The following is a 72,089-nucleotide window of genomic DNA, read 5'->3' as shown; positions in this document are numbered from 1 at the left end:
TTTTATGTAACTGCACAAAATTTACATAGATATGCCTTTGTATGTGTTATCACACAAACCATATACCTGGAAATCTTTTATATCTTTACAAATGAGACATGCATTGCTCCCGGTCGTTAAACGTATAAATCACCAGGACGGGCCGTTTATGCGCATGACTGAATATTTAAAAGAAAGAACACTTCAAAATTGAGCTACTTCCTTTTTTAATAAGACGCGTGAGGTTCTCAGTAAAAACACGGACACTATCACTTTCAAGTGACTAGGCAGACAGCGATATCGTCGAACCCATGGATACACATTTACAACAATATTCGAAAAATAATATGGTTATGAGTAAGCATTATATTTTCCAATTAGAAAGAATAAATATATCCAGGCTACAGGTATGCGTTATGAGTGTATACAATTAAATGTTTGTACAACGTGCGTGATTTTCAAGATTGTCTTGTAGGATATTGGCGCCGACATCTTAACAGACATGTTTCACGTGCCCGTGTAGGTCGTTCTGTAGCAGCCACAGCAAGAATAGCTTGCTTCATAAAAAAACTGTAAAATTAACATAGAAAAAATGTACAAGCGACGATGAGTTATTTAGTCTCCCGGGCACCAAAAGCAGCCGAAATATTGCATACAAATGTCGCAGATATGATATCCTCACTGGGACTGCTGGGAGTTATGACGTCATGAAGTTGATATAGGAAGTAGATCGACCTGAATTCAGTCCATCCAATTTCGAAATGTGTTAACACCAATTTTTTATGTGTGTTGTGGGCTTCGCAAGCAGAGTAATGAGCGGTATTCCCGTACAGAGACGTACAGAAGGTGGTTAAAGGGGTTCTGAAGAGTGAAAACAAGTGGGCCTGCATTGGTACTTGGAGCTCCGTGAATATAATATATGTTTAGGTGCGCGAATAGCTGCCTATTATCGCAGAAAATACCACAAGCGCAACCATATGTACGGCTGGTAAGTGCACCTTGTGGAATTATAGTGTGTCACATCTATATATTGTGAATACACGGTGCAGGTGAGAACTGAACCTTGTCGGAGCATTTCTCTGAAACAACACAGCTGCAATAATGCGCTCTATATAAAAAAATGTATTTAGAATCTTTACTGTTTATGCGAAACTTTACCTTTAAGTACCACACACCACAGGCAGCAAATATTATTAAAACATAATGCCTCAGCCGATGCTGTAGCGGCCACCAGTGGCGAAACACAATATAAATTAAAAGATAATGTCTCAGCCTATGCTGTTGCAGCAGTTCGTGGCTGAAGGCGATAACAATTTCGCGGTAGGGGAGACGCGAGGCAGCCGTTCGCTCTTCTCATCAACGAAAAGTATATTTTCAACACACCTTCTCAAGTGGCTTACATCGCCCCGTGTTCTTCCGCGAAAAAGATTTGCTAGCGCCGGCAAACGCTGTCTACTACACTGTGGGCTTTGTGGCTGACTTTTTTCCGCGCGCCGGAACCAAAAGATGTTGTCAAAATATCCAGTCTGATGGCTGCGATGAAACTGAGAGCTCTTGCGTTGCCTTTCTCGCAGTATGCGACGCTCGCATATTGTGTCTCTTTATATCTTCACTGATTTTGTTTTATTCTTATTCATTCGTCCATGACCTGTTCTATAGGAGCATGAAACGCGAACTGTAGATGGTGGCGGAGTCCAAACAGGTGTGCCTCTATCGGTACTTGGAGCTCCGTGAATACAGTACACGTTTAGGTGCGCAAATAGCTGCTTATTATCGAAGAAAATCTCACAATCGAAAAAATATGTAGTGCCGGTAAGTGCACTATCTGTTCTTAGTTTATGCTGTGTTTCAACTGCAAAGTAGTCTTTTATGATGAATAAGCTTTTGGGCATAAGCCCCTTTTTATAATATTTTTTATTGGCTGTTACGTGGCATCGCTTGGTGAAAGCGGGTTTTGGTGCCCACTTGGTTGTTGTTTTGTAAGGGTGACGCGGAATATCTAAAAGAATTAAGGTTATGGGTGTGACGGCGATGTTCAGATAATGTCGCCCTCCGCTCGCTGCGGGCGCTTCGGGATGTTCTCGGAAACGTCACGAAAATATTAAAGGAAAAGTGTTGTCAGAAAGGCCATCTTTAAGTAAATATTTCTGAGGAAAGGAGGCGTCATTGACCGCCCACCAAAAGCAAACCGGGCTTGGATATGCATGATATTTTGCTTAAACTGAAAGTGATTGAACCTTCAGTGTTTTATTTTACATCCCAAGGCGCTGAAGGCGAAGCACGCACATGCTTATATTTCTTGACCCTAAAGTAACTCACAGACCGCAGTCCCTATGAAATTTCCGCCACAGTAAGAGTTGAATTTATATTTTGAATTTGAATTTACTTTTATCAAAACTTGTACAGGTGTTGTACGACAAATCTGAGGGCATAGTGGGAAAAGAAGCTTCTTTCCGGCAGCTTGACACAGCGCATACATCGTATAACAAATACAAAAAATAACATAACAAATCAAGTCAGTAGACCCCAAATGTACACAGTTAACACATTTGCTGCACGTATAAACACAAAATCAATACATTAGCTCAATTACATACCAATGCGAGTAGTTAAAATTGCAAATATTGAAGCAACTCTGGTGGTACAGTTTGAACTTCCCGCCGTGTCCATAGCGGTGTAGCTTCTTGTCGTCCGTCATGGCGGGATCTGCGCGCCTAAAAAGACGGACCATATCCTCGGTGTACATGGCAACGCTGTCGTTGCGGCGCTCATTTGTGGCTTGAAGGGAAGCTTCTGCCTTTTTCTCGCGGCCACTGCTCATGTAAATCGCCACTAGTCGCTGGTGGAACTCCTCCCAAGAAGAAAATTTTGACCTATTGTTTTCAAACCACGTTCGCACACATTCTTCAAGAAAGACGCACACGTGCCGTCACTTACGGCCATGATCCCAGCCATTGAATGATGCCACGCGTTCGAAGTAGTACAGCCAGTCTTCCACGTCTTCATAAGGCTCGCCGTAGGAGACTTGGTGTACGCTGCTGCTGAACAACGTACTGGAGAGGGGCTTCAGTCAGGTTCACGTTAACGGTACCGGCGGTACGCCCTGCCATCTTGGTTGCCCGATCAGGTCGGGGGCCGCACTCCACCGGAAGTCCTAGTAAACGGCTTGTAGTTGGCTCGTGAACGGGCGACACTACGACGTGAACCGGCCTGGGCGACTGGGGTATCATTTACCCAGCACCACCACCACTTCTCTAACAATAGTTACAAGTAAAAGGCACTCTCTTTATTCAAGAAGGCCAATTGTGGCCACAAGAAATGAGCTCCTCTTAGCTTGAACCATTCCACGGTCTTCTTCCGTGTGTGGTCTTTACCACCATACCGGTTCCCCGACTTCACCAAGTCTCAGCTTCTGAAGGGATCGAAGCTCTCGGATCTCGTCCGCCACCCCAGCCCCGGTGAGCCATGGACACGCCCATTTCCACCCGAATATCCCAAGCCAATGACGCGCTGAGACCCCACGAGACGTGCTCAGCCATGAACTGCCAACGCGACGATGCCACTCGGCTGCCCCGTTTTCCGGCGTGTCTCCAGGGGCTTCGGACATTTCTTTATAGCGACGGACGGCTGAGCTGTTCCGGGGCCAATGTTTCTCAAGCTCACCATCACCCATGGCAGCGAGGTCTTCATGTTACGTTCCCATCTCATCTCGCCATCGTTGCACCCATGCATGTACTGTGACCTCGACCAGGACCATCGCCTTTGACCAAGGGGGAAATGTTACGGGAAGCAGAAAATAGAGACACTATTCAAAACGCAAGAAACTTCGTTCACATAAGGCGTCATTCTGCCTGTCGAAATTAATCAGAACCTTTCTGCCACGCAGAAGAATGCTTTAAAAAGTCTCGCGCAAGAATTTTCTGACTGCTTTGCCACGACGTCGAATGTCGGCCACACTGAGGTGACGAAGTACCGCCTCCAAACAGACGAATCCGCCCGACCTGTTCACCAGCACCCTTACATGGTGTCCCCGAAGGAACGTGAAGCAATAAAACAGCAAGCCCAGGAAATGCGAAGCCATGATATCAACCAGCCTTGGAAGAGCGCATGGGCCACTCCCGTAGTACTTGTGCGGAAAAAAACAACATGCTTCGCTTCTGCGTTGACTACCGCCGAATGAACAGTATGACGAAACGCCATGCTTCGTCCTAACGGGATGCCGAATTCTTCTCGTACCTGGCTGAACTGGAAGTCTAGATATTGGCAGATCTTAGTCGACGAGCGTGACCGCGAAAATCGGCATTGGTGACACCGCATGGTCTGTGTCAATTTAAGGTGCTACCCTTCAGTCTATGCTATGCCGGCTACATTGCGGCGGATGATGGATACCTTCCTCGCTGGGCTAAAATGGCAGACCTATCTTGTATACCTGAACCACGTGGTCGTTTTCTCCAGTTCATTTGACGAGTACTTGCCACGGCTCCGAAGTGCCCTGGAGGCTATCCGCCCTGCAGATTTGACGATTAGGGCAGAAAAGTGTCAACTGGGGTTCGAAGAACTCAAATTTCTTCGCCATATTGTAAGGGCTGCCGGTGTTCGTCCGGATCTGCAGAAAACGACTGCCGCAGCGTCATTTTCTCGTCCAAACGATAAGAAGGTTGTACGACGCTTTCTGGGCCTGTGTGCCTATTACAGACGATTTCTGGAGGGGTATTCAAATATCGTCGAGTCACTGACCCAAATTATCCAAGACGATTTGCCGTTCTGCTGGAACAACGAGCAATAACAAGCCTTCGACGGTTTGCGTAGACGACTACAGAGGGTTCAAGTTCTAGCCCACTTCGATCACGCCGCCGACACGATGCATTACTTATATATATATATATATATATATATATATATATATATATATATATATATATATATATATATATATATATATATTTATACATATTGACCTATAGGCTGCGTTCAACCCTGGACTGTACTAGCCGCGGGCGCAGCCCTGCAGCTTCGTTCTGGGCGCCTTGTCCTACCCGCACTTCCACCACTTGTAAGGCGAAAGTAGGCTCGCACTTGCCAACCGTACTTCTGAGGAACGTCTCTTTACTGAGCTCACAGGGATCTCGGTGACTCAGCAAAACGACGCCTCCAGACGATGATCATAATGCACACATGATGAATATATAATGTACTTACACACGAGGGACTGGTGCCACTACCTAATAGCATTTATTTCAGTACATGTGTCTTCTGCTGCCACCAACACACTATAGATATATATATGTATATATATACAGTCGAACACGGATATATCGAACTCCACAGGGATCGCGAAATATTTCGATATATGAAAAATTCGATATAAAAAATATGGGCTGTGAGATCTCACCTGTGGCGTACGACCACTTACCGATCGGCGCATTCAAGAATGACAACTAATTCCGCACTAACGACGCAACAAGATGCTTTATTTTCGTGAAAAGAAATCGCTGATCTTGGCCTGCCTCTTCGTCCTGTACATGGAATTAAACACGCTGGTCTCGATCTTTTCGAGGCTATCCAGGTGTGACAGCCCAGTTCCTCCCATGTCACCGCAACTACGTAGAATCAAGCTGAACGCAGCCGCCAGTTCACCGGCGGAGTACGATCGTGTAGCCGCATCCTCGTCCGGACGATCTTCGCCACTCTTCTATCAGCCTGGGTTCCTGCAACCGCAGCTACGGTATCCTCGTCACCGGTGCTCGCAACAGCCTAAACATTGCTGTAAGCGTTCACGAAGTCGCCGGCAGACAGTCCGGCTGGAACAGCAGCCGGGAAAAGGGTCGACAGCTCGCGAAACGTGTCGTCCATGCCCTATTCGTCGTCGTCGCCGTCTTCGCAAGCTTCCGAAAGTTCGGCCGTCACGAAGCCTGCCTTCCGGAAGCAGTTGGCCACGCTCTGCTTTACGCTGATCCAGCAACCCGTCATCATGTGTATGGCCCCCAGCTGGTCACCTTTAAGCTAGGTGCCCACGCGGAGGTTCATCAAAAGCCTATCGAGGAGTCGCCTCCTGTACCCAACCTTGAACGACTTAGTCGAGCGGTCGAGCGGCTGCAGCCTGGCTGTTGTGTTCGGAGGCAGAAACTTGAGCTCGATGTTGTCGAGCTCGCAGGTGGTTTGGTTGGCCGAGCAGTTATCCATGAGAACCCGCCGCGGTGGCTCAGTGGCTAAGGCGTTGCGCTGCTGAGCACGAGGTCGCGGGTTCGATTCCCGGCCGCGGCAGCCGCTTTTCTGATGGAGGCGAAAAGCAAAAAACGCCCGTGTGTACGAGATTTCGGCGCACGTTAAAGATCCCCAGGTGGTCAAAATTAATCCGGAGTCCTTCACTACGGCGCGCCTCATCGCCTGCGTTGCGTCGGCGCGTTAAACCCTACAATCAATCAACCAAGTTATCTATGAGAAGGCAAGCATGACGCTCCGACGCCCCGGCTTCTGTCCTTGTGGGGTTTCGGCGAAGGCACTAAGCGACCGCGGAAATCGGGGGTGCAGCGACTGCCGACGGGCACCTTCCAGCTCGTGCGGTGTTCGATATACCCAATGTCGGGAAAAATACCGTTCGATATAAACGTACGAATTCCTATACTTTTACACAGAATTTTCAAGGGGATAATTCATGAGTTCGATATAGACAATAATTCGATATACCCGTGTTCGATATATCCGTGTTCGACTGTATATATATATATATATAACACATAAATGAGGATTGGCAGCCAAGAAAACCTCGGAAAGCAAAGGGGTGTTTGTGGTAGGTCATTGAAAAAGATAAAGAATTTCGAAAGAAAGAAAGAAAGCGGAGAAAAAATGCCAGCCAGGTGGGATCCGAACCCACGGCTTCCAGAATACCGGTGCGATACAGGTCGTGGGTTCGGATCCCACCTGGCGGGCATTTTTTCTCCGTTTTCTGTCTTTATTTCCAAATTCTTTATCTGTTTTAATGACCTACCACAACCTTCCCTTTGCTTTCCGAGGTTTTCTTGTCTGCCAACCCTTACTTCTGTGTTATTTCTATGAGCTCCTCATTTCCTATTCTGATGCGCTATATATCTATCTATCTATCTATCTATCTATATATATATATATATATATATATATATACAATTTATATTTTAACACAAGTAGAGACAGCGACACACGAGAAAAGCAAAAAATGACAGTTTACTGACGTTTCAGGGAGGCCTCTTCGGGAAGACTACTATTCCTCCTTTCTTCCATTCTTATACTCCGAAGAAAGGAAGCCGTCTTCTTGAAACGACAGTAAACTTCTATTTTTTCTCGTGACTCGCTGCCTCTACCTACGTTATTTTCTGGCGCTCTGAGTGGGTTTTTATACTTCCCGAATATATATACATAAATACATATAATATATAGTATATGTAAATAGTCGCATAAAAAGCAAGAACAATAACAAAGAAGGTTTACTTACTTAGCAGCAACGGGACTTGTCTTCATCACAGTACAGTTACAAGATATTGATGTCACATACATTCGGAACACATTTTGTATATTGATTTGCAGGAAAACTGTGAGAAGGATCGGAAGATGCTTCGAAAACAGGGAGTATGCATGCAGTCTGGCTATGCCTAAGTTACAACAACAAAAACAAAAAAGAGAGAAAAGAGAGAGGGAGAGACAGAGAAAGGGGTCACATTAACAAGGCAGCTGTCATGGTTGCTCCACTACGAGGTAACGTACCTGGCATTGGCTGCAACTACAGATAGTGCTGAAGGGTACACCATCGCGGTTTCATAAGGAACGGAAAAGCATACAATAAGGTATTCAGTGGGTGGGGAGACTGGTTCGGACGGATCCATGCACGCATGAACGAAGAAGGTATCTTGGGTGTGCCCCCGGCGGATGCACAGAATAGATACAGTACATAAAAGAGCATTTCACAAGAGCTAGCCACTGAACAGAAAATAGGTAGGGTCCATAGATCGCAAAGGGTTAAACGTTTCTAAGTGTTGAGGTGAACGCGGCCTCATTCCCAGGGACAAACCACATTGTTGAGTAGCATTAGGATAATAAAGCTGCTGTATTTGGGGAGTTTCTGCGAATTCTGATGGGAAACTCAGGGGGAAGGGTTAATGAAGAATGTGATAAAAATTATGAAGTCGCCAATTTCATTCGAGGGATAAGCACGTTAGTTTTTTGAACTTTCAATAATACCAAGCGTCGCTGACACAAAGTTCTAAATCAGATAAGAATCCGGAACCTCGCGGTCGTGGTGGGTTTTGAAAGTGGATTGTAAACTTTTTGCTTTAAGATGTTCAAATACATGGCCGGGACCGTTAACATGTCTTGACAGGGGCAAATGAGGGCAACTTTTTGCATGAGAGCGGTGATTATTGAACCGTATTCGGAAGGGCGTTTCACTTTTGCTGCCTACGAAGAGTGCACTCTAGAAGGTACAGGACATTGGCGGAGTCAAAGTTAAAGTTACGCTTTATAGTTGCGTAATAGTCTGAAGCGTTGTTCGTGGCAAGCTGTGTAGTGGTCATGTGTGGGCATACTTTACATCGTGGTTTATTACAGGGCATGGAACCAGTAGTTTCCAGTAGGCTAATACGAGAGTTAGTAAGAAAGTCGCCTAAATTCTTATTACGCCGGTAGACAATGCATGGTGGTTCGGGGGATATGCTTTTTAAGTGTTCACTTTGAATTAGGATATTGTGATGTTATCTTAAGTACGACTGACACTATTGGAGCGAAGGCTGAGTGGGTTAGAACTAAGTTTGTTTGCGTGTTAAACTTCGGGGATTTTTTCTTACAGATTGTGTTACAGTCTAATTGGGTGGCTCGAACAATAGCGTCGTCGATAACTTGTTCAAGGTATTTCTGGTTTAGGAGGACGGCGGTCTTGAGTTCTCGACAGTTTCGAGTCAAAGTCGGCTTGGTTCGTGCAAATTCCCCTAAAACGGTGGTTTTGGCTGTAGGGTACTGCTGTATTACAGTGCCTGACATGGCTACTTTGGAAGTGCGAAGACTGCCGCTTGTCTGTCGGGTTTCTATACAGTTTAGTTTGAAGCTAACCTTGGGATGTAGTAACGGTGACGTCGATAAAGTTTACACTGTGTTCCAAATAGTAATGAGCAAGGAACTAGTAGGATGGGCTAGGTTAAATGCCTCAATGAACGTGGGGAGGTCCGCGTCACCGTTCTGCCATATCATGAATATGTCGTCAATATACCTTTTATAGTACAGTGGCTTTAAATTTTGAGTGTCAGGAAAGTTTGATTCTTGTTGAGCCATAAAGATATTGGCGTAGGTGGGTTCGATTCGAGTTCCCATTGACGTTCCGCTTACTTTCACATAATGAACTCCGTCAAAAGCAAAATTGTTAAGTTCAAGAATGAACCTCAAGAACGTTTGGAGAGTAGAAGTATCGACAGGTTTGTTGCACGATGACTGCTCGTACGCAAGCGATACAGCTGTGATGCCATCTTCATTGGAGATGTTAGTATACAGGGACGCAACACCGAGGGGGATTAGAAGGCAGTTATCAGGAATTTCAATTTTTGAGATGTCTGAGAGAAAATCATTGGTATCCCTGATAAAAGAGGAAAAGCTGGGCGGATTGTCGCAAATGAGATTATCGAAATAGCGCGATAGGATTTCGGTAACAGTGCCAAGGCCAGAAACAAATGGGCGCCCTTGGTTGTTCACCTTGTAAATTTAAGCAGAAGATAGAATTTACTTGCTACTAGGCCCAAAGGGATCAAGTAATGAGCTGTGGTTTCATTTATTGTTTTATTTTTAACAACCTCAGCTAGTTTGTTTTTGACGATTTGTGTATTGTCTTGAGTGGGAACATTGGGTAGTTCTTTAGAACGTCGACACCGATAGTTGCTTTTGGCCTCGTTAACATAGTCGGTTTTGTCAAGGATTACGAAGGCGCCTCCCTTATCGGCAGGTTTATTAATTAGGTCGGTACAGCTTGCAAGTTCCTCTAGGTTTTTTCTTTTAAGTGCGACGCATCTCTTTAAATCGCCTTGTCCGCCGTAGTCGGCGTAGTCCGCACGTCTCTCCCCCATTTTCCTCGTAGCGCAGCTACGCGCTAACGCCGCTCTCTCACCGCAGCGCAATCTGCGTTTAGCGCTCGGTGGCGCTCGCTCCCGTCGCTGTGCCAGCTGTGTGTCAGCGCGCGTTAGCGCTCGGTTAAACACATGCGCATGCGCTGCTCTCTCTCATTCCGCTACTGCGCCGCTCCATTCAGTCGTTCCGCCGCCGTTCCACCGCGCCGCTCCGCCGATGACATCCGATGACCACCGATGATTTCAATGGAGACTATATGGGTTTCCGTTGCGTTTCTGTTATGTTGGCATTTCCATTGTTGTTATGTTTACATTTTACGCAGCGAGTTCCCCCCCCCCCACGATGCGTCGCCTCTACCCATGGTTCCCCTCGCGGAAAGATGGTGTAAATTTTTCGTTGGTAGTCATGTTATGGGGGAAAGACATTTGTGTTTGGTATGATTTTCGCAGATCGCGTTGGACAGCTTTGATGTACATGTCGAGGCAACTATCACGGTGTGTGGGAGGGGCCAGTGCTGATAGCTAGGTAGGGTATTGCGGGCTTCTCCCATCGCAGAATATTCGTGGAAGTATTCACTTTGTTTCATGTTTCTGGCGAAGTTATCCAAGTCTCTAGAAAGTTGAAATTCATCAAAACCACCAGTAGCTGGGCAAAAGTTTAGGCAATTTGATAAGACGTTCATCTGAAGTGGGGAGAGGGTTATACTTGAAAGGTTTATTACATTCTCGGTAAGATTTTTTTTGTGAAGGCAGACGAGGGAAAATTATTAGTACTGGTGTTTAACTGAACTGGTTGAGGTGCAGTAGGCAAAGCTTTAGATACAGTCGTAGGGACATTATCGGTTGTATTGTCAAAGGGGGGGGGGGGCAGTTACTGGTGCTTGGGCTTATTATATTTGTACACGTGTGGCCAGTGTTAGAAATCTTGTCTCGGTAAAATTTGCGGGCTTTTGTTCGGGATATGGCGGAAGGCATCTTGGATTTGTAGTTGCTTAAAAGGTTCAACTCTCTTTTGCTTACTTCATGACTGAGTAGTTCCTCTTTCTTTTGGAGAGAATAAGCCGTAGTTTTTCAGTGATTGAGGATTATTTTAGTTATTTGTAATCATGCCTCATCGAGTACATGTTTCCAATTTTTCATGTTGGGTGGGGAAAATTCGGTAGTAGTACGTTTTATTCTAATCCTGACACCCTTGGGAGCCACCGCGGCAGTCAAATACTATGCAAGAGAGGAAACGTGCAATTCGGAACGTATGCGCCTTTCAGTGATTTTTGTTAACTTTAAAAACCTTCTTGAAAAGGGGAAGGAGGCCGCGTAACCTGTTGTTTTTGTATGTGTGTGTTGTAATCAGTTTTTGCTGTGCTGATTCTTGCGAAGGTCGCATTGGCATAAGGCACGGAAGACTGGAATTTGGACCCCTGAAGGTCCCATGGACACGCTGCTGTTGGTTTCCGTGGCCTCGGCTGTCGCTGAAGATGCGGAGGTTGGGCGGGGCATGCTGTTGGTGCGACGCTGGTCGGGAACTGCGTGTTATCGCCGCGAGTGTTCCCTCGGGGCGTTGTGGCCGCTGCAGGTTTGGCGGGTTGGGGGGGCATGCCGCTGATGCGACGCTCGTCCGTAGACAGACTGCTGGTGTTCACCCGGGGAACCGTGGTTGCGGTGTATCTAAGGCACGAAGCAATACCTGGGGTGTGGTGGCGGTCGGCTGCTGGCCCTATATTCCTCCGGGGACTTTCTCCTGGATCGAATTAGAGGCAGTGGTGGAAAGTTTCAGTCATTTGAAAAGATAGCCGGGGCTTCAACTGGATTGGCGGAGCATGCGATGTCGCGCCACCCCAGAAGATTGCAGCGCTGTTGCATGAAGCGGAGTGCACAAATTTGGCCGGCCAGCAAGGCCACACCCTCGAAGCTTGGGTGTAAGCCGGCAGCAGCGAGGACTTGGCAGCCTGGGAGGTTCTCAACGCCATGATCGATGAATCGGGCAAAGCGTGAGTGGCGGCAGAATTCTCGGAGAAGTGCGTTGAAATTACGAGCCTTTTCGTTGCAGCAGCGAGCGAAGGGAGAGATGCGGTAGTCGCGGCTGCGGTTAGCGGAGCTGGGAAGAAGGAGGCTGGCGGAGATATTGGAAATGTTTGGCCGAGATTCAAGAATGAGGTCAGTCAGTGAACGGTAGTCAGAGAAAGCATGTTCAGCGGAAGTAGAGCTGATATCATTAGTGCCAACATGCAGAAAAACTGTAGTGGCCGAGGCAGGGATAAAGTCAACCAGAGAACGTGCGTCAGCAATGTATGCGCCAAGTAGGGAAACAAAAGCGGGGATTCCGGAGCAGAGGGGATAGAAGTGATGATACAAATACTTAGTTTGGGCGTCCGCGATCACAAGTGTTGTGGTTACGGTCTGCGGAAATTTCCAGATGATGATCTTTGCTGTGGTCCTGTCAGCGCTCATGGTACAAACAAATCTAGAGAAAGGTAAAACTCACAAACCGCGCAGAAACAGTATAAGTAAAGAGTACATCTATCATTGTAATTGGCTATATATATTTATATATATTGTAGCAAGTATGTATGTAGCTTACATGGAAATGTGACGGGCATGAGCCATAACGGGCAAATCACCATATGTGGGTATGCGCCGGATGGCGACGAGGAAGAGGACGCTCTCGTTCATGCTCAGCCTCGCGTAAAGCTGGTCGGTTCGGTTCGCTCCTCCTGCGTTGACGCCTCGCCCACGAATAAACGAGCCGATCCTTCTACAGGAACGTCGAGTATCTGCTTTACAATTTTTGGTGGAGGTTGCGGCCCTGCTCCGGTCCCCATCTGTCTATCCTGGAGCTGCGCAGTCGGACACTTCCGTCGAGGATGTCTCACGGTAACCACCATGAGTCCACACCTCCTGTGACACCTATCATCTGCCCTGGCACGGTCCGTCAACGGGATCCCCCCTTCTTCAACGGCACTGATGATCAGGACGCTGAGGACTGGCTCACCACCTTCGAACGGGTGAGCACCCATAACAACTGGGACGATAAACTGAAGCAGAACAATGTCAGTCTCTCCTTTACCGGTGTTGCAGAGGCGTGGTATAAGAACCACGGGTCTGATCTCCGCACATGGTCAGACTTCAAGGCCGAATTTGCCAAAGTGTTCGGGCGCCCAGAAGTTCGGAAACTGCGGCATGAACAGTGTCTGCGCGAACGCGCTCAGCGCACGAACGAAACCCTTACATCTTACATCGAGGACATCCTTGACTTGTGTAAAAGGGCAAATAGTGCTATGACTGAAGAGGGGAAGATAAAGCATATCCTTAAAGGCATAGATGACGATGCCTTCCAAATGTTGCTCACAAAAAACCCCCGCACTGTTGCTGAAGTCATCAACGCTTGCCAAGAGTTCGATGAACTCCGCAGAGAGAGGGCTCTCATCCGTAAACCAGCAGAACAAGGCCATTAGATTTGCAGCTTAGAATCTGATGATAGGGGTGTCCTCTTCGCCCGGATTCAGCAGTTTGTCCGCGAAGAAGAGGCTCGTCAGCTTTCCCTCGTTAGCGACGTAGCGAAACCGCCTCAATCGGATTTAGCCCCAACCCTAAGGAGCGTTATACAACAACAAGTGGCTGACGCACTTCCAAGCACTCGACCGCCCAATTCCGCGGTAGCTCCAGGGGTATACGCCGACATAACGCCTCAAACTACGATGGCAGCTCCTTTGACCTTCGTCGACCCAGTGCCACATAGGCCTTTCACCTATGCCGAGACCGTGGCACAACCTTTCACTGGAACCATGCCGGGACCCTTCTTTGCGCCTGCTGCAAGGCCTGGGAGTCATGCAGCTGCCGGGGTTCAACGCTTTTGGTCAATGCGTGTCACTCCGCATCCAGCGTCTACACTCGCGAATTCTTGGCGCACGCCCGATAATCGCCCCATCTGCTATTCGTGTGGGATTGCGGGACATGTGGCACGCTACTGTCGCCGTGGCATGACGGGTGCGCGCAACTCATCGTGGTCCTTTCCCTATGCGCCCTCACCGCCCATGACGCAAGCCCCAGCCCCGTTTCCGACGACACCTATCTCGTCCGATGACCGTGACTTCGCCAGCCGCGGCTCGCAGTCTCCGCGACGCCGCTCACTCTCTCCGATGCGCCGTCGCCCTACGACTAGTCAGACGGAAAACTAGACGCCGCAGTTTCGGAGGCAAAAACTGCGTCACCGTCGAAATGCCAAAGTCCTCCTTCTTCGCCGCCTAATTTAAATAAATTGTATGTTGATGGAGTTGCTACCCTGGCGCTCATTGATACTGGAGCTGCGGTTTCTGTTATTGACGACAAATTCTGCCAATCGTTACGAAAGGTGACGACACCTATATATGGTGTTACGCTGCGCACCGCTAATGCGCAACCCGTGGAACCGCTGGCCGCATGCACCGCTCGTGTTACAATTCAAGGGGTCGTCTACATCATCGAGCTCATCGTCCTGTCGTCTTGCTCTCACAATCTCATTATAGGATGGGACTTCTTGTCGCGCCATCACGCCATCATTGACTGCGCGCGCGCTGAAGTAGAGCTGTTTCCGGAACTTGAAAACGATTGCGAGAAAGGCGCCGCAAAGTTGGTTGTTGCTGACGACACGGATATTCCACCGGATTCATCTGTGCTTGTGCCGTTGTCGTGCAGCAGTGTTTCGGACGCCACGGTCATATTTGCTCCTTCTGGTCTCTTTTCGCTTCGCAAATCCTTTCCACTGCCGTTCGCTGTCCTCGACATCAAATCCGGTTCCTGTTTTGTGCCTGTCTCAAACCCTAATCCGTGCCCCATCAATATATTTCGCAGTGAATGCGTTGGCCTTATAGAAGAAATTGACCCTTTCGTTCTTATCGACGTAGCCGAAGACGTTTCTCCCGTCGATATTACCGCGCTTAGCTCCGGTTGCTTAGGTGATATCTCGCCTGATGCGACTATGTTGCTCAACGATATCGACGACGCCCTTACTTCGACCCAACGTGACCAACTATTGACCGTTCTACGACGCTTCAGTACATCATTCGACTGTCATCACACTCCTTTGGGCCGCACGTCAACTGTTTCGCATCAGATCGACACTGGCACCCACGCACCATTGCGACAGCGACCGTATCGTGTGTCCTCCACCGAGCACCGTGTCATTGAGGAACACGTGGAGGACATGCTAAAACGCGATGTCATTCGACCATCGATGAGTCCTTGGGCTTCTCCTGTGGTCCTTGTCAAGAAAAAAGATGGATCCATCCGGTTTTGCGTCGAATATAGACGTCTCAACAAAATAACTCGCAAGGACGTTTACCCGCTGCCCCGCATTGATGACGCTCTTGACAGCTTGCAAGGGGCCGAGTACTTCTCATCATTGGATTTGAGGTCTGGCTACTGGCAAGTGCCCATGGACGACGCGGATCGTTCTAAAACAGCATTCGTAACACCAGATGGACTATACGAGTTCGATGTCATGCCATTCGGACTCTGTAATGCGCCCGCGACATTCGAACGAATGATGGACACGTATTGCGCGGTCTGAAATGGAAAACGTGCCTTTGTAACCTAGACGACATCGTCGTGTTCTCACATGAGTTTACGACCCACCTAACACGCCTGGAACAAGTATTGAAATGTCTTACTTCCGCCGGTTTGCAGCTCAACCTTAAAAAGTGCCGCTTCGCTTCTCAGAAACTCACCATTTTCGGCCATGTGGTTTCGAAAGACGGCGTCCTCCCGGATCCAGCGAAACTCCGTGCCGTGGCGCAGTTCCCAAAGCCGACTACAATGAAGGACCTGCGAAGCTTTATCGGCCTCTGCTCCTATTTCCGGCGCTTTGTACGGAACTTTGCCTTTATCATTGCTCCCCTCACGCAACTTCTCGGTGGAAGTGGGGAAATTTCAGACTGGTCCTCTGATTGCGAAAACGCTTTTCTGAGGCTACGCCGTGTCCTTACGTCGCCACCCATACTCAGACATTTCGATCCACGCGCACCAACCGAACTCCACACCGATGCCAGCGGTGTGGGATTAGGCGCAGTCCTCGCCCAACGACTGGACGGCTATGAGGAATACGTAGTCAGTTATGCGAGTCGCACATTGACGAAGGCGGAAGCGAACTACTCTGTAACAGAGAAGGAATGTTTGGCTATCGTTTGGGACATCAGCAAGTTTCGCCCTTACCTGTACGGACGCCCGTTCGACGTCGTGACGGATCATCATGCTCTTTGTTGGTTGTCTTCACTAAAGGATCCCTCCGGTCGCCTCGCCCGCTGGGCCCTCCGCCTTCAAGAGTATAATATCCGTGTTGTGTACAGGCCAGGACGCAAGCATAACGACGCTGACGCCCTTTCTCGCTCTCCGCTCCCATCGGACGTCGCGAGCTTGTCGACGGCAGATAACATCCTGGCGCCTCTCGCCATAGCGGACATGGCTGCTGAGCAGCGTAAGGACCCGTGGATCACCTCGATTCTCGAGTATCTTTCACTCCGACCGGCAAACGCTGCTCCAAGATTACTCCGCCGACAAGCTGCCCACTGCACAGTTCGTGACGAACTCCTATACCGCCGCAACTACCACAACGATGGTCGAAAATGGCTCCTAGTGATTCCTCGCCACCTACGCAAGGAAATTTGCTCTTCCTTTCACGATGACGCGCAGTGTGCTCACGCTGGAGTGCTGAAAACGTACGAGCGCCTTAGACTTCGCTACTACTGGCGCGGGATGTATACCTTTGTGAAGAAGTTGGTAAATCTTGCCCAGACTGTCAACGGCGCAAGACTCCTCCGCAGCACACCGGCGCTCCACTTCAGCCGCTGCCCTGTCCAGCGGGTCCCTTCGACAGAGTGGGCATTGATCTCTACGGCCCACTTCCCAACACAGCTGCCGGTAACAGCTGGATCATCGTCGCCGTTGATCATCTAACGCGTTATGCCGAAACAGCTGCGCTACCGGCGGCCACGGCTCGAGAAGTAGCGTCCTTCCTCCTTCAGCGGTTCATTCTCCGCCACGGTGCTCCTCGCGAGCTACTGAGTGATTGAGGTCGCGTGTTTTTATCCGACGTCGTGGAGACCCTTCTAGCTAAATGCAACGTTGTCCACCGCAAAAGCACATCATACCACCCACAGACAAATGGTCTGACGGAGCGGTTCAACCGCACACTGGGGGATATGATCGCAATGTACATTTCCTCGGACCATTCCAATTGGGACCTCGTTCTTCCTTTCGTGACGTATGCTTACAACACCGCTCAGCAGACGACCACGGGATTTTCGCCGTTCTTTTTGCTCTACGGCCGTGAGCCTTCATGCATGCTGGACACTATACTGCCATACCGACCTGAAGCCTCCGAATTTATGCCAGTTTCAGACGTCGCTCGGCGCGCCGAGGAATGTCGCCAGCTTGCTCGTCGATTCACATCGGAAGACCAGCAGCGCCAGAAATCTCGTCACGATGTTTCGGTCACAGCTCCAACTTTCCAGAACGGATCACTCGTGTTGCTCTACATACCGTGCCCGACTCCCGGACTGTCGCCGAAATTTGTGTCGCAATACCACGGCCCCTACCGGGTTGTGGAGCGAACATCCCCCGTCAATTACGTTGTTGAGCCTGTAACGGCCACTTCAGACCGCCGCCGTCGGGGGCGTGAGACAGTTCATGTCGCGCGGCTAAAGCCCTACTATGACCCGTTCGTATCGTGTACGCCTTAGGTCGCCAGGATGGCTTCCCCTTTCCGACGGGGGTATTGTAGCAAGTATGTATGTAGCTTACATGGAAATGTGACGGGCATGAGCCATAACGGGCAAATCGCCATATGTGGGTATGCGCCGGATGGCGACGAGGAAGAGGACGCTCTCGTTCATGCTCAGCCTCGCGTAAAGCTGGTCGGTTCGGTTCGCTCCTCCTGCGTTGACGCCTCGCTCACGAATAAACGAGCCGATCCTTCTACAGGAACGTCGAGTATCTCCTTTACAATATATATATATATATATATATATGTATATATATATATATATATATATATATATATATATATATATATATATATATATATATATATATATATATATATATATATATATAGATTGTAGTGTGAAGAGGTGACAGTGGTCAAAAGCTCTATGCTATCTCCTACCCTTGCAAGGAGATTGGCCGTCGTGCAATAACGGCAAGGAAGATGAAGCACCGGTGAACTGGAAGGCATCATCTTCAGCGTGGACCGCGAGAAGAGCGCGTGAGAGCCAGCCGTGTGCCCCGCTTGCTTTGGACTGCCTTCTCTGAGCATCTTGCCGCAATTCCTTCCGCAATAAACCCATCCTACAATATATATATATATATATATATATATATATTCATACATACATTGTTACGTGGCGGCAGTGCAAAGATAAGACGAACGATGCGATGGGGTGAAGCGATAGAGTTCTCTGATCTATATTGCTGCCATGATAGCGCTCGCGCACGCTGCGCACCAGGAAATTCGTCGTCGTCGTTATTGTTCTTCAGTCGAGGCGCTGGGATATATTACCAACCTCCGTCCCATACCTGTACCACCCTCCCCCAGTCGAGGATAACCGGGACGCTTGTCCGTGTCCGGGGCACCTTGAGGATTGCGATTCGGATGTAGAATACGGTGAAAACACATAGAGAAGTTGTTCCTGCCCCGCCCCCCCCCCCCCTGATGTCGATAATGTCCATGATGACTGGCCCCGAAACAGCGATGGATGTCTTGAAGGCAGAAACATACAGTTGAAATTACGTAGATAGGTGAGATCGGCCGATGTTGAAGGTGTTGAAGATGGCTCACTGATCGAAGGCACATAGCTGACGACGGTCTACTCCACAAAATGTACACTTTATGGCGATATTTACAGCTAAGTAACAACAGACGTCGAAGTACCAATGGTGGAGGAGAGCTCGAAACCAGCCTGCATCAAGCGGGGCTCTCTTCTCCCCCACTACAACAAACACTTTGGTGTTATTAAAAAAACCACGCATCCAAGGAAGGCGGAACCAAAGAGACACAGAACACAGTAAAAATATCTGGCCATTCATAGGTCCCACAGGTGGAGCTCATAATTAAGCGATTGGCCCGCCCTTGACCCAATCTCTTTTTCCATTCCCTAGCAAACTAGACATAAATACTCAGAAAGGATTCCAACCGGAACCCGTGAGATGAAAATAAATCAAATTATCCAAGTCTGACGCGTTGTTACACCGATTTCGGAAGTGGCCTCAAAGAGCCCGACAAGGCCTACACTCCCCGAACCCCACATGGCAACAAACGCCTGCGGCCTGTCGCCGCTTGTTCACCAAAGGTCGTACGCCGCCGCACCCTGCCTGTTTCCGCCGTCACCGATTCTGAGAATTTATGTCCAGTTGTCGCTCCGTTTCCGGTCATCCCCGAATCACAAATCGCAAAACAAAACAGAGCATGTTGCAGTTTCAAATAAAGCCGTCGCCGCCGCTGCTAGCGCTTTGACATTCCCCGTCTTCGTGACGAGCCCACGGAGAGATTTATGACCCGGCCGTGGGCTGCCGCTACCGGTCCCGAGCCGCCGCTTGGACACTGAACGCGCCAAGTGCGAAACCACATGGCCCCCACCCCTAGCATGTTTCCGAGAATTAGGGCCAACCGATTCCCAGTTGCCACCGAAGAGCTAAGCGGTTTCCTCCGTCCCACGAGAAAGACAACAAAATGCTCTCTAAGAAAGTGCTCCCATCTTTGACGCATCGCGCCCCTCAGCGCCTGTATGCCGTCTAGTTGACACTAAGTCCAAGCCTCTACTCAAAATGAAAGAAAAAAAACGTGAAAGCCACTCTTAGCAATTAGGCGATGCAACCACTGAACTTAACACCTCCCCACCAAGAATATTGTATGTACACTAGTTGCACCTACAACATAAACTTCCTCAGACGAACTTATAATAACCCACACCACCGTCAGCCACGAACGAACCAGAACAAAGCATGAACAACACCGTAGGAAACAAAAGCCGCATGCGTCAATTCGCAGATTAGACAGTGCACATGAATGCAAACTTCAAACTGTCCCAGTGGACACTCACTACCAAATTAAGAAAACACCCGCAATAAACTCCCCACTAGCCTCCAAGAAGGCGAAAGCATTGGAACATCGAAGCACAACAGCGATCTCGTTTCATACCCTGCACACAGGTGCAAACATTAAAAAATACGAAGCAATAACACAAACCACAATGCCACTACAACCGCATGCAAAATAATTCTCTCACATCAAAGAACTAAACAGACACACGACTAACCCATGGGCACAACATGCGGCTACTTGTGTAGCAGTTACAAAACATCTAAATAATCATTCACTGTCTCTTCGCGTTCTCGCGCACGACTCGCAGAATGCACAACAGGAACTCATAGGTGCTCAACCCGGCTGGGGTTAACTTCGGGGCACTGCTAGACTTGAAACTGTACGGCATTCACACCAACAAACACGCACAGGGTGGGGCCCCACTTGTACATTCCATGGCCCACCATGACCACCAGCCCGCGCAGCAATGGGAGTCACTCGACCCTTTCATCAAACGCAAGTGCTCTAACGGCCCGTGAGCGCTACCCAACTGCGTATCGGAACCCATAACCAAATACGCGAGAGCTCAGATACAACTCCCATAACAAAGGCTAGATATTCCAAACACATATTGAAAAACTTGCATCAACTGCCTCATTTCATAAACTACACACATCCCCTTTAACTAAAATACAAAAATAATGCTAAAAATGAGACTACGAAAACAGCCCCTGAAATCTAAGATGAACGCTTGACACAACGGGAGAAGTGACGCAAATACAAGCCACCCTGGCACTAACCATTCACCTCAAGTGAATATAGCATACCAGAACAAAAAGAATTATTCAGAAGTGAATGTGTGCAAACCGTCGCTCGCCGTCCGTGGGTTTTACCACACGTTTCAGCTACCGTGCACGCTTCTTCCGCCGCGGAATACGACCATCGCACGGCAACTGCTCCACTTGCATGCACCTCCAGCTGATGCTAAACAATGCATGGTGTGGCTCGCAGTTTCCTTTGCTCCAAGGCGAAAATGAACACCCTACTCGGCGGAAACGTGCACGTCGTTGCCGCACCTGCGACTCTACACCTTGCGCCACCTTACTCTTTCCCTCCTTTGTCACTACCGACCGGCGGGCAAGTTGCAGCACTGCACGTGGGTTTTCCGCTTTTTCAGCGCACCGGGTGACAATTATGAGGCCAGTCCCAGTGCATGCGACATGCTCCGCCTCCGTTTGGTTGGAACGGACCTCTACTCTGGAAGGCTTCGGTACCCGCGGCACACTGCTTTTGTGTATGCTCTGGCTCACTTACCTGCTCGCAGTGCCCCTCACACCCACTCAGCCGCAGTTCTGGCTGCAGTCCCTCTCCTACCGCTTCTTCGCGGTCAGCGGTTTGCTCTAACCCTGCGCATACAGTAGCGCTACACACAAAACACAGCTGCGAGGCATCACCAACCGAGAGCCGCTCAGCCTCCGCGTACACTGTAGTGACGACAGATATTAGGGCCGCTACCTTTCTCGAAGTTACGACCACTTCCGTTAGAACGGGCACACTGGGTAGTTGTGAAACAACTGGACTGGCTTTCGCCTCAACTGAAAACAACTCATTGCTCAACACCACAACAGTGGGAGGACTAGATAGATTCTCACCAGCCGGAGCAGTCTCACCTGCATAACCTACCTTCTCCGGCTTCTTGAGCTCGCGAGCTTCTACGAGTGTCGCTGCGGCCTCGCACTCCTTACTCTGAGACGCTGGAACCGCCCACGGTGGAGCGAACGCGGTTATACCCGTGTAGGCTCTCGGCTATCCTCTGTGAGCTGACTATTCCGATGAGACTTCGCTTTTACAAAAGCGATTTCGGCCCTTCCAAACGCCAGTTGAGCACTCAGCTCGTCACCTGACCAATTGGAAGGACCGCCAATGCCCCGACTACCCGCTAGCCTCGCCTTTTCTAGCGCATTCTGGGCATTCCGAAGAGCCAGCTTAGCTTAAAGCTCTTCAATCTCCCAAATCACAGCCATACGGCTCTGATCTGAGCCCCAACCTTCCATTAGCTTAATGGCCATGATGAACCTGGCGAAAACAAATCAGGACCAACCTGTGGTCACGCCGCCGTCCGGCCTGACGCTACGTCGTCGACGCTCCTCCCTCTGGTCGAAAGCAGAATTCTTCAGCTGGGGGTCCTAGTCGTCGCCTTGCCGACGACTCTGGTTCACTCCAGCGCTCGAGCGCCCGCAGTCGCTCGATCTGAGTGCTGCCTCACAGCGTGCAGCCCTATCCCATCCTGGCGTCGTCCTCGTCGCTGCAGCCTGGAGCCTCTGCTCCCTGGGGCCTATCACTGGGTTGTCACCCTAGCCGTGGAGTATCCTCCCCGTCATCCGCCGGAAGCCTCTCGATCCATCCTCGTCACGGCACCCGTTGAAATTACGTGGATAGATTAGATCGGTCGATGTTGAAGATGGCTAGCTGATCGAAGGCACATAGCTCGGGCGTGTGAGGGCGCTCACTTCGCGGGAGCTCGCCGGAGCTCCCGCGTGTGTGGGAGAGTGTAAACGAGGGTAGGCGCGTTGCTTCGGTGCTTCTCCTCGCGACACTCGCGCCACTCTCCCACGCCCACATGCTTCTCAAAGACCCTTTGACATTGCACTTTACCGACCACAAGGCAGTGATCGTGGCCGTCAAGTATGACAACACAAACAGGTGTTAAATAAATGGTTACGCTACAAATCACCGTCTCCTCATTAATTATAAATTCCGCGCACTCTCGCGCAAAAGAAATGCATTCGCATTTCCTCACGATTCTCTTCGGAGAGGTGGGGTGAATTTTTTTTAATATGTGTGCCATGGTATTCACCTCGTTGAACCTGAACTTGACAGCGTTTAGGTCGTTGCGTTAGTCCCGTCGCTTCTGTCGGCGATCGTGTTCCTGTAGCTCGTTGTGTGCTTGATGCATGTGGGCGTATAGATGTCCGTTTTCTCTGCTGGCGAGCTGCGGTGTGCAGGGATGGCATAGTTCGGCAAGTTGGGGACGTTGCCTCGATTAAAGGGACACTGAAGTGATTTGCAAACAATGCGGGATTACGAGCGCAAACTGTAGTCCGGAGTCCCTGGGCCCTGTTTCGACGACTCTGTGCGCGTTTACCCGAATTTATTTAGTAAAAAAATCAATTCGAAAATGCTGTCCTCCTCTCTTTACGCTCGCCCATTTTCTGTGGCGTTTTCGTGTGAGGTCAGCAGGAGAGGAGCTGACAATTGGCTGCGCTACTGCACGGCTCGCCGACCTTCCGCGACCGAGTCAGTCGGCCCACCGTTTAGTCCGCCGGCCGCCGACGGGTCGTCGCAATTCGTTCGATCAATTGAAACTAAGCCACAACACGTTTGGTAATGGAAGAATGCGCCTTTATTTACTTCGTTAGTTTGTACACTGTATCTAGCTCCAAGTCAAGGTCGCTTCACACAAGCGCTGCACAAGCGCACATGCGACGCTTCGCTGACTGGTACGCCCGTAGGAAAATATAAGGCCTCTTGAAGGGGGAAAAGAGTGAGCGAGGTCAATATAGGTACTAAGGAAATAAAATCAACTGATATTTTTACCGTACAGCGTAAAACTAGTGGGCGGGAAGCACTTTTTTTGCGCTGGGCGAACAAGCACAGCGGTCAGCAGCACGACTACGCATCTGCGAACGCTTTCCCGTCTACGAAATGCAATTGCTAGACGTGAGCTATTGTGGAAACTCGGGGGACGCTTACTGAACGGGCGCAATACAACAAATAGTCACCTAAGCTGCTTGAAATACTAAAACTAAATAAAAGTGTAAACTGGTTCTACATTACATACCTGATATTTTCCAATCCCGCCAGTGGCCCCCTGTGGCCTAGTCGTCTGGTGCGCTAGGTATGTCACCGCAAGTGTTTTGCCAGGCACAAGTTCGAATCGCCGCGGGTACATGCTTTTTTTTTATGAGTTACCTTTTTCATTTTTTGCCGATGTTTTCTATACTTAGTTCGCCTTTTTTTGGGCCGCAACGTTCATTGCTCCACGAACTAGTCCACAGAACTCGCGCAGGCTGGCACTGCCGCGCTAGCGAGGTCTCGTTGGCGTGCTGTTGCCATAAGCACCGACTGCTTGCGGGCAGTGGGCACAGGCCAGAATCAACAGACCCTTGGCCTGGTGCGAACACGCTTCTTACAATACAGGCATGAGCGAGGCAAGCTCCAAATATGGGGGAAAAGCGCATGCATTTGAGCGTCTGCGGGGACTCGGAGGGCGTTCATGCACTGCGTAGGCCTCAGATAGTGAATGCTACGATTCCAAGCCGTCCTGGGAGGCTTATCTTATGTATTTTACAGCCGCCAACATGGCAAAAGCGCGGTACTACGATAACTGGGATATTGAGAATGCCCATCCAACGACGCCATCGAATGTCAAACATGTTGTTTTACAGACCGAAACCGAAACCGAAACTTGTTTGATTGCTAACCTTGGCCATCGTCCAATCACGGCGCCCCCTCCTCCTAACGTCACAGCTTAGTTTGTGCGGCCGCCGCAAACCGCGCATGGTAGTTTTTCTTCTTTCGCGCTTTGTAAAATAATTACCGATTTGACAACCGGATAAACGATGAAAAGTGTGCTAATTTGAGCCAATCTACACAGTGCAAGCAAGAACGGGAGCTTGACAAATTCACTTCAGTGGCCCTTTAAGCGTATGGTGCGGGAGCTGGTTGGCTTTCCGTTTAGCGTGCGGTGGTTTGGTGTTGTCGGAGGGTGGCGTGGCAGATCGGTCAAAATCGTTGCGGCTTCGTGGTCGCTTTCGCCGCGGTTGCTTCGAAGTGGGGAAACGCGCGTAGTTTGTCTCTTCCGTTTGGCCCACATTCCTTGGTGTCGTAAGCGTCACTTCATCGGTAGGGTGTTCGATGCCTTCTTCTGGATAGAGATCATTTGTTGGCGTTCTTGCCGTGTCCGAGTTGTCGCTCAAGCACTCCTCTTTCGCCGGTTGATTCCGAAAAACTAAAATAGCTATCTCTCCCGTACAAGCAGCCTCAAAAGCGTTCCGTTCGTCCCGAGTCCGCTTGCTCGCTCTTCTGCCCGTTTGTACGAAATCGGGTTTGTCGTGTGAGTCTCGATCGGAACAGCGGATGCCGGTGATCTTGTACGTTCCGGCTAAGACGTGCCGCAAGTGCTGGCCGTGTCGTCGCTCGTTGACGGACCTACCTGTGCGAGTGTAATATCGTTCGTTCGCTGGAGTAGGGTTGCAGCAGCGGGTTCCGGAGAGCTCCCACGTTCCGGTAGGGTAACCGCGTGCGCTGGGTTATTTGTTGCGTGTGGAAGGATTGATTTCTGCGATTGTGACATTCGCTGGCCAAGTCCGGATAGCAGCACCGGGAGTGGAGGATGCCGCGAATATCGGTTTCCTGCGCGTGTGCTGGCTTGGTCGAGTTCCGCGCGCTTTGCCTTTCGTTCGCCGTGGTCAGCTCCACCGGTCCAAGTCGGATTTCGTTCGTTTCCTTTAGTGCGTTTCGGGCGCTGTGCGCCTAATTTTAAGTGCGAATGCACTTCTTAAGCGACCCTGAATTGTCCGCCGCCGTCGTCCGCATAGCAACAGCTGCGGGTGCGCGCGCTCCTCGTCTTCTTCGTCTTCCGTAGCAACGGGGGGAGATGGGCGCGCGCTACTCTCCTCCTCCTCTCTCCGCTCAGTGACTGCGGGTGTTGGGCACCTCCTCTCCACTTCGGGCGGGAGAGCTCTCGCGTAGCGGGCGCTCCGCATTCCGACGCGTGAGGGCGCTCGTGTAGCCCTCGCCGTAACGGCGGGCGCTACTCTCCTCCTCCTCTCTCCGCTCAGTGACTGCGGGCGTTGGGCGCCTCCTCTCCACTTCGGGCGGGAGAGCTCTCGCTCGCGTAGCGGGCGCTCCGCATTCCAACGCGTGAGGGCGCTCGTGTAGCGGCCGCGTGGCGCGGGAGGGTATTAGTCGAGCGCGCGCCGTCGCCGAGAGTGGTCGCTGGTCCTGCATCTCGATAACGATGATGGCGGACCGGGCAACGTACCAGCAATAACGAGTGAAATATCTTTCGTTGTAGTTGTGTGCGGTTGTGTTATCTCTCGACTACTCATTAAGATCACGATATCCACCGTAATCGCGCAATCAACAACTGTGCATTCGCACTTACACACTCTCCCCCTCGGGGAAGTGCGAGGGAATTTTTTCCCTGGGAAACTCCCATAATATTGGTGTGGAATGATGCACCACATATGGTGCGTTCCGTGTGCCGTGGGTCTCGCGCGTTGTGGCCTATCCAGAAATCCGGAAGCGATGTCGTTGCTTGCGCGGACGGGGGCTGGGACAGCATGTGCGGAAAATGTACCTACTGGCTCCGTTAGGTTCAGCGCTTTCACCGTTTCATTCGTGTACGTCTTGACTGGAAGAGCGGGTTCTAGGCACGTGGTGTTTTCTGGCTGAAGTGAGCTGTGTAGGTTGCGCACCTGGTTGGTCGTTGCTGGAATGACCTGCGCGCGGGCGATGTAGCTCGTCAATTGGCCCGATGTCAGAGCAGCCTGTTCGTGATCTCGCCATTACCTGGGACAGGTCCGCTGAACAGGCAATCACAGTTTTGCTTGCGTCGTCTCGTCGGTGCGCGTGCCGTCGTTCATGTTGCCTGTGTCCGGATCTCGGGCAGGCAAAAGTGTGGCAAACTTGGGCCATTTGTCTCAGAAAGCTTTCTCGTTCTTCACGCAGCATTCTCCTCATAAACAGCGCCGCTTGCAAGCTCCTCTGCCGTTTGTCGTCGCAGAGCAGGCGACGTAGCTTGTTGTCCACTAGAAGACGCGAGACGATCTCGTCTTTACGGCCAGAGCAAGGCAGCCCTCGTAATCGTCGTCCGCTCACGAAATGATGTTTTTTTCTTCGAACAGAGGACCTAGCGTTCTGTTGAAGTCAGCAGTGGGTCGACCACCGTTGACGTGGGGTTCGTCTGTGCCCTACGTCTGCGTGCCGCACTCTCGTAGTCGTGATGCGGTTCGTCAACGTCGCTCGTCTGTTCGTCTGTTCATCCTCCCGTGGCCTCAAGTACTGATCCTGTCGACTGCGCCATGTTAGCTAGGTCATGGGTCGAATGAAAGGCAAAACAGAAAAAAATTTATATGTTCAAGTGATTAAAAATACTGAGGTTACATATACATCAGGACAAAGAAGCGCGGAAAGAAAACGTCTTACACTGTGCACTGTCGTAGGGCGACGCACTACGCGAAGGCGCGTACACGGGAGAGAGCGAAACGGAACGTCAGCACTCACGTTGCGTCTTGCGTCTCCTCGTGTTTAAAGCACTGGAGTCTGGGGCGCGTCGTGCTCTTGTGGGAATTGGGTCTTCTTGGCGCTGCCGTGGCCATAAATTGTGGTTTTCTGCGTGTCTTCTGGCGGCAGCTTTCCTTGTCCGTTTTCGTTTCTCCGTGCGCTTAAATGCTCCGAATCATCGGAGCTAACTGAAACTACTCGCTTCTACTCAATCTATACTCATCTGTATTTCCTTGTACATGATGTGCACTAAGATTTGATCGTATTCAACAATGTTTCTACTAATTTGTTCAAATATTCAAGGTGGTAAATATCATCGTTGCACAGATACCATCGTTATCATCGTTAAATATCATTGTTACAACCATAATCGTTACCTCTTTGTGCAGTGCAAATAAACTCCACCAATGCTTATTTAGACAACGGTAGCCTGATTATAGTGCTCTCGAGGCACATCGTGTCACTCAACTTTTGTCAGCACCTGTTTCTTCCTGCGATTGTCTGTTTGCGTTTGAATTCAATATCGTGTAGAAAATTCCTTTCTTAGTGAAAATAAGTTTTCATCGGTCCTCCGAGATCAGTCCAAGCCTGGATGCACGCTAAAGGGAATAAGTGTAGTAGGACCAGATATTCTGTTGAGCCGTATTGGCTACATCTAACCAATAGCCTCAGTTACGGTTAACGCAATGTTGCATCATGCGAAGTGGTACAGCTGACGCAATGTTGCATCATGCAATGTTGCGTCATCCTCGGTCGCTCTTCTCAACACCTATATGGCAAGTAGTTCTTCCGAGTGACTGATTGGTGAGAACCCTTTCTGCGACTTCTAAATTATTCCTCTGACACCCTGTAGGTCATGACCACTGCCAATAAATGGCTCTATTTAGGCCGAAAAACGTAAGTGATCATTGTACGATTAACGTGGGCTTTAGTACTATTTGGTGTGGTTCTTTTGCGCGGGAGTAGGAGACAGAACGAATTTCCGGAGAAGGAGTTGTAACAAAAACGAAAATAGCGGTCACCACGGCATAAAAGGCCCGAAATTCGAGGTATGCGCAGTATGCCAATACGGACCGTGGAGGTAAGTGAAAAGGTGTTGCCCTGACGATTTTGTAACCCCAGATATGGCTGCCTACAACACGCACTCAGCGGACGACCTAGTGATAGCTCAAGGTTTAATTATGCGAGAGAGTTTGAAGGACCACAATAATTACATCGGTACTAGCGATGATTTTTGCGACGTGACCTATCGCGGCATATCTGCAAGAAAAAGGTACTGAGCAGGAAACTCCCATGTATACAGCGGGGCGGGATATAAGTTGCAATAATAAATTATCTTTATGACAGACACAGAGAGAAAGACAGGCAGGCCGACATTGTCGCGCTAGAGTAGCCAAAGAAAGACTATTTCCCTTATTATTAGCAGCAACGAGACGCTGCCGCCACTGCTCCGCGTGCTGCGAACTTTGCACAACGTACCCCTCGCCGCCGCCGCCGCCAGCCCGCAAATTAAGAGTTAAACACAAAACCTAAAACGGGCTAGCGCGCAAGAAGCCCAAGAGGGAGGTCCCGTTGAAAGAAAGCGACAGGACAGGGGTGCTACGCGTAGAGATGTTTATTTCCGTTAGGAGCCCGGGCGAAACCCACATGGGTCTGACTTTAACCTCTCATTTTTGTATGCGTCTGTATGTTGTGCCAACACGACCGACACATATTCGCTGCACTCGGCGACGTGCCGACGCCGGAGTTGATTTCCGCCGAGGTCAAACCGCCCGCGGCAGACGTGCCACAACTTGGCGGGAAAGGCGCCGCCGAGTCTGCTCGCACTTTTCCATCGCGATGGCTGGACCAAATCATGCCTAGGAAAAACGACAGCGGCCGACACGTAGCGCCTGAAGGCGGCGCCGTTGAGTCGCCTTTCATTTCCCTGTCGTGGCGGCTCGGCTAACGCAATTGCTTCGTCTCCATTCGCAGGATCTAAACTGAGGCCGCTGATAGTCCCGATTGGAGGGACTCGAAGTGGACGCGGCTGCAACAGAACCCCGGGTGTATAACACCAGCCCGAAAGCAGCGGTGGTGCGGTGGCATCTCATTGGAGGCACTGAGTTGAGAAGTGCTATTGCCTTTGTTCGAGCCGTGTAATGCTCTTGCTACCTTTGTATATGTTGTATAAAAATACGTCTTCAAATCACCGTCGTCTCGACTACTTCGTCGCTCTGCTCTGCGCCGTTTCGATAGCGGACTCAGCAGGCAACGTCGCAAGAGTTGTGACTGAGCTGGGATGGCCCAGTTCAAACAGTGTGTGTGTGGGTGTGTGTTTCAGGGGGGGGGGGGGGTAAGGGGGCGAGGAGCGGGTACCGCTCACAGTCGAGAGCCGCAGTGCACCCATTTGCTGCCGGTGCTTGGCAGCCGTACAGCCCTGTCCAAATGCTCTCCCGTGCTTTATGCACTAGAAAACAACGTTTGCAGACGCGTTTTTCGGAGGCGTGATAGCTTGCAGTAACATCGCTTTATTGTAGTGTTGGTGCGTTGGTTGCACAGTGGAAATATGCAGCTCTTGTCTCCGGAAGCGCTGACGAAGCTGACAGCTATCGATCAAAAAGTGCAGTGGCGTCTCTTTAGGCAGCAACGTGTTTTACAAGACGTTCCAACACACAAATTTAAGCTTAAACCCTAACGTCTAGCGTTTCCGTTCATCATATAAAAACGGCCTCTTCACGAGGCCTTCCACAGTGCGAGCTAAAACTCGGCAGTAGTTGCTAGCGAGGGGTTGTTGCCCCGCCAGTATATAGCAGATGAAGGTAGGAGAAGAACCACCACCGAAATTCACCATCGTCGTCAGCTTCCTCATTACGCAGTGGCATAAACGAGAAGCGGCGAATCGTGTTGCAATTTGAAAGCAAAGCCATTCGAAAGCAAAACTCTCCTCCAGAGGCAAGATGCCAGAGCTCTTCGACACAATATGCGAGGTGAAGCAAGGCATCGCACGTGTTGAGCTGGGCATTATGATGTCCGATTAACAACCCACAAACGTGGTTCGGTGTACTAGGATATTTTCAATGCAGGGGTAAAGCACACCACCGCGCCTGCATGGTGGGGCTAATGCTCACATGTAAATGGGCTGCATGAGGCCATAGTCCTACCGAGCCTGAGCAAAAAGTTTCAAAACTGGAGCCTAATAAATCCATATGGGCGCACGTACATCAGCCCAATTATCGCTTGAATGCGCACAGCGGAATGGTGCAGACAATTTTGATGACACAAACCATGCAGTCGATTTTACGTGAATCACAAAAATTAACAGCGACTGTTGAAATGAGGGGTTCGGCTCACAAAACTACTACACAGCGTGACATGCGTCTACGGAAACTGCTGAAGACCGGAAAAGAATGACTTCGTTGCGCGTAGTGCATGCATTGATAGAACCCCCACCATGCCCCCCCCCCCCCACCTCCTCTAAAGCAACTTGAACAGAGCAAGCGGAACGAAGCAGCTACGCATTTCCAGTCCGCGTATTTGTAAACGAAAAAAAACTGCGCCAACCAACACGTGCCGTAGAAACAGTGTCATCGCGGCTGCACTTCCCGCGGGGACATCACCCCCTCGCGTTTCCCTTTTCACCGCGACCCCTTAGCGAGCGACCGCCGAAAAATGCCAACAGCGCCAAACAGGGATAGGGAGAGGAGCAAGGCGCAGTTTTGGTTGTCTGACCTTACCACCCTTGATATTTAGGCTGCACAGCAGCACCGCTAAGTGTTTGCGACTCGTAGACGCGCGTCCAGACTCGAGTTGGTGATAGAACGTGTTTGCCCTACTGTACTCACGAGTGCATGTGCTTACGAGTTCAAGCAATCGAAGATACAGTACTCATGAGTATTGTACCCATCAGTACTATACTCATGAATACTGCATACTAATGGGTACTGTGTACTCGTGAGTAATCATACTCATGAATACTCAAACTCATGAGTACTCATACCGTTGAATACTGTACTCAAGAGTACTCATACTCATGAGTAGTGTACTCATCAGTACTGTACCCACGAGTAGTGGACTTCCCCCTGTACTCACTCGTCATCGTACCACTTTTAAGTGCTAATGCACTTCTTAAGCGACCCTGAACCTGCGTCCACCTGCGATGTCCGCGCACGTGGAGATGGGCGCGCGCAGCCTGGCCGCTGACATGGCACATACCCACGTGGGGGATTGGCCAGGAATCTCCTCGTCTTCCTTGGCAACGGGGGAAGATGGGCGCGCGCTGCCTGGCCGCTGACATGGCACATACCCACGTGGGGGATTGGCCAAGAATCGGGCGTGAGAAGGGCTAATGCACCTGCTTAAAGGAGTACTGACACGAAATTTCAAAGCTGAGATCCGCTCTAGCAATCAAGTACAACGACAACACAAATAGGTGTCTGTGAATAAATGCATCTTTCTTTGTAGTTGTGTGTGTGTGTGTGATCTCTCTTTCGCGAACATTACCAAACCGCGCAAATTCAACTCGTGCATTCGCACTTTCACATTCTTCCCCTCGGGGAAATGCGGGGAATTTTTTAATATGGGTGTGTACTCACTGATAATCATACTCACTCCTGAGTTTAAGTAGATATGAGTGCAATCGAGTGTTCTCACGAGTAAGTACGCAGAGCTATGGGCCTGGATTTGTAACGGCTCGTCTTGATCGGCTGATCTCTGGGTGGGGAGAAGAGGCAGGGTACGTGGTCGAACGCTGGTCGCAGTTTTCTAGGGCTTCCCGACTCACCCCACGTTCCCTCGACAATTTCTATGCCGAGGAAAGAATGGATATATATATCCCCACCATCCACGAAAATGGCATGTTGCAGCATGACAAAGATGACATGGGCGACGCGATGGGGCGTAGCGGTCTATTTATGTTATCGACATGACGGCCGTCACAGAGCTCTCGCAGGGAGCGCTCCAGGCAATTCCTCGTCGTTGTCATAGTTCTTCGGTCAACGCACTGTGAGCCATTGCCTATTTGAGTGCCGTAACAATATATCATCATCATCATTATCATCATCATCATCATTATCAGCCTATCTTTACCCACCGCAGGACAAAGGCTTCACGCATGGATCTGCAATTATTCGGTCTTGTGCTAAGTGCCACTAATTTATCCCCGCAAACTTCATGATCTCATCTGCCCATCTAACTTTCTGCCCGCCCCGCAGCGCGTGCCTTTTCTACGGATCCACTTTGTTATCCTTAAAGGCTAACTGCACTCCAATTTTACTCTGGCTAAATGCCTTCGAAATGTGTAGCACGTACCAAGAGAACTACTGCGACGCGAGCGGTAGCTCTGTGCAATGCGTGATTATTCAGTTTCAGGCATTTAAAATAACGCCCTTGCAGACGACAAAGCACCTGCCGGCTTCTCGCGCAAACCGCCATTTAGCGGAAGTGACATGACAGCCGTCCAGGCCGATCGGCCTGCCTGGCAACGGGAGAATCCACGAAACTCGTATTTCGCGCCACCGGTACGCCTAGCTTTAGTGGTTCCGAAAAGGCTTCGTTACCCGTACGGTTCCCTCCATTTCGAGTGTCGTCGCGACATCACGCCTACGCGATGTGCTGCTGTCGGAGCGCACGAATAGTGTCGTGCTTGCGGTACAAGCGCTCGCTTTTCCGCGCACCTCCCACACCCCCGCACGCGTGCGCTCACACTCTCCTCCTGGCTGGCCGAGCCGGCCGCGTCGGCCGGACCGCACAGCTCGCGCCGTCAGGCCAGACCGTCTGGCCGCTCGCCCCGACGGCTGATACCTCACTTCCGCCTGCCCGTAATGTCCGCGTTTTGCCCAGTTTCGTTTTCCATATCGTCGATTTTTGCTGGTCGCTTGCGGCGTAATTACGCACATTTTAGGCGTCATACTTCGTATATCGCGGTCTTTTTAGTCATACTATGCAGGAAAAGTGATTTCGCGCGGTCGAAATTTTGAGTGCAGTTGGCCTTTAATGACCAACGGTTATCTTGCCATCGCATTACATGACCTTCCCACGCCCATTTCTTAATTTTCATGAATGTGACCTTAACACGCGTTTGTTCTCTGACCCACGCCTCTCTCTTTTGGTCCATAATGTTGCACCTATCATCTTTCGTTCCATTCCTCGCTGAGCCATCCTCAATTTAAATTAAACCCTTTTGGTGTGCCTCCAGGTCTCTTCCCCATAGGTAACTACCGTTAAGATGCAGCTGTCATACATTTTTTTTTCAGGAAAATGGTAGGCTGTCATTCATTATCTGAGATTGTCTGCCGAATGCACTCTACCCTATTCTTATCCTTCAAATTATTTCTGTCCAATGGTTAAGATCCCTGGTCACTGCTTGGCCTAAGTAGATATATTCGCTTACCACATCCACTGCCTCGCCAACTATCTCGAATCGCTGTTCTTTCCCCGGTTATTGAGCATTATTTGAGTTTTATGCATATTATTTTAGGGCCCAGGACTGTACTCTGCTTTTAAATATATATACTGTATTTTTATTGCTACCCAGTGAGTGTCCCTCTTTGCCAAAAGCCATTGCAGCAACGGGGTTACAGACTGGCCCCAAACAATTCTTCGTTAGCACAGCACACTTCGCCTGTCGCAGCCGGTTGGAAACTCTTTAACAGTAATCAGAAAACGGTAACTGTAAAACATCCTTCTCCTTGTACAGTAATCTTGCAGATTGTGTCGCTGATCTATTCCGCTGTTTGCGGGATTGGGTTCATTTTAAAGTTGTAACGAACAATTGCAGTGTTCACGCAGTGTTAATTTCTAGTGTTTAAAAAAGTGCAAATGCAGCCCGCTCAAAGAAAGTCATTACCAACCTAATTCCGCTTTCAGAGCAGTACCGCTGTCCGTAGGCTTGTACCTCCCCGAAAGAAACCCCCCACTGTACTCTGAATTTATTCCACCTTATCAATCGACCTGGCTTTTAATGGGTCCCACACAGGGCACGCGAACTCCGAAATGAGTGTAAAGCATTTAAGGTAGGCCGTATTCTTTAATTTGTGGGGTTCCCATCGGACACTGTACTAAAGAAAATTTAGAGCCCTCGCTGTTTTATGAACAATCATGCAACAAATAACCCCAAGATATTCGCATGTCGGTTTGATAGCTATATCATACGTGGACGGCATACAGCCGATGGCGTATGGCGTTTCTATTTGTGCCTTTTTCTGAAGCACGCATGCGAACAATTTATTTTTGGTTCAACATCATTTGCCACAGTCTTATAACACGATTTAAATGGGCCTGCAAGAAAACACCGTCACCTTCGCTTCTAATCTCCCGATATAAAACACAATCATCGGCAAGGCAACGTAAGTGTGACGAAATACCACATAAATATCGTTTACGACAATATGGAATAAGAGCTGCCCAAGCAAGGAGCCGTTTGGCAGGCCTAATTAAACATTATTGTCGGACGAACACTTGCCACCTAAAAACACGCATTGACGCCTGCCAAAGAAGTAAATGTTTTCCGTTGGCACATTACACTCTCAATTTCAAATCTGTAGTTTCGCGAGTGAAAGTTCTACATGGTGTCGAAGGCCTACGGAATGAAAAAAAAAGTGGCTGCGTATCTGCTCCTTTCGTTGCAAATGTCGACTAAAGACAATGGCCTTTCGGCGACATTTGTCAAATGCCTCCCTTACCTTTTCCCCTCAACTGTCATGCTGTCTCTCTCCCGTCCCGCTCCTCCCAAAGTAAACACGCGAGAGGTTTCACAAGTAAACTTAAATTTACCGCGATCCACTGCACCAGTCCGGGTGCCTCTAGGCCAGCGCTGCCGTACAGTGGAGACGCGCGTGAATAGAGGCGCTTTACATGAACATTTAGAGAACTAAGTTTCACTTCTGCCTCCTTCGTTCCAAGCAAAACGTGAAACCTATCTAATGGAAGATTTCGTAACTGTTCTAACACTACAAATATGACTTATGTATTCATGTTTGCTTCATATTCGCGGAATTTATTGTTATGCTTCAACAATGTTGCCAAGTATGAACACTGCGACCGGACGTAGACGTTTAATTTTGGCTGTGGGTATATAAACCTATTGTGCAGCTTCTGTTTCACTTTGGCCGCCTGGCTGAATCGAGTCACTGGCAGACAGACACACTATAATTTCAGCGTTTAAGGAGCTTAAGAAAGACTATCGTCTTTAAAAAAACACTAAGTCTGTTTTCCCACCTTCATCGATGTTAGAGTCCAGAACAAGAAACTTTCTGGAAACTGTACTGCTCAGTTATCAAGACATTGTTATCGTTAAGATAGGTCAATACATGGTTGTTTAGGATATCTTCAAACAGTTTACTTCGTGTCGAGAATTTCTTGCATGTTTGTTGAGGGCCACCCTGATGAACCAAGGCAACATGAGAAATTTTACAACCTCCGGGTGAAGTTCCTGCAAACGGAACTTTGAGTAACTTATCTAAAAGGTAAAGTGAAATTGGCGCACCTCACCGCTTCAGAATACGAGGAGAGATATATCTGGAACCACTTTCGTGGATTTGTCTAGGCTTTCTAGAGCGGAACGTATTCTGCGAAAACTCAGTTCTACCATTGGCATCACTGAAAACGTTCTTTACTCTGGTTGGGAGGGAACGCCATACTTTATGAAAGAACAAGGAAGCCGATAGGTATTTAGCCATGTGCCTTAAGCTTCTTAATCGGCCAAAAACCGTGTTATTAAAATTGAATTCGCTGACTCAAACATGATCAACTCCACAATCTTCGATACAATGCCAAAAATACTTGGGGTTGGTTTTCTTTTTATTGTTAAGGCCTTCAAAATATTTCTTTTTTTAAGCTTTTGAACAGATTGAGACAGCTGCGTTACGTTTTGTACATATTTCACGTGGTCACGAGATCCCCATTTGATTATTTTTGAACAACCCTTCACCATTTCTTGATGACTCTTCTAATACTGCACTTAATCTAAGGCTTCTTACATTTATTAAGGTTTTCTGCTTCTTTCGCGGGTATATACTTATCCACGAGGGCTAAGATCGTATCTTTAAACCAGAGCCATAAATCATTCTCACTATAGTTTTCAGCTAGGGATTCAAACACAGCCAAATGGTACTGGCCTTGGGGTATACTTTAACAGATGTCTAATTATGAATAGGAAAACCTTTCTTGTTACACGACTTCATGTTCTACTTTCTTATTTTGATTTCTGCAACAACAGCCATGAGGTTACTAATATTAGAAATAAAATTTGTATTATCCACCAAACTGCCATTATTTGAGAACACAGGTCTACAACGTTGTCATTTCTTTTTGGGTAAGTAACAAACTCAGTAACTGCAAATTTGTGAACTATATATTTTTTCTGTTTATGTTTACGCTGTTCTCAAAGCCTCTTACACATATTCTTTCACGTCATTCTATGTCTGGCCGTATGGTGTAAGATACACTTAAACGATATTGCTTTCTTTGTTGGTGCCATTTACGGACCCCCTAACGCTGATACTGATTATCTGGCTCCATTATTCGACTACTGCACAGGCATATGCTAGGTAGCAAAATAGTCATGTCAGGGGACTAACTTTCGCGGAATAAACTGGAACTCTGTTACTACGTCGGATGCCCCAGAAAACGTGTTATTTGACATAATGTTTTCGTTTAATCTTCGGTAAGTTGTTGAAGAACACACTCTTATTCATGGGACGTCCAGCTGAATTCTGAACATTGTTTTTGTTAGGGAGCATTCCCTCTCCAACAAAATAGAAGTGGAAATTTTCGGTGGTATATCTGACCATACGGTTGTTCTTTGTACATTCCCGACTGTATTTGTTGGTCACTGCCTCGCCCATGAACGTCGCGTACTTGCATTCCAAAAAGCTTAAGACAACGCTATGAAGACTTATCTCGTGCACGAATTCCCTGATTACTACGAACTGTGTGAGGATGATCGGTCCAACATCGATGACTTGTGCTATAAGTTAAAAATCACGTTGTTCACTGCACCAAAATATTTGTCTTCACCGTAGTAAAAAGCACAAGAGAAAAGATACCATGGATCAGTCGAGAAATAATTTATATCAAACGGAATCAAGCGACTAAGAAAATCCAAGAAGTCTCGTTTGAGTTCTGTTTACCGGGCACAATTACATTTTATGACATTGTCTTTAAAACACAAAATTCGTGACGCTAAAAAACACTTTCAAGCGTCACATTGCTTATTTTTATGAAGACTGCTCCCGAAATGTTTTACCAGTACATGAGCACTTCGAAAAACCGTAATTCCCAGCCGTCCGACTTGGACGCAAAGCAAAAAGCAAACGAGTTTAAGTATTACTTTCGAAGTGTTTTGACCCTCGATAATGGTCGAACTAAGCCCTCTTCAATAGCGTGTGATGATTGCTTGTCGGGGACGCTATCAATTGTGGAATCTGGTGTTCTATCATTATTACTAATTATGGATGACAAGAAAAGTTCTCGTGGAGACAAAATTCCTGACAGTTTTGTAAAAAGGTACATAGAGCCTATTAGTAAATATGTTCACCTTCTTTATGCAAAATTATTCCGGGAAGGTTCTATCTCTAAGGAATGAAAAATAGCTTAAAAAAATCGCACTACACAAATCAGGGTTTGCCTCATACCCATCAAATTACAGGCCTATCTCCCTTACTGCAACATTTTCAAGAATTCTAGAGCATTTTATACTAAAATTCCTCACTGAAGCCGTTGAAACAAATAGCCTGCTTAATCCAAACGAGCATGGTTTGAGAAGGGGACTATCAACCATCACACAGATAATTGAATCTATACATGATATATCCAGAGCCGTAAACGAACGATCACAAACTGATGTTATTTTAAATGCAGAGCATTTCAGTAACTCACGATGCCACCTGCGTTGACGTCCGTAGTCCGCACCGTCGTTGTCCCTACTATATAAAAATGAAAATACTATCCGGCGCCAGGTTTCGATCCCTCGACCCTGCGGGCGGAACGCAATGTACATGGTGCTTTACCCACTGCGCCACAAAGCCGACACAGAATGGAACGCTACTAACGCGCCTTATATCGTTGACTCATTCAAATTACTGCTGACGAGCGCTCTCTCGTCAGCAGTTGCCACAAGTGCAACAACATTAACGTAACGCAAACTACTTAACTTCGTGCGGCCCGGAAATTCTCTGCATTTGATCGTGCCCCTCGCTAGGGGGATGTTAATACAGGAACTCCTACTTCTAGCGGGCTCCTGGCGCCCTCTTTCTGCCATTGTAGAGACTATGAGGCGGTCTTCCAAGGGCGCCAAATTTGAATTCCACAAAATCGATTTTTTAGACTTGTCTAAGGCATTTGATCGCGTGCACACGTAAAAAAGATCTCTAAACTAACCAGTGTTTTTGGTGATAGCCATCTCATTCGCTGAATCTATTATTGCCATTCCGACCGGTACCAAGATGTCCTGCATGGCGACTACGCCTCTTAGATTATAAAAGTTACTTCTGGCGTGCCTAAGGGCAGTGTTTTGGCTCCATTATTGTTTTTGATATTTTTAATGATATAAGACATAATATTATGTACAGATCCGGTTACTCGCACATTACAGCATTCCTAATCAGAAAATTAGAAACAGAAATGATCAGCTGATCCTCCACAACACCATTAATAATGTAGCTCAATGGTGTAGCGACTGGCAAAAGCAAATAAAAATTTAAAAAACCGTTTCTATGACAGTGACATGCAAGAGAATAAAATAAAAATTTTCCTATCAAATTAACGACATGGTTGTTAAATCAGTTGATGAATATAAATATTTGGAAATAATAATTTTGTCTCATCTTCGCTGGAATGCACGCGGGAAACATGTAACTTAGCTGGAATGCACATGGGAAACATGTTATGACTAAAGCCTACAACATGGTTTCCTTTTTGAACCGTACTTTGAAAGAAGGCACGTACGAAACAAAGCTTCTCGCGTAAACTACTTTCATACGCCCAGTTTTCGAGCACTCTAGGGCGGCCTGTTTCCCGGCTTCAAAGGTTAACATTGATTTGTTGAAAAGCACGCAACGTAAGGCGGTGCGTTTTATCTTTAACTGGTGCAGGCGCAGTGACTCTCCTACTGAAATGTTACCACGGCTAGGTCAGCTGGTATACCCCCCAGGTAACCGATAATTGCGCCACTAGCGTAATTTGTCCCCTGGTGCTTGGTAGGACAAACTGTTAAACCAAAAACCAACAAAAAAATCACTGATGCTTCTATGCCAACGCTTTCGTTGATGCGTGAGGAGGAAACGCCGTGCCGCTTATCGTCTGCTATGGGCTGAACGACCGCGACTGTCTTTGTATGCCGCAAGCATGAACAAACACCGCTTGCATTTTGCTTTTCAGATTGTGTTGCTGCTGCACATAGTGTTTTCGACAACTTTCAGGTGCTAACTTCTCGAACTTTCAGCACGTGCACAAAACATTTCCTTTTATGTCTTTTCTTAGTTGAATACGCGCGAGCCAGAATGCCCTGACGCCTGACAATTTTGTTTGGGGCAGAAAAAGTAGTAGGCGGGAAATGTGGTTTATTCACTGATTTTATTAGCAACGTATCGGAAGGGAAGTTCAATACATGCCACAATAGCAGAGAGCTGTGTATCTCGTATCGTAAGTACAAATGTCCGCATTCTGTGTCGGTTACACAAACATAAGAGACATCTTCGAACAATTCATCGTGTACCGAAAATTGCTGCAGAGGTCACCACGTTCATTTGCTGTACACAACGCAATTCTGCAGAAACGATGTTTCATAAAAACCCGTGTTTTTGAATATTAAAATGATTATGAAGTAAGATGACCAGCTCATTTCGCCACCATTAACAACCGATCCATATTCTTTTTCTCGGAAACTAGCTAGCCCGAAAGACATTTTATATCTAGCGAATTTCCTGCATATTTTTGCCATACGTCACACCTGTAAATGGGAGAAATACCACCATGGATGCCAAAAAGTAACACGTAAAAGAGAGACGAATATTGAGAGTGCAAACAACGTACAAAAAAAGGAGAAACCAGCGAGCAGAACGCAGGACGAGAAGAGAAGGCGCACACACAACACCGCTGGACTAACAACTGGACAATATGAACCAACTAGCCCAGCAATTCACTCTCTTGGAGGTACAAAAAATGCGTCATGGCACAGGTTGACAAGCGGAGCGCAGCTCGGCCGTCGCGCAGGTAACTTAAACTTCTTTTAACACGGAATGCAAGCGGCCAGCTGCCTCGTAAATAATTTTTGGGGCTTCTTTCCTGTTAACAAGCAATGAAATGCGATAATGTCACTTCAATAAACTGATCGTCGGAATGCTCAAAAGCCAAACCAGTTCGTCGAAGAAGCATTTAAGCACACTACGCACACATATTTTGCAAGCTTTTCTCTGGTGGAAAGAAAATGAAGAGCAACCGCTCACCAAACCGATACCGAAGCGAAATTTCCGTCTGCGTGTCCACTGGCATCAATCGGATCAAGAAAAGAATGCAAATGAAAAGAAACGTCCTACGGGGTTTTTTTCGCAGCCCCGGTGTGTCGACGTCACGACGCGTGCGGAGCCATCCGAGACGTCACGGCGTGGCTCACTCGATGACTGGCTCTAAGCCACGTCGCGTCCAGGCACGGGATATCGGGCAGGCATCTTCGACCTGGTACATAGGTCACGGTTCGAGGGCGTAGCAGCTGGTGCGAGCCAAATGTTCCAACTCCAGGTGAACACCGACCCGCGCTCTCTCGCTCAGAGCATCACCAGCTCCAGGCATGGTCAGCCCACGGGTTGTCGGGATTAGCTACGGATTTCTCAGAGACGCAGCAGCGGTTGCGACCAAGGTTTTCACCCGAACACGATCACAGGGCCCCGCTATCAAGCCAAGCGTGTCACACGCGTCCGCTCACCATCGGCCCGATTCGATTTTCTTCACGCGCTGTCTGCAGATGCGCGCTTGGTCTACTCTTCCTCGTCGTCCACCGGCACTTCACCACATACACGAATTTGATATGTCCGTTGTAACAATGTCCTTTCAATTCCTTAATTCGCCAATACGTTTTTATTAATTCCTAGCATTCGTTCTATGCTTCTCCTGTATCACTATCTACACCGTAAAGGTAAAGGTTTCGTCTCTTACCTATGTTTTCCAAGTAAACATTCCTAGACAGCAAATACTTGAAAATTTTCCGCATACTCGAAATTGCATCCTTGTGCTCTGTAGCTACTTCACATAGGTCTTCAACTTGTTTTTTGGTTGATCCGAGTCGGTATTTTATGTATGCTACCATTCCTTCATGTTTTGAATTTGATTTATTGTGGCTTATTCAACATTTCCATGAGCCGGTTTTCGGGCTTTCTATTATTTAAATTTTAATAGGGCGTGGTTCGACATCGCTGGAAATCAACAAAAGTAGGAAGACGTAAAAAACCATCTTACCAAGTCTAAATAGGCACACCAACCGTTTACAACAACGAGCATCGGCAAACACCGTACTGAAAGGACCCGGCAACGCACACATAGCATACACACTCAATAGAATGATGTCAACCAACCTGCGTAAACACCAGAGATATCAGGTACATCGGCGCCAGTGTGCTCGCTCCCAACCCCATGAGGCGGAGCGTTGCTCATCTCTATATTGCCCGTTTTGCTCCCGTGGACGACCAATTCCAGCGGAGATTGTTTGACGGCAATCACTGAAATCACCCGAGTGCAGCATCACAATAAATTGCGTGGAATTCCTGATGTGGCTTGACAAGGCGGGGGATGTGACTCCCATCGGAGAAAAAAGTACCGCTGAAGCTACGTTTTACCCAGGCTAACATTCCGTGATAGCAAAAAGTGCAACGAGGCACAAGATGACTCCATGACTCCGAAAAACCTGCGTGAAATATAGGGAAAGCAGGTGAAACGCCGGAAGCGCGCTGGGGCAAGTCCACAAGAATACTCCTGCTACTTTTACGGTCAAGGCCTATTTACCGATAAGAATGTTTTGCAATCATTTAACCCCCGACTGGGCCAGGGACATCATGTAACCCTCCGACAAGCACAGAAAAAGGGCCGGTCAGACTAGCTTGACTCCAGCTATCCAAAAACCACGACACCCCCCAAATTGTGCACGCTGTGAAGTACCGCAAGATCAAACCCACATCCTGTGGCACTACCCAAAGAAACATCCATATAGGGCACAGCACAATCTAGAGTGGCTGACAACTATAACCCCGTTGGAGGAGCAGAGGAGCCCGGCGCTCTTCTTTATGAAGGCCACCAAGAACTACCTCGAACCAGGCGGTGCTTAGCCTCCGCACTGCCACCTTTTCTCTATTCCTTTCCGATCGGAATAAAGTCTTCTCTCTCTTTTTCTATATAAAAAATCCCGGGTCATCTCCACTTACGTGACAACTGGGATGGGTTGAAGCATACAGTGTATAAGTGTATTCTTGGCGCCTTGGCGTTTTGTCAATGGACATATAACCATTGGGGAGTCCACGGGGATCAAACGTTGTAGCGCGAGGCGCTGGAAAGCGAGGGTCCCGGTGTGTTGTTTTAGTGCGCTTTACGTCCTGGCGCGAGGCGTAAGCCAGTGTCCGGAGTTTTAGTACCGTCACTATATCGACGATGACCTGAGACGGCAAAATGAGACGCCCACCACCCCAGCCCGTAGGGTGCACCGGCCATAAAATTAGAGTCAAAGGCTCATTACATGAAAGAAAAACAAAGTTATTTTTTGACGTTTCGACTGAAGGTCCAGTCTTGATCGTAATACAACAGATTAAACACCCCACCGCGCGGTTAAAGGTGGGAGTGGGGAGAAGGTGCGCATAAATGCACTCTGTTTATAAGAAACCATACGTGATTCCCTACGAAAAAGTGGAAAAGTAAAGTTAGAATGCTGTACTCTCCCATACCTGCATCAGGGGAGTCACCCATCCGGGAAAAAGACCTCCCTGTCGCGAAAGCTCAAACTCTGAGGCAAGCACTTAACGAAAGAAGTACTGGCTACCCAAAATATTTCTTCAAATGGATACAAACGTATAAAGTAACCGCAGAAACACTTCCAACTTATTTCTTGTAACATGGGCCACACGTCTAATCTGTCATTCACTAAACACCACCGCAAATACGCTCGCGCTATGTGCGCCACGTATGGCCAGCTCCTGCGTTCGGGAATCAGGGTGACTTCATTCTTCCATGCCGGAGAGGGGCAGAACACTGTGGGGCTTTGGAAAGAGGGCAATCACGATACCTTACGACAACAGCGATAACACTTTTTAAAGGAGCCATGAAGAGAAAATGCAACTTCGTTTAATTCGAAAGAACTAGGATTCAGTATCTCACTCAGCTCCATTACAGCCGCAAAAGATGTTTTTTAACGAAAAAAAAGCAATAAGTATTTAGAAACTTTCAATTTTTGCACCACAGTGACGTGTTATGAGCAAGAATGACGTCATACGGGTCAACAATAAAACATAATTTTCAGTGCCTTAACTTCATGTTAGCATTCAAGTGACGCGGTCAAATGGAACTAGAGGCCCCATTTCAGACGTCCAGTCATGTGTCATCGCGACAGGTGATTTAGGGGGCCGCCAATCGCACAAACAAGGTTCCGTGACGTGCTAGAAAAGTTGCGGGAAATTGGCTAGGGGGTCGCTACTGGTTCATACGTTTTCTTTAATGTCTCCGTTGCTTGTTCGAAGATTGCGATGATATTGGTATCATTGTTATCCGGGCTAAGCCGTCTTTGTAATGCACCCAACTTGTATTTTGCCTTCATGGCTCCTTTAAGAACTGCGAGTTGGGCGTGTTGGTATACGTTCATATTGGGTAAGACGCAACTAAATGTTGGACAAGGAAGAACTGAATAGCGATATTTAGCTCTCCATCCGGTTTTGTGTTTTGTTCAAGTTTTGTTTGCGCTTTACTCAGCATGAACCATTTTAGAACAAACGTTTTTCTCTCTGTATTTATATAAATCAAGACAAACAAACAAACCGAACTGGGACGAGGCGGCAACAAATAAAGAAGAACACACAAGAGAAGAAGCGCTAGGCAGCCTAGTTAGCCAATTCTGAGTAGTGCATGGCATTGTGTCACGATGAAAGAGTGCCCGCTTTATGTACTATCGGTGCCCCGGACAGAGTCAACAAAGGTCGTGCGTTGCATCCGCCGGTGCCAGTACACGTCTCGAATTCGTCAACGCCTTCAAAAAATCAAATGAAGCCGCAGGAGGGATGTCGAGGAGTATCATATGCAATTGGTCACGCCAGTGGCTATTGTTTAGAAACTCGAAGTTAGTAATACAAGGCTCTAAACAGGTGGGCCTACCCATGCTTTCAGCCATCGGGACGCAGTTTTGAACGTCCCATTGAGATATCAATTGCGACCTTCACCGTTACTTGGAACTGGGTAAATGATTTTTATGGTGGAACAATGGAGTGAATGACACAGTATAAATACATCACGCTACCCACCCCGTATATCCAAGGCCTTCAAATTCACAAATGAAGCAATACAAAGCAAACACGGAACAAGGCAAGAAAGGAGCAGGTAGCATTTAGGGAGAAATTTTACTGCAACAAACACGCTATTATTGCATCACTTTGTGTCAACCCACAGGCAGCAGTTTTAACCGAAACGTGAGATATGATACGTGAAGTTCCAATTTATGGTCAGCGTGAAGACTGGATACAGTATTTACCATCAAATAAAATTGAATGGCACTTGATGGCAGCGCAATGTGACAGGGAAAGGTTACGAAAACGTTTGGCTTGCGAACTATGATTTTTTTGTTTGCCGAATAGGTGTGCCCGTTTGTCCAATATATTGAAAGCGGTGGTAGTTGCACTCGCCCAAGTAAACGACATTGATGCTCTAGCATTCTAAACTGTCCTTGGTGTCCACAGAGGAGCTCTAGACGGTGCTGGGGTAGACCTGAAAACAGGGCTTATTGCAGGGGCCAGATGAGTACCAGAGGAATGGTACAGAGTGAAAAATTTCAGAATTTGGCGAATGTTCTTCCGCATTGACTAGACGTGGTGGTTTGTTCCATCAACACGACAGTTGAGCACTTCGATTTAATATGTTGTGATATTTTGTAGTATGCCGAAAACCTTCGATACCGACGCTGGGTGAGCGACAACCAGGTCACTATGTGGACACTGGACGACTGGTGTCCCAAAAGTAAAAAGGTGAATTGGGCTGAGCTGTTCCGTTCGGCGTATAGAATCAGTACTGATGGCAGCGGGTATATTTGTTTTGAGCACATCGTATTATGGCTCTCGCAGTTGACTACAAAATCTTACTCTAAGGTACGTATCCGACGAAAACTGGGTCCTCGACTATAGGGTATGCCCGTCTCCGGGTGGTTAATGTGACCACTTTGGAAACGTTAATATCGACGAGGTTGAGCGGATGTAAAGTTTCATCCCAAAAGTGTTTTGCGAGACAGAAAGTGTCACTGCGAGGAATTTCATACTGGAAGCGGAATAATGACGAGATGAAGACATTTTTGGCCGGATGGCATTAAACTCCGCAATAGATGTCTCCGCAAGTACGTCTTTCGAAGAAAATTCTCTGAAGCTCCCACTTCCTTAAAACTGCAGCTTTGCAAATCCCCTGTCCACCCGAAGATTCAATACGCCTCTTCTGTATGGTATTCGCATTCCGTCAATCTCTTCTCTACTCTGGATGCTATCCAAAATAGAAGTCTTTCTGTTCTTGTTTGCGACCATTCTAAGGCATCCAGTGTCATTACGTGAAAAAAACAAATATTTTAACTGCCTGATCTTGCTACTAGTGGTACTATATCCAGCACTTATGTTATCCATAAAATATTCTCGATGTGGAAAAATGAAGAAGACCTTGTTGATGAAGCGCTTGGAAAACGGTGGCTTTAATTCGAGGCTCGCGAGAAACTCTTCTCCTAGAAGTGTCCCCCCTTCTACTAGAAGAGGGGGAATATCATCGCCGGTAGCGTAGTGGTCATCGTATTTGACGCGTATTCCGGTCATCGCTTCATATCCCACCAGGCGGGCAGATTTTTTTCACTTACCTTGTCTTTCAAAATCATTCATCTGTATCAACGATAATAAATGCCCTACCACATTCTCCCTTTGCTTTCCGTGGCATTCTTCACTGCAAACACTAATTTTTTCTTAATTACTAGCCCCTTATACCACATTTTGATTATCTCTCTCTCTCTCTCTCTCTACACACACACATATATATATATATATATATATATATATATATATATATATATTAATATATATATATATATTGTAGCGTTGATTATGGACGCGATTGATGAATTTGTCACAGGCATTCATGCAAGGACAATTCCCCGTTGGGGATATTCGGCTTGGTGCACGCCCGACGACGAGGAGGCAGAAGCATCGCTTGTGCACGGGGCGATCGAGTATCGCGTCGGACATAGCTTGCTAAGCACGAAGAACCTCGGCTTCTCCCAAGCTCTAACTGCTCCTTAGTGGTCCAATAAACCACTCTTCAGTTTGGTGGATTGTGCGGGTTCGTTCCCAGCGTGACTCTACCTTGGCATCGCAAGACTCCGATACCACATCCTGGAGTTACGGAGGAGACGGCTACAGCCCGTGATGCAGCTGAACACCGACCGGGACATGGCACCTTCCTCACCGCAGCCCATCATGTGTTCGGGTGTGCTTCGCCAGCGAGACTCCTTTAACTTCGACGGAACGGATAACAACGACGTGGAAGAGTGGCTGTCGCAGTACGAGCGAGTGAGCACGCACAACAGATGGGACGATCGCATGAAGCTTACTGACGTTGAGTTTCATTTGGACCACCTAGCGAAGAAGTGGTTCCACAACAACGCAACCACCATGGCTACCTGGGCTGAATTCAAAAACCGTATTGTCGAGGTCTTCGGCCGTCCCGCCGTGCGGAAGCTTCTTGCTGAGCAGCGTCTCCGCACACGATCACAGAGTCCTGGAGAGACCTTCAGTTATATCGAGGATGTTGTGGACCTATGCAACCGTGTTGTTTCAGCTATGGCGGAAGCAGAGAAAATTAAGCACCTGATGAAAGGAATCGATGATGATGCTTCCCAGATGCCGTTAGCGAAAGATCTGCGAACCGTTGCTGACATTATCACCCAGTGCCGAAGCTACGAAGAACTCCGCAGACAGAGGGCGCTTACCCGGGGCTCTTCTGTCCAGGGAGAGCCGCTGTCGAGCTTGACGGAGGTGGGGGCCGACGCATCCTTGATGCGGCAGCTTGAACAGTTTGTTCGCGAAGAAGTCGCTCTGCAAGTGTCACTTCTTTCCCTGGAGCCTGGATCAACGATGCCACCGTCTGTTCCTGGCCCATCTCCTCGATACGGAGTGCCTTCGCAGACTACCGAAGTGACTCCTTCCGTTGTCTTGCCGACGCTTCCAGCGCTTCGTCACATGATCAAGGAACAGGTGGCTGAGGCACTGCCACCCACTCTGTATTATGCGCCCCTCACGTATGCCGAAGCCATGGGGAGACCGGTACAGCCAGCTGGGACGTTTTTTCGGGCCATGCCACCAACCCCGCCACGCTCTGCGGTACACAGGAATCCGCCACTGGGGAATCCGTGGCGCACGGCTGATAATCGCCCCATCTGTTTCGCCTGCCAACTTCCAGGCCATGTGGCCCGTTACTGCCGCCGCCGCGTGTCCGCGATGAATGATGACGTTAGCCACACTATTGGCTCTCCACACGGGTCTTCGCAGCTAATGACCGACGTGCCACACAAGTCGCCGTTACCTGCCTCCGGTTACAACGATTCCAGCCGTCGTGACGCCGATAGCCGCCGTTCAAGCTCCCGACGTCGCCGCTCACTATCGCCTATGCGACGTCGTTCAAGCCCAACTGAACAGGAAAACTAGCCGCCGCAGTTCCGGAGGCAAGAGCTCCGCGACTTTCGAACTGTTAAAGGCCTACAAATGTAATCGACGTATCTGTTGAGGGTGTGCGTACAGTTGCACTAGCCGACACAGGCGCAGCCGTCTCCGTCATTACCGCCTATATTTGCCGCTCGCTTAGAAAAGTTACGACGCCACTGCCGCAATTTTTATTATGTACCGCAACTGCGCAACGTGCAAAACCTTTGGCAGCCTGCACGGCGCGTGTCACGATCTGGGACGTCGTGTACCCCGTCGAGTTCCTCGTGCTGCCATCCTGCTCCCATGACGTCATTTTAGGCTGGGACTTTTTATCTCGCAATCGCGCAATAATCGACTGTGCGCGTGCGCAAGTAGAATTTGATTCTCCGTCGGACGCGCCTTACGCCGACCTTCAGTCCACTGCCCCTGCAAAGCTCACCGTGGCTCACGACACGGACATTCCTCCCCGCTCGGCTGCTCTCGTACCGCTCTGCTGCTCTTCCATTCCCGACGCACCTGCTGTTTTTACGCCGTCGCCGTTATTTGTCCACCGAAAATCGCTGTCCCTGCCATTCGCCCTACTGACAGTTCATGCTGGCACGAGTGCCATAGTAGTCAACGACGAGTCCTTGGAGCCCCTTCGTCTCCTGCACGGTGAGGTCCTTGGCTGCGTCGAAGTTGTTGAGCCACAGCTTGTCACCACCGTACCGGACGACTTGTCGTCATTGGTTCCAGTGGCTGGACTGAGTCCTGCCCCGTCAGCACCAGAACTGTCGCCTCCGGACTTTGGCGCTTCGATCGATCCTACCAACGAGTGAGGCTCCTTGCTCTGCTATATCGCTTCCGCTCTTGTTTTGATGGCGCAAAGGCACCGCTGGGCTGAACATCTGCAGTTGCTCACTCCATCGACACCGGCTCGCATGCACCACTGCGCCAACGACCGTACCGTGTGTCGCCGAAGGAGCGCAGCACTATTGACGAAGAAGTGAACGATATGCTCAAGCGGGGAGTAATTCGGCCCTCCAACAGTCCCTGGGCCTCTCCCGTGGTGATTGTAACAAAAAAGGACGGTTCCATCCGCTGTTGCGTAGATTATCGCCGTCTGAACAGCATAACGCGGAAGGATGTCTATCCTTTACCACGGATTGACGATGCCCTTGACAGTTTACAAGGCGCCGAGTTTTTTTCTTCCCTTGATCTGCGGTCTGGATATTGGCAAGTACCCATGGCGGAGGCCGATCGCGCGAAAACGGCGTTCATCACTGCTGACGGCCTGTATGAATTTAACGTCATGCCGTTTGGCCTGTGCAACGCTCCTGCCGCGTTCGAGAGGATGATGGACACCATTTTGCGCGGCCTGAAGTGGAAAACATATCTATGTTATCTCGATGACATAGTCGTTTTTTCTCCCGAAGTCGACACTCATTTGAGGCGCCTGGAGCAGGTTTTGACTTGCCTTGCCAAAACCAGATTGCAGCTCAACATGAAGAAATGCCACTTTGCGGCGCGAAAGTTGACCATACTGGGCCACGTTGTGTCGAAGGAGGGAATTCGTCCCGACGCTACCAAACTTCGCCCGTTCGCCGAGTTCCCTAAAGCGACCACCATGAAGGCTCTACGGAGCTTTATTGGACTATGTTCGTATTTCCGCCGCTTCATTCGCAACTTTGCCGCCTTAATTGCGCCCTTGACGGCGCTGTTAGGCAAGGAAAGCGGTATCGGCGCTTGGTCGAGGGATTGCGATGAAGCGTTCGCAAAGTTACGGCGACTCCTTACTTCCCCGCCTATTCTGCGACACTTTGACCCGACCGCGCCAACAGAAATCCACACGGATGCCAGCGGCGCCGGAATCGGTGCAGTGCATGCCCAACGAAAAGCTGGTTTTGACGATTATGTCATCGCTTATGCCAGTCGTACGCTCACAAAAGCTGAGTTAAATTATTCGGTCACAGAAAAGGAGTGCTTGGCCATCGTATGGGCGCTTGCAAAATTTCGACCATATTTGTACGGTCGTCCTTTTGACGTTGTGACGGACCACCACGCATTGTGTTGATTGTCGTCGCTCAAAGACCCGTCTGGCCGCCTTGGTCGCTGGGCTCTGCGACTTCAAGAGCATGACATCCGTGTGCTGTACCGTTCCGCCCGGAAGCATTCAGACGCTGACGCTCTGTCCCGCTCCCCCCTACCGGCGGAAGACTCGTGTTCCGTTTCTGTTGATGCCGGCCTGTTGTCCCTCGACATCACGGACATGCCAGCCGAGCAGCGCAAGGACCCCTGGATTGCTTCGCTTATTGACTTCCTCTTTGGCGTGCCCTCTGCTCAAGAATCGCGTGCGCTGCGCCGACAAGCTGCTCACTTTGCAGTCCGCGACGAAATGCTGTTCAGGCGCAACTACCAATCAGGAGGTCGCAAATGGTTACTGGTAATACCTCGCCATTTGCGCACGGGCTTATGCGCATCCTTCCACGCTGACCCCAGCTGCGCTCACGCCGGTGTGTCAAAGACGTATGAGCGGCTTCGCCTACGGTATTACTGGCGGGGAATGTACACGTTCGTCCGCAAGTACATCCAGTCATGCATCAACTGTCAGCGGAGCAAATGCCCTCCTACTCCCGCGGCGGGCCCGCTGAAGCCATTTCCGTGCCCAGAAAGACCGTTCGATCGCATTGGGATAGACCTTTACGTTCCCCTACCGTGCACAGCTGCTGGCAACCGTTGGGTCATTGTGGCAGTGGATCACCTTACGCGCTATGCAGACACCGCTGCTCTAGCAACTGCCACGGCACGTGACGTCGCGTCCTTCCTGTTACGCCGCTTCATACTTCGCCATGGTGCCCCTCGAGAGCTGCTCAGTGACCGAGGTCAGGTCTTCCTGTCGGAAGTCATCGAAGCCCTCCTGCGGGAATGTCGAATTGTTCACCGAACTACGCCGTCTTCCACCCGCAGACGAATGGTCTCACAGAACGATTTAACCGCACCTTGAGTGATATGCTTTCGATGTACATGGCGTCGGACCATTCTGACCGGGACGTGATACTTCCCTTTGTCACGTACGCCTACAACACGGCCACGCAGACGACGACGGGATTCTCACCTTTTTTCCTGCTCTACGGACGGGAGCCGGCATGCACTCTTGACACAATTTTGCCGTATCGCCCAGATCAGGCCGAGTTCGCACCCATCTCGGAAATAGTCAAGCATGCCGAAGAGTGCCGTCAGCTCGCCCACTCGCTCACATATGAACACCAGCAACTGAAGAAGCATAATCTCGACGCTTCCACCGCGGCTCCCACCTACAGGCCTGATTCACTTGTCTGGCTTGTCTGGTCCCATGCCCTACACCCGGTCTCTCACCGAAGCTTGTTGCAAAATATCATGGACCCTACAGAGTCGTCAAGCAAACTTCACCAGTGAATTACCTCATCGAACCGGTTGTGCCTGCACCCGACCGTCGACACCGTGGACGCGAGATAGTTCACGCCAACCGGCTGAAAGAGTATTACGATCCTGTGGTCTCCTCGTCACCTTGAGTCGCCAGGATGGCTCCTTTTCCACCAGGGGCGAATATTGTAGCGTTAATTATGGACGTGATTGATGTAATTGTCACAGGCATTCATGCAAGGACAAATCCCCGTTGGGGATATTCGGCTTGGTGCACGCCCGACGACGAGGAGGCAGAAGCATCGCTTGGGCACGGGCCGATCGAGTATCGCGTCGGACATAGCTTGCTAAGCACGAAGAACCTCGGCTTCTCCGCAGCTCTAACAGCTGCTTAGTGTTCCAATAAACCACGCTTCAATATAAATATATATATATTTATATATATATATATATATATGTTTATATATATATTGTAGAACAGAGACGTACGGGACGAGGGATTCCTTAAGGAGACATATCAAAGTTGCAGTCCTTATTGCCAGTGCTGTTTGGCGTTTTAACAGTGTTTTATAGTGCCGAATGAGGTATGATTGCCTTTTTTTTATGCAGGAATAAATAATTGAAAATTGAAGTCGAGAAAATATGCGCCGTTGTTTCCGAAAGCGGGAATCGAACCCACAACCTCCGCATAACGCGTGCGGTGCTCTACCATTGAGCTAGTTCCGCGGCGACTCCTCTCTCGACTATACCGCGGGGTTTTGTATTTACGACTGCTCAGAGCCCGGTCAACTAGCGCCGCCCTCGACCACCGCGGGAAGACGTAGAACGTCTTTTCCCAGCGGCCGCACGACGTGGTCGGAAGTCGGGGATAGCCAAAGGCATTTCAGACTGCTGAAGCCAGAACCCTCGTAATGCATTTTGTAGAACAGAGACGTACGGGACGAGGGATTCCGTAAGGACACATATCAAAGTTGCAGTCCTTATTGCCAGTGCTGTTTGGCGTTTTAACCGTGTTTTATAGTGCCGAATGAGGTATGATTGCCTTTTTTTATTTTTTTATGCAGGAATAAATATTTGAAAATTCAAGTCGAGAAAAATGCGCCGTTGTTTACGGAAGCGGGAATCGAACCCACAACTTCTGCATAACGCGTGCGGTGCTCTACCATTGAGCTAGTTCCGCGGCGACTCCTCTCTCGACTATACCGCGGGGTTTTGTATTTACGACTGCTCAGAGCCCGGTCAACTAGCGCCGCCCCTCGACCACCGCGGGAAGACGTAGAACGTCTTTTCCCAGCGGCCGCACGTAGGACGTGGTCGGAAGTCGGGGATAGCCAAAGGCATTTCAGGCTGCTGAAGCCAGAACCCTCGTAATGCATTTTGTAGAACAGAGACATACGGGACGAGGGATTCCGTAAGGACACATATCAAAGTTGCAGTCCTTATTGCCAGTGCTGTTTGGCGCTTTAACAGTGTTTTATAGTGCCGAATGAGGTATGATTGCCTTTTTTTTATGCAGGAATAAATAATTGAAAATTAAAGTCGAGAAAAAATGCGCCGTTGTTTCCGGAAGCGGGAATCGAACCCACAACCTCCGCATAACGCGTGCGGTGCTCTACCATTGAGCTAGTTCCGCGGAAACTCCTCTCTCGACTATACCGCGGGGTTTTGTATTTACGACTGCTCAGAGCCCGGTCAACTAGCGCCGCCCCTCGACCACCGCGGGAAGACGTAGAACGCATTACGAGGGTTCTGGCTTCAGCAGTCTGAAATGCCTTTGGCTATCCCCGACTTCCGACCACGTCTTACGTGCGGCCGCTGGGAAAAGACGTTCTACGTCTTCCCGCGGTGGTCGAGGGGCGGCGCTAGTTGACCGGGCTCTGAGCAGTCGTAAATACAAAACCCCGCGGTATAGTCGAGAGAGGAGTCACCGCGGAACTAGCTCAATGGTAGAGCACCGCACGCGTTATGCGGAGGTTGTGGGTTCGATTCCCGCTTCCGGAAACAACGGCGTATTTTTTCTCGACTTGAATTTTCAATTATTTATTCCTGCATAAAAAAAAGGCAATCATACCTCATTCGGCACTATAAAACAATGTTAAAACGCGAAACAGCACTGGCAATAAGGACTGCAACTTTGATATATATATATATATATATATATATATATATATATATATATATATATATATATATATATATATTCTGACGTGGCAATGAAGGCACTGTGCAGGCAAATACATGCCGGCAGGTAAAGCAGCTCCAATGTTCAAGGAACGGCGCGCACGTCCGCAAGGCTCAGCGTCGTCGTCGTCTCTCTCTCATGGTTGTTTACCAGCTTGACAGTGGCGCATATCCCTGGAGGAGAGGTTGGCCAAAACTGAACACCTAGATTGCCAATTTGCAAGAGTTCGTGACATAACCTCCGGCGGCGGGATCACCGATCCGGTGCAAACGACGGAACAAGGTTAGAGGCGGCTTAGATCGCGGGAATGGTACGGCTTCAGACGGAAGACGTGGACAAGTTGCGACGTTGAATGGGATGACGACGAAGGAGTGAAGCGTCCAATTTCGTATGTCACGAGGGTTGCCATGCCTAGGATGCGGTAAGGGCCCGTGAAACAACAGGGCAGTTTTTCAGAGATGCCGACGTGGCGCGATAGGGTCCACAGGAGGACTAAAGTGCCAGGGGCGAAGTACTGACACTTGTACTGACACTGCTAGCTTTGCTTAAAAAGGCACAAAAAATAGCAAATAAAAATGAAGTTTAGGTTTTGTAAAGTAGTAGGCGTCACGGAATAACGCCGAAAACTCAACATACCCTACAATATATAAAGATAGTTTGATCACCTTAACTCAGTTCACAACTGAAGTGGACGGCAACACCTTAAACAGTATTTATTATTTCTGCTAATTCGTAGCATACTGCAATGCCAAGTGGAATTACAACCTAATGGTTTTATGGTCATAAATGTTCTGGCTGTTTTTTTGTGCATGTCGTTTAGAACCCGCGCTCAGAGAAGAAGTTTATATACTTTAAGGCTACAGACCACGCTGGCACCACGTCGGTAGCAGGATCACAGGAGACGCGTAGAGTGATTTTAACTGCATAGAGTATGTATTTGGCCTTCGAAGGAACATAATGTTGTCATTAGCACATACGTTCAAGAAAATGGGACTGATGATGCTTCGCTGGGGTACTCTGGCTTTTACACTCAAATAGGAGACGCGTAATTTATTGCTTTGATGTCTTGGGCCGGTGCTAGCAATAGGCGGAAAGCCAGAAATGCATAATATTCCTAGAGCAATTTTTATTTTTTATTAAAGTTCATTACGATTGGTGGAGTGGAATGAGAACCAAAAGTACCAAAAGCACTTTTTTACTTTCAAAGCAATGCAAAATAAATTTTTGAATTAAGCGGGCCCATCCCTCCTAATGTATCTTCAGCACTACAAAAACCTGACTTGACGGTTACATTATTTGATTCAAAGAAATAATTCATCCGGATAGGAAGCAGTTTCTTGAGCTCTTTCGAAACACCAGTAATGTAAATACAACCCGCTAGAGAGACCACCTGTAAACTTGAATGTAATCATTGTGTAAGAAAGAACAATATTTTATTTTTAAATTTCACGAATGGCTTATTTGTAATCGACGGCCTGCCGCCGATGCCTTTTACACAGTGCTGCCGATGCCTTTTACACAGCCTCACGATTTGCCCACTCCCGGTTACAACAGTGCCGACAGTCTCACTCTCTGCAGCCCCGCCGCTCAATCTCGCCGACGAACTACGGACGCCTCGACTCGAAATACTAGCGGGTGCAGCTCCCAGAGGTGATTCTGCATTACCGATTCCGACCGAAAATCCTCTTTTGACTCTGCGACAAGAGACCGGCTTGCCTATTGGGTATTGATTGATACAGGGGCGCATATTTCCAATATGAGTGCTAATCTGCCAACCCACTTACAAGACGTCCTCCCGCCTGCCCTTTCGCATGTTTAAGTGGCCGACGGTGGTACTCAGGCGATCGCTGGTATGTGCACCTGTCACGTCCGTATTGCCTGCCACAATACCAGTGTTCCTATCTTTGCTTGGGACAAATTCTCTCACGTCATGCTCCTTGGTCGCAATTGTCTGATATAGCATGTCGCAATAATCGATTGCTCTACAGGCGTTTTTTCATCTCGAGTTGCTGACTTCTGCTTATTTATCGCCGCCGTGCCTGTTCTCGTGGAAACACTCGCCTGCCGAGTGAATCCGCCATTTATTTCCCTGTGACCGTATCTGCCGCAATTCCTGACAACGACTACATTTCTGCTCCCATTGTGGACGTCCTAGTGACTAGAAACGTTGTGCTGGCCCACACTGTGGCCACCATCAAGGACAACCACGTTTGATGACTCTCCTCAACTTTGCCCTCCATACTCAAGTCCTACCAGGACGTAGTAACGTCGCCACAATCACCCATTAGGCGGTAGCTAAAATTCTAACCGTAACCCAATGCAACAACGTGGATCCAACAACCGACCCACCTCGCCAAATACACTTGCACTTATGATAAGCCCCGACCTATCTCTAGCTCAAGTATGCGAAGTGCGCTGTCTTTTGTTAATATTTTTAAATGTTTTAAAATGGGATGACAAACCTTTGGGGAAAATACAAATGTGACGCAGCGTATTGATACAGGTGATGCCAAACCTATCCATCGCCAGCCGTACTGTGTTTCAGTTTCTAACAAGGACCCATCCGGCATGAGGTTGAGAAAACGCTCGCAATGGACGAAATTGTACCATGATGTATTCCATGGCTTCAGCCGTCGTGTTGTTAAAAAAGAAAGATGGCACAGGCGCTTCGGTGTCGACTACCACCACTTGAACCGGGTTACAAAGAAAGATATCTGCCGTCTACCCAGGATCGACGATGCCCTAGATTGCTTCCATGGGGATAAACACTTATCGATAATAGACCTTCACTCTGGTAAATTGGAAGATTGCAATTGAGGTGGACCGAGAAAAGACCGCTTTCGTCACTCCCGACGGCCTGCATAAGTTTGAGGTTATGCCGTTCGGACTGTGCAACGCGCCAGCCACCTTTGAGTGCATGATGGACTTTCTTGTGCGGGGATTTAAATGTTCCACTTACCTCTGCTATATCGATGGTCATTGTGTTTTCTCGCTCATTCGAGACTCATCTACATCACCTGCGTGAAATGCTTGCTCTTTTTCATCAGGCCATCCTGCAGCTCACCCCATCGAAGTGTCGGTTCGCCAGGCGCGACCTAATCGATTTGGGCCTCCTCGTTGACGCTCAGGGAGTACAGACCGGTCCCGATAAGATCAAAGCAGTGATGGGCTTCCCCGCGCCCCGCTCATCCAAAAACGTCCACATTTTTCTGGGCCTCTGCTTATATTTCCGCAGTTTTATAAGAGGCTTTGCTGATATCGCCGTCCCCTAAGCGGTCTTGTCAAAAAGGCCACTACCTTTGCCTGGGGCCCTCAACAGGCTATAGCCTGCACCCCACAGGAACATGTCCTTACCACTTCGCGCATTTTAGCCGACATAGATGTGTCTCACCCAAGAAAATCCGCACTCATGCTAGCGGCCATGCCATTGGAGCCGTCTTGGCTTTGCGCATAATCCGGCAAGGATTGCGTTCTCGCCTACACCAGCCGCCCCTACCTAAAGCCGAATTAAATTGTTATATCACATAGCGAGCGTGCCCCGCTCTTGTGTGGTCTGTGGGGGAATTTCAGCCACACCTTTACGGCCGACCGTTTTCCGTTGTAGCGCATCATCACACACACTGTTGGTTGGCATCATTGAAACATTCAACATGCCGCCTTGGGCTTTGGGCTCTCCTTCTGCAGGAGTACTCTTATTCGATCGCTTACAGATAGCGCCGCCTGCACCAGGGCGCCGACTGTCTGTCACGTTACCCCGTCGAACATCCTCAGCCTACTTGCTCAGATGCATGCTCGTCCCTATCGACGACATCCTTCGCTCCTGCGCAACCACGTACAAATTTACGACTTCCTACCACCCGCTGACCAACGGTCCTACGGAGCAACTTAACCGAACATTATAGGATACGCTTTTAATGTACGTTTACGATGACCATAGTTACCTGGGGATTACTTTGCGTTTAATTACATTCGCATACAACTCGTCCCGTCATGATACTGACCGATTATATCTTTTTTGCCTCTCTCTTGCTCGAGAGCCGGTCTTGCCGCTGGATAACTTACTCGAACAAGCTACGCCTCCTCAGCCAGGGCTGACTTCGCCGGCAACATAAGGCGCACCAAGCAAATGCCATTCCAGGATTCCCAAACGTCCTGTTACTATCTACGCCACAGCACCCGCCACTTCGTGCCCGGATCCCTGGTTCTGTTCTGGCGCCTGTTGGGCGTTCTGAGAAGCTTCTCGCCCGTTAGTAGTCCCCTACCGTCCTACCGTGTCCTGCGCCAAGTGACTGAGGTTAACAATGAAATCACCCCTGTCGTTGTAAGGCTGTTACGGCATGTGTAATAAAAATAAGGTCCTTCCAGACAGTGCAAATGAATAAAAACAGTGAAAAGCTGTACGCCAAGACACGTTTGTTTGTGATATACGACTCAGAATTTTTCCTGGCCAGTTACCTGAAAGAAAGTTGGAAAGGTCCGCGGTTTATCCTAGCGAACAAACGTAGAGCTGTGTGTTTCCTCCCGCGTCGCAGGTATCTTACAGGAGGATGGCTGACAGGGTGCATTGAGCCATGAGACTGCCACGTTTAAATCTCCCACCACCACAAAAAGGTATGTCATCAGCACCGGCAGGCAGCCCTGCTTTGCGTGCATGCCCCATTCCTCCTTTCTGCCTCCCTCCGTGCACGCCTATACTGGCAACCGGGCTTGGCGCATAATTAGGCGTCCAATAGACCCTGTCAGAAGAACCATGAGCCTGAGCAAGAACCAGCCTGAGACCTATTGTTATTCTTCCGTCAGAAGAACCATGAGCAGCAGGCTAAAGAGGTCAGCCGACGCGACAGTGGCGCTCGGAATTGCTTTAAAGCTAAAGAATTATGTGCTCACGCCGGGGTTCCAATGCGGCAAGCTGCTTTAAAACGGCCGGGACCCGCAGCTAGTGAGGGAGGTGGAATTTAAAGTGGCAATGGCAGCGCCTACATTCTCTGCGGCGGCGGTGGTGGTGCTTTTGGGCGATTTTAGACCCATTCGGGCTACTGCTGATTCTCTGCAATCATCTGATAACGGCGCTGCTACCACTATCAGCACTTGTGAAAGAAGCATCGGTGGTGGCAAGCGGAATACCTATTATCATAAGCGTCGTGCTAGAGGGGTCGCCTCTGTAGAGGAGGAGACGTGGAGCAGCGCAGGGTAAATCGGATTCACCGGAATGAAAATTCGGGCGGTGTGACATATACTGTTTTGCAGAGAAAAACCCACGCCACTCGAGAACCGTGGACAACACGCACGTCGCATAGGGCTGTGAAAATCCCACATTTGTACGTCCCACCAGGATAATGGGAATATCATCACTGATTGCAGAAGCCTAGCTGCGCGAACACGCCCCCTTGCTCCCCGCCCCATCCCCCCGCAGTGCCCGCATACGCCAGCAACTTCTCTTGTGCTTGCGCTCAGACACGAACGACAGCGGTAAAAATGTCGGATAGCCATTGAAGCCCAAGAGTATCATTGGCTCGCGTCAGCGTTCTAAGCCGGTAAGTTGCTCTTCAAGCAGGCAAGCTGCTCTTCATCAAGGGGAGATCACCGGTATACGGGATTTGTTGAACTTGTGAAAGAGGCATCGCGAATGACGAAAGGTATAAAAATTGTCATAGAAATGTAGAGCCGAGGAGCAGCAGATGAATGTTGCCGAAGCCAGCACCTTCGCCAGTAGAAAAACGGAGGGTGGGGGTTAGGTGTTTAGAGCGTTCTGGAAAGAATCGTTGTCACTAAAATCCTCGTCGGCAAACAGCAGCAAAGGAGTACTTTGGAATGCCACCCTATAGGGTGCGATACCATGCATACTTGCGATTATGTGCCCTATGATCTACGTTGTTTATTGACCCTACAGAGATTTGAAAAACGCGCACGCTAGGCAGAAACGCTGAACCGAGGGTACCTGTCTTGTTGCAATTCGGACAACTAATGATTGGCCTGTACGGGTAGTAAGACCCAAAATATTTTAGGCCTGATTGGTATCCCGTTCTGTTTAGTTCAGTTGTTCGCCGTTAGTGTGGGCATTATTGTCGCTGCTGTTGTTTACCGAAGTGCATACTTTTTGTTTTGCTTTGCACTCCTAGTTCTGAAACTTTCGAATAGTTATATGTGCATTATTCTGTATATCTGAAATAAATACTGTGGCAGGAGGCAGTGGTGTCACCCTGACAGGGGTGTAGAGGCTCCGTCTTCGCTTCTTGATATAAGCGGCGATGTTTCCAGACCAGCCCTTGCTAAATTTTTTTGTTTTGATTTTTATTGATTAAGTTTTTTGTCGCTGTACAAACTATTCATGTTGTGTTTGTTAGGTTACGTTACAATAGTTTCATTCCGGATGCAAAAGTATAGCCTGCGCGGCGTATTATGCGAAACGTACGTTAAGGTCATGTTATGGACTTACGGTATCGTAAAACCCCAATCTAGACAAACCGGATACCGCTACGCATTTTACATTAAAGGTTGTGGCCAATTTCAAAACACAACTTTTTAACCAAGCGCAAGGGAGCATACACCTAATGCACGCACAAACATTTGCCCGCCATGAGTAGTTTATGTGAATATCTTGCTTTTTAAATCTCACGTTAACTATGAGGGCTTTAACAATGTAACAATACGAGTATACAAATAAAACATTCAATAGCGAAACGATATGCCAATACAGAGAACTTGCTTAAGAGAAACTCTCTCCAACAGCGACACTGCGCCAGAAAAGCTATAGAGGTGATCAGTATATAAACTGTTCGACCACAGTTAATGTGCATGAATTTATTTAAATATACTAGATATAAATACCCCCCAACAAACATTTTAAAGGTGTCATTAAAAAGCTTCTATAAATTAAATATCTTAAAAGTATTTATTATTCTAAATCCTAAACAACAAGATGGCCTCAAACACGGTGTCATTGGGGGCGTTTACATTTTTGAGACATTTGAAGGGCAAACTGTGAATTAAGGGTTTAAGTAAAGCGCGATGGGGGACATACCTTTTATATCCGAGCTCTACTATAGGATATAAATAAACGACATGTGCCAAACAATTTAAAGTTTCTGCTGGCAAAGTACCCTCAACGAGAAAGGTTCGTGTATGCTCCATTGCCATACATTTGTCTTTTGCGAATTGAGGTTTGCATGCTCGTGGTTTATGTAAAAAGCAGTATCGTTGCTTGTTGCTTCATTCTGAGTGATGGTAAAAGTGGAACTGTGGAATACGTTAGGTATAGAATGAAAGACAGAAAATATGTGGTGAACCCTAGCCCTGAAGATTTACTGCCGGACAAATAGAGTGGGAAGCCATGAAGTCGAAATATTTTTATCGCTTTAACTTTTTACATTCTTATGGTCGCATATTTATGCCGCAACAGGGAGACATGTTACGATCGATAAGCCTCTTAGAACCTTTCATACTTATTAAATATCAGGTTAAAAGAGCTGTTTCGCTGATGAAGTAACACTAACCTGCAGACAGCATGTGTACTTGATACGCTCAAAGCTTTCAAAAACAATTGGTAACCCAGAGGCTCTTATTATACACATTTAGGCCGCCCATTTGAAACCAAGGGGATGAAACCAAAAGTATGTTTTCTCACACAAGAAATGTTTTATTGATTGTTTTTTATAACATACTTTAGGGCAGGGTATTACATAAGCGGTTGCTTTAATAACGAAAATAAATTTTAATGCTGTCGTTTCAGCAACGGCGGTGGGTTGTTACATTGGCTATAAAACGTGATGGGGTAGGTTTTTAAAAATAGAGCAGAGAACGTCGTTCCGATTTTCGTTCACGGGAAAGCCACTGCAAAAAGGTAACGTAGTGGCGCGAGAACGGGAGAATTGAAGTGAAAGGCGGTTGGGTTGAGCAATGCAGGTTAAAGCTGGGTCACAGAAAACTAGGTTGAGTAATGAATAAATGTTTATAAAATAGCGAAAGGAGATGGTAAGGCGGAGACCAATATTGGAACAGTGGAGTCAGTGGAGCCCACCTGTGCTTTGGAGTATTCTTTGCTCCGACAAAGGCATGTACTGCAGTGAAAGAGAGCGGAACGACAGCGAAGTTTAGAACAGCCGAAGATTTAGTATGTACCTACACGGTTGTTTCTCGCGGTGTCGGATTTGCAGCCGAGATGACTAACACGCGTTGAAAGCTGGTACAGTGTGGTAGCTGTCCGCGGCATGTAGATGCAGATAAGATTCGGGAGTATGGCGGCGAGGCAGGCGAAGGGGCAGAGGACTATCGTCTATGCTTCACGGGTAGAACTCGTAGAAGCGGATAAGGTCAGGTTCGGACTGTTGTCGCAACTGTCGTAATAACTTTAATGAATGACGCCATTTCACGTCTCAGCCAACGCAACTGCCTGACCTGCCGTTGCAATAGGTCCAGAGATCACGATATGGTATTTATGTCGGTAGTCTGAACACAGCCTAATTCGGTGTTAGCTAAGTGAGTTCAACAACTGGAGACAATGCTTAGTAACGAAAGCAGGAAAATTGGAGCTTCATTTCGCCAAAAAATGACGAACACCTCTGCCCATAGACCGGACTGGAGGCATGCACAGACTTGACTCTTGGGACGGAAGATAACAAAGGCGACAGCTACTCCCACGTCCTGACCATAAGCTAGCCAATTCAGTCAAAAAGCAGGGTGCCACCAAAGTGCTGTACGTGGGAGAAGACAGCGTTCAAATAATTTAGGGAGATTCGAACATCAAGAGGAGCAGACTGCCCCAATGGAAAGGGTAGAGAGGGATACGCGTTTAAACGTCGGCTGTTTCCACGGTCAGACTATGCAGACGGTGACAACAAACGGGAAGGGGCACCTGGTTTTGTCAAGTAGAGCTAGAAATCTTGTGGTGATAGGCACAGGGCTTAGCGATGTTCTCAACGGTGATGAGGAAAACATGGCCAGGACGTAGCGAAAGGGTAAACGAACTGCGGGATACACCCCAAATGTGCTGATGGCCGTCTGCACTGTTCCGGCGGTGACAAAGCAGGGCGCACACACCGAATTGGCAGTGCTCGCTGCTAACAGAGAGATCAAGAGGCGCGGTAGGCAGTTTAGGTTCGAAGTGGTAGATGTAAACAGGGTTGTGGGTAGCATTGGACATAAGAAAGCTCTCCAGTAGGACGGGATTTGTTGTAACGTTGTTTCCTAGCCCCAGGCTAGGAAACAACGTTAATGTCGCTTACGTGGGAGAGCGGTAACTTTTTAGGGAGCCCCGCAAACCTAGGAAGGCAAACTATGCGACAAATGGGCAGCAAGGGAAGTAGGCACACTGAACGCTGTGATGCAGACAGGGCTGGTGCTAACCTAAGAACCTATTGACATAGCTGAGAATACAGACAAGGGCGATGTAAGATGAAACATTACAGATAACAATTTAGTAAAAGCCAAATAAATCCCATAAGTAGGCAGTTAGAGGGTAACAAGAAATGCAACAAATATTTAATCAGCTACCTAAATGTGCAGGGCGGCAGGAAACCTTATAAGTGGCCGGAAATGGAAAAACAACTTTAACAGTAAGAATTAAACGTGTACGCCTTACCCGAGGCTCACATCTGAGACCTGTAAGCCCTACCTATTATAGACAATTATGTATGGAAAAATTAATTCAGGACCGCAAGAATAAGGAAAGGCGGAGGCGTTGGTATGACTAATAAACAAGGGACTGATTGGCATAAAGTTCACGAAAACTGTGAGAGCATGTATAGGCTAAAGACACCATAGCAGGGGCGAGTACATGCTTAGGAATTGTGTACTTGTAGACCGGAAGCAGAGTTAAGGAGGGAAAGGATAAAATGGAAACTGCTTTAGAAGAGACATAAACGGGTTGGAAGGCTCAGGTGAAATATTCCTACATGGAGGTATGAATGCCCACATGGAATATTTGGATGGATTTGGTCATTTGGTCATATTTGTTATATTTGTTCATATTTGGTCATATTTGGTCATATTTGTTATATAGTGATACATCCATGTCAGCAAAACCGGCTGCTAGTGGTAAACAATGAAAACAAATGTGATGGACGAATAACGTGGAAAAGCGCTTAGAGGGCGCCCAGCATAGACTCAGAGACAGTAAACTGAAGGTCTAGTCTCCGGGAAGTATACGAAAGGTTGAGGGAAAAGAACAAGCATGAAAAAGGGCACTGACAGTTTATAAAGCGACCACAAGCAACTTACATTCCACTCTGATTGGGCGACCAGGGCAAATTTAGAAATGGGTACAACCGAAGGAACTAATTTGAACAACGAACAGTTAAAGATCATCGCTGGTATAATGAAAAAAGAAATCAACACGTTCACAGAAAAAATTGCGATTAGGACTAAATTATCGGGTTTATAAAGCAGAGTATGAATTAAGCAAAGCAACGAAACCGATAGAAAGGAAAGAGAAAGCCGACAAACTGATGGGATGAGGAAATAGGAGGGGCTATTGAACAGCGTAAAAAGGCGTCGAGAGAACATAGGGAGGCAAAGAAATTGGTATATTTGCGGTGGTAGGGAATGAAAGCTGGCATATCTACAGGGAGAAAAAACTATATGTTCAGAAAATGGTGCAAGCAACCATAAAACAACAAAGCGAACAATGTGTGGCCTAAATAAGGAAAAAGGACAGAAGGGCATCCGACAAGCTTTGGAACCATGGGAAATAACTAAGCGTAAGGAACGATATTCATCAAAATTAGTTGATTGATCAGCACGGGAAACATTTAGGAGAACAGGCATTCGCGTATATTCAACGAGTGATTACTGAGAAGTTTAACGAAATAGAGGAATTAAAGCCTACACCGGGAAGAGTGCTACAAAAAAGAGCAGAAAGGGAAATAAATTTCCGTAGCCTTGATGGGGAAAAAGCAACGCTAAAAGTTTTCCCCAAAACAGCGGTGCGCCCGGCAGCTGAGAAACCTGCTTGGAGCAAATGGAAACGCATCGTTTACGAGGGAAATCGATAAGGTGATATAAATCAAGCAAGTACAGGAGGAGTGGCTGGAAAGCAGGAATAATAATTATGTAAAGGCAGAGGCAACAGATCCATCATTCATTCATACAAACCACTCAAAGTAACGTCAGTGGCAAATAGGTTCGTATTGCGTGCGATAAAATCAAATTTTAGCATGGATGGAAGAAAATGAAATTGTTAGAGAACCACAGAATAGATTTAAACAAGACAGGTGATTGGATAATTTATTTGGGATAACACGGTTCATTTTAATTGCGAAAACTGAGAATAGACCATTGTGGGTTACGTTGTTGAACATTAATGGGGCATATGACAACGCAAACACAAAACTGTGGTGGAGGGTGCTGAAACTCCAGTGCTTAAGTGAAGTTAATGCGGTTTCTTAGAGTATTAGATAAAGATAATTGAGTGCACCCGACATGAGGAGGGCCGAAATACGCACAGCATGTCCGCACCCACCGAAGACTGAAACAGTGATGCCCTTTGAGCTGTATACTGTTTATACTCTACATTAGAGCGTTAGAAAAGGAACTGGAATAAAGTCAAGTAGGATGAAGCTTAGCGCATATGTATTGCAAGGCGAAGTACTGCAACAGCGTATTCCGGGAATGTTATACGCAGACGGCATTGTTGTTTTACCTAATAAGCAGAGCGATAGGCAACGCATCATAAACATCCGTGACCAGGAAGCCACATACCTCGGATTGTTTTTGCACCAAAAAGTCGGGATAATGGTTTTCAATGACACCAGCACCGACTCAGTGTCGATTCAATATGGCGAATAATTCGAATAAAGGAATATAAATATTTGGGGTGTCGATACATGAAGGGCACAACTAATGAATAGGTCACAAGAAGCAACTTAGGAATTAATTGAAGCGCAACGCAGCTATAGTGAAGCATAGAGCTCTGTGGGGGTATACCAGATATGAAGTACTGATTGATTGTTGGGTTTAACGCGCCGACGCAACGCAGGCGATGAGGCGCGCCGTAGTGGAGGGCTCCGGATTAATTTTGACCACCTGGGGATCTTTAACGTGCGCCGAAATCTCGTACACACGGGCGTTTTTGCTTTTCGCCTCCATCAGAAAAGCGACAACCGCGGCCGGGAATCGAACCCGCGACCTCGTGCTCAGCAGCGCAACGCCTTAGCCACTGAGCCACCGCGGCGGGTCAAATATGAAGTAGTGAAAGGGATTGGGAAAGGAGCACTGTGTCCGGGCCTCATATTTTCGATGCAGTACTCTGCTTTGATTCACACGCCGTATGGTCTTATGGTCTTAGGAGCATAAGACCATACGGAACGCCTTATGGTCCTAGGAGCACATAGTAAAAAAACTAAGGAAGCAGTACAGGGAGATATGGGCTCAGAGCCCAAGTTCAAGCTCAGAGTAAAACATGTTTTCAGAGGACGTTGAGAGCAATGGGTCAACGTAAAAGCTGAAGTTTTTAGGTACCTATACATGAAAAGCGTGGACACGCAATGTTCACACAAAACTAAAAGTCTAACGATAAAATTCAAAAAGGACAGTGGATAATCAAAGACAAACAAGGTAAGCAGAAAGAAGCAATGCAGATAGAAATGAAGAAATGAAGAGAAAAAATGACAGCTTAAACGTCGTTACAAATGTACAGGGCAGAGAAATTGGACATCAGAAGAGAAAATTTCTACGATACTTTTAATGGCAGTTCTTTGCTTTTTGCGGCTACAAAAGGTTACTTTAGAACGAAGAGCTTTGTGGGGAAGTGTACACAAGATGACTGGGTGTGCGTGGTTTGCGAAAACAAAACGGTAGCTATGAGGCCCAGAGTTTTAGAATGTGAGTGTATTCATCCAAATCTTCAAGATGGAAATATTCGGTTTCCAGAAGCTCAGGGAGTTAAAAGTCCAACAGTGGGAGTTAACTTGAAGAAAGTCGACGCGATTAAAAGATTATTGCAATGCTGGTGGACAAAAAGCAGAAGGGGGGAATAATGCCTAGGACAGCTATCAGCTGCAACAGAAAAAAAGTATTTTGTGCTTGCCCTCAAGCAGCGCTAGTATTAAACGTAGTGTATAAAACACATGTATTACTTTTTTCTTGGTAAGATGACGCGCCCCAACCATCCTTCAAAAGGGATGCAACTAGCAATCAACTAATATGTGGAGATTACGCGTATTGTGTTTTAAAATTATAAGCTCTTAACTTACGAGTCCAAAGAAAAAACGAATCTGGCGGTGCAACTGCAAACGATTTAAGACCTTCTAGGAGATATGTTTGGGGTGTGCTTTGTGAGGGAAGGTGTATTCGAGTTGCGCTTCGTCGAGTGAGTACTACATGACTTCGTGCGTTGGGCGCATGGGGTAGGGGACGTTTTTAAATGTAGTGTTTTTTATTGGAATGAAATTATGCTGATGGAACGCGAAGTCCACGTGAGATAGCACGCCCTTGTCACACCTAGATGTTAAACGGTAATACTGACTTAACACTGTAGAGTTAAAGCATTTTACTGAAAGAAACGGAAGCAACCCTGCATCTGGTCACACCTTTATGTGATACCCTATATCACATGGTATTGGAGTGTCAGAGAACCCCATCTTTTGCCCCAATCCTGAACCAACGTACAAACAGTTGGTGGGCCAGCTGACCAGCACCGACCTCTCAGTCCACCGTAGCCTGGTGGAGAAGGCCAGGGTAGCCAATGCAGACAAGGGCTTCCCTGACTAACGGCGCCTCTCCACCGGCCTGGCGCTCAGCCATCAGCGCCTGAGGCTCGTCTAAATAAAGCGCATTTACTCTTGGACTGGATCAGGATAGATGCGTCATAGTGGTACTTTTCGGAGCCTCAGCGACTGAAAATAGGTGCTAGTCGGAGCCGCCGAAATATGCGTAACTCCTAGCTAAGGTGTGGCGATTAGGAAAGGCTCCACCAAACTGTATTCGTGTGGTGTTGAGGGATTGTTTTGGATTGGAATAATTTTGATTTTTTGAATAGTTTGGGTCCGTGGCGATGCAGATGGTTGCTTTGAAGGCAAATTTCTGCTTTGACCTCGAGTCTTACGTACATCAAAATGTAAAGGTTATTTTAGGGGAAAAAGTCTTTGCTGGATTCATGCAAAGACGGTATGACACCGTTCGACAAAATTGCTATTGTCGTGCCTAAATTTCCCTGCCAGAGATAGTCACGACGCTCTGATGGCGGCTCTACAACGGCTTGATTACTCGTTTTTTTCCGTCTTCAAGACCAGTGCTTAGCAATATATTTGTCGATTACTGATAAAAACCGAATGCACATATATGTGGAAGGATTTCGGCGGATACCTTTCAAGACCAATGTAGGGCTACTGAGAACGTGTTCTCTGGTGTTGCGGAGAGAAACATCTGCGTAATAGGCGTTGTCCTAGCGTCATTGAGTACGGGCGAAATTCTTCCAGCTTCCTAGTGTAACAGATAACGGTGTTTTGCAGACAATGAATGTTTCCTTTAATAACTGGGATGACGTTGGGGACGGACTTATGCAGAATACGTGTGATGTTGTGCCATATTCGTTAACTTGTAATTATCATTACATCAACAATAAATATAGTTGCTCCAAGCGAACAGCCTGGTAAGTGTAAGCTTCTGCTCAAAATTTAGGTCAGCACCGTTTCTACTTACCACGTAAAGTGTGAAGCATTATTCCATCCCGGTGCTCTATTTTGCCTTTAAACCTGATGTAAAAAACCTAACTCTGGGCCCGCTTGCTCGAAGCCAAATAAGAGAGTATTATTCGCAGTCTAATCATATTGGCAATCTTATTCGGAGTCTTTTGTTCCGTAGGCTATAAGACGCTTTCTGTAAACTTATAAGACAGCGAATAATACTCTAAATAAGAACGCAGTAACAACTAGCCTGCTCCGAGCAGTCTCATTCACAGTCCTATGCTCACGTGGTCGGTTATTTCATCATAAAGATCGACCTCCATACCATGAAAAACGAGTGCAGTAGCAGTACAAGTGGCGAACGATACCGAGCGGTGGCCATTCGACCGTCTGCTTGGAACAAATAAATGCCTATTACGAGAAGATCGACGCCGTTCGAAACTCGGCGCGGGAGAGAGGGTGGAAAGGGACGAAAGCGCCAGCGCCGGAAGCCGCAAGGCCTACTTATTTTGATGTGGCACCGATGGCTGCAGCCAACCACCGTTTTCAAATTTTGCTATGCGCGATTGGCGTGTGCTTGTTTTCACCGGGTAGCGCGGCTTTTTTTCTCCCTCAGGTCAAACAAAGATGGACAGGAATGATAGTCTGCGGCCCGATATTAGTCCCGAGCAGACATTGGGCCTCCAAGCGCGCGGTGTGAATGTGGGATCGTCTGATATGCCAGCTGTCACCACAGTAGCTACGAAAAGGCGGCACGGAAAGGACGCAACAAATGTATTGTTTTATAGAATCATGCCCATTAACCCAGGAACAACAAACAGGCGTTCACAATCGAACTACAATGTGACAACAAAATTACACACAACAGCAAAACGCTACCAGCCAGTAGTACCTCTTCCCGTGAGCGTCAAATAAAATCGGGTTTTCAACGAGAAGCTGCTCAGACTCGCGTCTTTCCATTCTTCTCTTCGAAAGTGGCGGTTACGAACCTTGAGTGTTTGGGTTTATACTTTGATTGCGCATTCTGCTTGAGAAAATGGGACCCGGAGGCGACACGTAAAAGAAGCATGCATAATACCAACATTCGGCTATATTCTACAACGCGATTGTTTACAGCTGCAGCCCTCGCTAACGTGCTGCCGGCTAGGCAGCGGGTTGTTGCGATCGTGTCCCCGTTCCAGGTGGCGTGAGCCGCTGGAGTGCTCGTTGCATCCGAGTCTACGACGATGAACCCGAAACCAATTCGCAACTTTCTAATTTACGGTGAGATGAAATGCACGACTCGTGTTGCGACAACGTGAGACAACGTCGCTGATTTTTGCCTCAGCCCAGTGGGTTTCTCTGGCCCACGCATCGAGCAGATGATCCTTGTTTTACGTGGCCGGGCGACCGCGGCCGGGTCGCGAGAGTTGGCGTAACAAGGATGGCGGATCATTGTAACGTATCTGTCACAAGGACCACAAACGGCGTCAGATTGTCAGCATTTCTTGAATTTATGCAATCATGGTTGAAAATAAACGCTTGCCCAACGTCGGCAACAAGCTTCCCCGTTTTTCCTTAATGGCCTCTCTTGTGCTCATCTAGGTACCCGCTGTCCCTATAGTCTTCAATAAGACCCCTCTAGACTGGCCCGAGTGCTTTCGAGAAAGCGCACTAGTCGTAATCTTATTCGCGTTCCTATTGAAGATAGTGAATTAAACTAGACTGTGAATAAGACTACCAATAAAAACGTTTGCTCGTGCAAGCAGGTCCTGGTTTCGTCGTTACTTTCTTGGAAATATTAACCAGACCTAATTCTGATATAAAGCTCATAACCAGGAAAGTATCACTCGTGATATCATACTGGCATAAATGCACAACGGAAAGCGTTGCGGCATGTAAACCTACAGCACATAGGGTCACATGTTACCCTGCGTTACAAAGGTATATTATTTAAAAAAATACATAGAAAAAAACATAGGCTATGTAGTGTTTCCTAAAGCGTAGGTTTCTAATTGCAGAGCGTACGCCTGCCCTGTAATGACCTTCCTTTAAATTTTTGTTTTTCTTCTTTCGGTTACTATGACAGCACTGTTGGGATAGAGATGAGCACCGCAACCTCCAACCAAGATATTACTTGCAAAGAAGACCAACAACAGTAACAAGGGTTTCATTGCCGTGGATATATTTACACAATGTCGGCTATCACTGAACCGAGCCATGCCACACACCGGGCACAAAACTTCGCTTTCTTTGTTTGGTGGCTCTCGTGACAGTTTATTCACCGTTTATTGTTAATTAGTTCACACTTAATTTATGCCGCTTCTGGTATCAGAATCGGCGAAGATACATGTGATATTAGCACTGAAAATGAAATCACCTACGTAAATCAGGGATGCTTAGAATACCAGCCCACGGGCAATCTGAGAAACCATGAAGTTTCTTGTGCTTAGGCGAGGTGCTGTGCAGCCTGTGCTAGCTTTTCTTTGCCATTCCATACTGTGAGCAAGCCGTTCTGGGGAAATTTCAAGTTGTCTCGAAAGAATTTTATTAAGGTCAGCTCACCAAGATATGCACATTTGCGACAATATAAAGCACAGAAAAAAAATATCCCGGGCCATCTCCACAAACGTGAAACCTCGGTAGGGGGAAGCGTGAAGTGTACAATTTTTTTCTTGGTGCAATGGCGTTTTGGCCCATGGAGATGCAACCGTTGAGGGTAGAGGTATGCAGCTTGCTTGAAGCATAAAGCGGTCTAGCGCGAGACGTTGGAAAACGAGTCGCCCGGTGTGTTCTTTTAGGAAGCGTTACGTTCCAGCACTAGGAGTAAACCAGCCTCCCAGTTTTTAGTACCGTGACTAGCACGAGGCGTAAACGAGTATAACGGTGTTTTAGTATCGTGCTTACATCGAAGATGGCACGAGACGACAATATAATACGACGAATTGAGACGCCGACAGCCGCAGCCCCCAAGGGCCTTCGGGGATAAATTTTTTGCCAGCTATTTTTGCACACAAAAAAGCCTCTACTTTATAAGTAACTCTCTGCACGAGAAAACTCGAGTGTGATGACAAATGTATACACCGAAAGTTGAAACTTGAACAATGACGGAAGGATTATGTTCGGGTTTGGGTAACAACAATCTGTAAGCTCATATGCCGATTCCCAGCGCCAGATTTGAATTTGAAGAACCTGTGTGCCGCCAGGTGAAGAGCTGACCGGCAGCTTATGCGAAGAAAGGGTGATCCAACACTGAAGACCACCTTCAACAGACTAAACTCCGCTATCTGGCACTATACAATCAGATTAAGGCGCTCCGGATGGGCTGCGTTTTGCCCTTCCTTAAGCGTATTCACACCAGTACCTCTAATTGGGAGCATCGTGAACTCGTTGTTGGGAGGGTCACGTTCGATAAGGCCATTTGCGGCCTTGGCATTACGGAAAGATGTGACGATCTCCCAGTTGGCTGAGGAATTTGCGGAACCGTACACTTGTACCACGTATGCGGGACTCCCTTCCCCGTTAGTCTCCATGTTCTCCTCAGCGTTGGATGCCCCATTCACGCTTCAGGAGTTCGAGAGCGCGCAAAGTACCTTACGCAGGTGATGTTCACCAGGTCCTGACAAAATCACCAATCAAATGCTGCCTAAT

This window comes from Haemaphysalis longicornis, unplaced genomic scaffold (genome assembly GCF_048455015.1).
Source record: "Haemaphysalis longicornis isolate Haplotype H1 unplaced genomic scaffold, Haemaphysalis longicornis Haplotype H1 scaffold_3, whole genome shotgun sequence".
NCBI classification, from domain to species: domain Eukaryota; kingdom Metazoa; phylum Arthropoda; class Arachnida; order Ixodida; family Ixodidae; genus Haemaphysalis; species Haemaphysalis longicornis.
This window is presented reverse-complemented; position numbering follows the sequence as displayed.